The sequence below is a fragment of the Pteronotus mesoamericanus genome, unplaced genomic scaffold (genome assembly GCF_021234165.1).
Source record: "Pteronotus mesoamericanus isolate MK-2021 breed Mesoamerican mustached bat unplaced genomic scaffold, CSHL_Meso_final scaffold_54, whole genome shotgun sequence".
In the NCBI taxonomy this organism is placed as follows: domain Eukaryota; kingdom Metazoa; phylum Chordata; class Mammalia; order Chiroptera; family Mormoopidae; genus Pteronotus; species Pteronotus mesoamericanus.
The window spans coordinates 37,321,056-37,372,733 of record NW_026555321.1 but is presented as its reverse complement, the minus strand read 5'-3'; the positions used below and the strand labels follow the sequence as shown (position 1 = coordinate 37,372,733).

Here is a 51,678-nt window from a genome sequence, read left to right as displayed (position 1 = left end):
CAGCTGGAATCACTTCTCCCCCCAGGGACTGGGAAGTCTGTGTGCATGCCCGATGGACTCTCAGGCTCTTGAGGATTAGGCTTTGGGAAAAGTAGACACAGAACTGGGTCCCTCCAGCCTGGGATAGCAGGAGGCAAAGACACCCGATAGGCGGGGATGATGAGGTCAGCAGATTCCTGAGAGGAGCTTCTGGAGAACTGTGGCTTACGTGGATGAGAAATCAGCCCCCCTCCCAGGGCTCTCTTCCAAGGCCCTTCTGGACCAGCCTGAGCGACTTCTCCATTGAGCAGATGGTCACACTAAAGCCAGAGAGAGGAGGGATCAGAGGTCCACACAAGATCAGAATTTGGAGACTGGGGAAAAGGTGGAGGGAGAAAAGAAGAGAGACACCTTTGGCAATTTTTCCAGCTACAGTTGCATCCTCCTCTGTGGCCTTGGATCCCCCTAGATAGGCTCAGTGAGGTTTTAGCTTCTGGATGGCCCAAGTATCAATCAGTAATACTTCGGTGAGAATCAACTGATAAGTTTCCTTAAGTGCTGCATTTGGAGAGAGCCCTTCACAAAGCAGAGGGAAGCTAGAGTGAGGAAGGCAGATTTCCAAAGGGAGAGGGAGCTGAGGGGGCAAAGGATAGATGTCACTGGCAAACTCTTTGATCCTGGACAAGTGGGCTCACTTCTCTGGACTTTAGAGTTCAACAGGAAAAGAGAACTCACTCCAGGTATTTCAAACAGAGGGAATTGAATCTAGGAAATCCATTACACAGACTACAAGAAAAAAAAAAAAAAAAAAAAAAGGGAGAAGCTATGCTGGGAAGGGAAAGGCCCAGCAGGAAGCCACTCCTCCTACCCCCAGGCTAAAGGAACAAAGGAGGAGGGAGTGGTGAATCTGCCACAGCTGGAGATTCCCCTCCCTAGAACCCAGCGGACTGGTGGATTTTCCCCACCACGTTTCTCAACTGGGTGTTCGTGGCAGCCACTTCCCTGCTGAGCACACACTTCCCTCCCTGGGCTGAAGCTCTGGGGCACACAGCTGTCTGGAAAACCTGCTGCTTTCTCTGCTGGGCTTGTTGGGGAACTGGGGAAACTGGGGACTGCACATCGCCCCCAGCATGCCCAGGGAAGAGCATGGCCTGCTGGGCCCAAACACTAGGGACTTGGAAAGAGAGCTAAGGTCTGAGGTCCTCTGAGCAAATCCTCAGAAACCCAGGAAGTTGAAATCTGCACCCCACCATCTAGACTCCAAAGAGCACCAGTTTGTCAGAGTCTTGAGGCCAACATTCAACCAACCAATGGACCCACAAATTTTTACTAAGGCACCATTATGTCTCCTTGGTTTTACCTGACTCCAAACCTGTGAGGCGAGTATTATTATATAACCTCATTTTACAGAGTGAGAAACTGAGGCTCTTCGAGGTTAAGTCACATGCCCAGAGTCCCTAAACTAAGATGGGCCTATGTTATTTTACATTTATTCCCTCTCAGCCCTGAGGTTTGGATGTGGAGAACCCTTGGCATTCACCATTTCAACATTAGGAGTTTCAAGTATTTGAGAATGACCACAAAGATTGGGGATCTTCTGTCATTCGCAGCATTGCTTAGGCATGAATTTGAACATATCATAGGTCAAGGCTGGTGGTGGGAGGGGGTCATTGATCTTGAGTCTTAAATGAAGTGAAGCAGGCTGAGCTCTTTGCCAGCATCCTGTGGAAAGGCATGGGGGCTATCAGGCTCTAGGGTCAGGTTACCCATACCCTGCCTACAGTTGCCTGACCTTGAGCCAGTCCCTTTATCTCCTCAGCTGTAAGATGAGATCCATAATCCTGACCTTGAAGGGCTCTTGTGAGGACTGCAATCACCAATATAAAGGTCCCAATGTTCCTGGCATACCGGAGGGGCTGTTAAGACAATGATGTTGCTCGTGGCTCTGCAAATGGCATAATTCAGGGCTGCATGGCTGGTCACGAGGCCTGAGTCCAAGCAGCTTCAAGGGCTGGCAGGGTGATCCCAAGGAGCCAGGGCAGTTAGGAGGATCTGCATCAGGGAGATGGGAAGGTCAGGCAGGGAGGATGGTTGGTGTGTGTGCTCAGGGGCTGTGGCCTTTGGAGTCACAAAGACCTGGCGTAAATGACAGCTTTGCCCTTTCCTGGTCATGTGACCTTGTGCAAGTTCCTTCAACAGGGCCTCCCTTTCCTCCCCTATAAACTGGGGGTGACATCAATACTCATTTCCTCGGGTAGGTTGAAGAGGTTAAATGCAACCATACACCTGAAGTGCCTGCACACACATTCACACATACACACAAAAGCTCACAAGCACTTATATGTGCACTCCCACACTCAGTTTGCAAGCACACATTATTATACCTTTATGTATACCCTCATGTACATGTGCTCATACACCACACAACATAGGAGAACACTTGCACACATATACTCATACATTCTCACTCAGACACACTCACATCCACTGTCATTCACACAGATGCTTATTTGCACATTCATACATCGACAGTCAAATGAGCAGTCACACAAATTTGCATTCATATGCTTACACACTCATTTGCTCAGTCATATATGCACTCACTTGCACCAATCATGCTCGCACCTGGACTCACGCAATGCTTAGTCACACACTCATGCTTGCACATGGTCACGTACTTTCACCTATAAAAATGCACTACACGGTCTCTCACACACATGCTCACACACTCAACCTACACACACACAGACACACACATTACACATGCCCACTCACACCTGCACACTCATACACATACGCTTACTGTCACACATGCTCACTTATGCAGTCATGCACAAACTCATTCAATCACACACATATGCACACTCACACTCACCCATACATTCACACACACCCTTTTGTTGCACAAACCCAACCCCCGCCTGTCTGGCAGCTTGTCCCTCCAGAACTGCCCAGGCCTGGCCTCATCTGATGTTGTTCCCTGCTCTCTTTTCCTTCTCAGTTCTATTTATTTTTATTAGCTACAAGGAGCATATTTGGAGAAGGATCTATTTTCACCCTATCTGGAAACATACTTCCCCTCAGCGATGAACTCAGCAGTTCAGTGAGAAGGCTCCTGGCCACCATGGCCTGGGCAGGGAGGACTGAGACAGTGCCAGGATGGAGACCAGAGAGCCACACAGGCCAGAGGGCTTCCTGGAATGGTCTGGCTGCCCCAGCCAGGACTGCTGCCTCTGAGATGCTTTTCGCATAACGCTGAACTCAGGGTGGCTGCTCATAGAGGTAGCTGTGGCTGAGAGAGTCTGGGACCCCTCTTTGCTCCTCCATCTGGCCCAGGGGTGTCCCTGGCTTCTATTACCTCTCTTTTCTATAAGGGAATTGGTCCTTTGCAGATCATTTCGTCCGTTTCAATTTTCAGATGACCAAAAAAAATACTATGACTTCTATTTAGTGAGCGTATCTTCTGCCCCAAACCTGTGTAAAGCCTTCCATTTGAGCTTCATAATCATCTTAAGAGGTGTGCTATTATTCTCCCATTTCACTGATAAGACAACTGAGTGAGGTTCAGAAAGGTCGAGGGACATGCATAAGATGCACAGCATTTGGGGTAGAGCAGGGTCCTCCTGTCTCCCTGTTGCTTGCTCAGGCCCCGGAAGCCTCATGACTCTAGCGCTTACCCTGCAGATCTGCCTGGAGATGACTGGGAACTGTGTAGCTGGCCCTGGCTAGGGGGAGGTAGGCTTAAAATGGGACTCCTGAGTGTGCCTACTCAGGGGGCACCTGCTCAGCTGGTGAGCCACGTCCAGTGAGCTGCCTGCCAGGTATTGATCACACTGGTGTCGGAGGTGGCAGGCCCCCGAGACGGGGCATTGTACAGGCAGAGCCTCTGAAACCCGAGTCTCTTGTCCAGTCTGTGCCTCCTCCTTTTTTGGAGCCGTGGTTCTTCCTTCACACGCATGTTCCAGTGTGGCAGCTCTGGGATCCAAAGCAAGGCAGGCCTTCAGGCCTCATGCAGAGTCCCTGACCCTGTGTGCCCCTTCCCAGCCTCCAGTATGTCAGCACATAGTAGGTGCTCAGTAAATATTGGCTAAAATAAAAAGAATTTTAAAGATTTTATTTATTTTTTTAAAAGATTTTATTTATTTATTTTTAGAGAGAGGGGAAAGGAGGGAGAAAGAGAGGGAAACAAGCACTGATGTGTGAGAGAAACATTGATTGGCTGCCTTTCACAGGCCCCCAACTGGGCACCTGGTCCATATCCCAGGCCTGTGCCCTGACGGAGAATCAAACCAGCAACCATTTGGTCCATAGGCCAGTGCTCAATCCACTGAGCCACACCAGCCAGGACAATGTTTTGTTTTTGTTTTTTATTTTTTAAAGGGAGGGAGAAAGAGAGGGAGAGAAACATCAGTGTGTGAGAAAAACGTTGATCGGTTGTCTCTCACCTGCCCCCAGCCAGGGACCTGGCCCACAACCCAGGCATGTGCCTTGACTAGGTATTTAACTGGTGACTTTTTGGTCCACAGGCTGGCGCTCAGTCCACTGAGCCACATCAGCCAGGGCAAAAATAAAAAGAATTTTAAAATGGGCAAAGGATTTGAGTAGACATATCTACAAAAAAAATATACAAATGGCCAATAAGCACATGAAAATATGCTCATCATCATTAGTCATTAGGGAAATGCAGGTCAAACAATGCGACAACACTTCTTACCCACTAGGATGGTTATGATCAAAAACATGAACAATGATAAGTATTGGTGGGATGTGGAGAAATTGGAACGCTCATACCCTGCTGGTAAGAATACAAAATGGTACAGCCACTGTGAAAACACTGGCCAGTTCCTCAAATTGTTTAACATAGAATTTCCACAAGACCCAGAAATTCCCACTCCTAGGTACATACCCAAGAGAACTGAAAACATGTCCACACAAATGCTCATAGCAGCATTTTCAAATGGGAACAAAAAGTGGAAACAACCCACATGTCCATTAGCTGATGAACAAAATGTGGTATACACACAAAATGGACCATTTTTCAAGAATAAAAAGAAGTATGTGATACATGCCACAACATGGACAACTCTCAAAAACATTATGCTGAGTGAAAGAATCCAAAAGCAAAGGACCTCAATTTGTATGATTCCATTTATACAAAATATCCAGAACAGGTAAATCCAAAGAGACAGAAAGTAGATGAATGGTTGTCAGGAGCTGAGGAGATGGCAGAAAGGGTTATGCCTGCTAATGAATATGGGGTTTCTTTCAATGAAAATGGTCTGGAATTAGATAACGGTGTTGGTTGTACAACCCTGTGAATGCATTAACACCCACTAGGTTGTACACTTAAAAGGAGTGAGTTTTATAATATTGAATTGTAAAAATAAATTATATTTTAAAATATTTAAATAAGCCTAATAAAAAGTCAGAAGAATTTCTATGGTGTAGGGAAAGGAGATTCAGAAATATTGAATGCTTTTTCAAGGTCATAGGAAAAAATGTCAGTCCTGTTGCTGAAAATGACACTGATAGCTCCTATTTGTTGCGCACACTCATTCTATGTACCCGGTGGTGTGGAAGCCTCTACATGCATGATCTCATTAATTTTCACCATAACTCATGTGGAAGGTATTATTAACATCCCCATTTTACAGATGAGGAAACAGAGGTTCAGAGAAATGAAATGACTTGCCCAAGAGGCATTTAAACTTAAATCAGCTCATCTCCAAAGGGTGGGGGAAATGATTCTATGTGACCTGTTTTTTTTTTCTGTTGTTATTGCTGTTTGTTTTGATTTTTTTACATGGCGCTTGGACCCTCAAAGCAAGAAGGAAGACAGGAATGCAAGTTGGTGGTGCTGCAGCAGCTAGCGGACTGTCATGGCCCAGGGAGGACCTGCCCTGTTCCTGGCTTCACTCTGGTCCCCAGTCTGGGATCCCAGCCTTCTTCAAGGGCAGGTGCTGGTGAGTAGCCTTTGAGAAACTGGCCCAGGAGAGCCTGGGGCAACTCTCCATGCAGAACTGCTGTTCCAAAGGGCAGGAAGCACTGTATGTGCTCAGGCTGGGGTTTCTGTTGGCTCTGGCCCAAATTCTTTGGCATTTTGAATACACGACGGCTGCTCCATTTCACCTCTCTATGACCTTTCTCCCGTGTATCCCTGGATCCTGAGAGCCGGGCCCCATGGGAAGTTCCTTCCTCCCTAACATGTGAGAAGCCCTCGCTGTCGGTGCCAGGTCCTTGCCAGTCCTGAGTGGGCCAGAGGCATTTCCTCACCAGGAGCTTTTTGAATCAGTTTGTAGGAAATGGTAAAAAGGGGCCCCTGAGTTTTAACAGTCTGGCTCAATCCCAGCTCTCTTACTTACTGGCTGGGTAACAAAGAACTTGTCGCTTTACATTTCTGAGACTCAGTTTCTTCAGCTGTAAAATGGGAATAATAATTCATAAGGCTATTATATAACTATCATAAGCTCACCTCATAAGATTGATGAGAGAATTAGTTGAGGTGATGCATGGAGAGTGGGGGGTTTGATAAAATATGAACCATTATTACCCTTATGGAGACCACGTACCCCCAGAGCAGCACACACATCTGTATACTTGCACGGATGCACACCTTCATACCCCCACACATTCACACATTGCACACACTGCATGCGATTTGACATTCAAGCTTTTCCATCCAAACTCACTTGTAAACTCATAAGCATGTATCAATTCATGTGCTTGTACACATTCACCCACACAGACTTTATCTGAAGGCAAATATATCCTGCACGCACATGCAAGTGCACGCTCACTTCCCCCATGCATGTGAACACATTTTCCTGAATTTGTACTCATTCACACATGCATGTCCACATCCATGAACTTGCTGTTCTTTTCAGGGCTACCAGCCTGGCACTGGCCACAGACCAGTGGGTGGAGGAACTTCTGCACTCCAGGGCAGTCAAAGCCAATTCGTGGATCCTAACAGGCTCAGCAAGTTCCCTCTTTTGTGTTCTCTCTGTTTGACCAAGCCCTCTGTCCTTCAAAAACAGCCCCTGCAGGAAAGCTCCCCTAATGCTCCAGCCAGAAAGATCTGATCCCCATCCCTGAATTTCTCTTGCCCAGTCATTCCACCTAAGCCTGTCTGGTATCACTCTCATATTCTCTCTGAGAATGACCTTCAGCTCTGCAGGGGCAGTGACAGTGACTCATTCACTCCCATGCCCCCTCCAATGCCCAGCACAGGGTAGCAGTTCAGGAATAGAGACTGCAGTGGAACGAACCAGGCTGATGTGTGGGCCTTGCAGGTTACTCTCATGTCTCTGCACAAATCAAGCCCAGAGGAGCCAGAGTCCTATGGCTGCTCACCCTCAACCCATCAGCAGACCCTGGGATCCAGCGGCTGCAGGGTACACTCTCCCTAGCATAGAATTTCTCCAAGCCCTCACACAGGCACTGTCTCCAGCCCTGCCTCCCCGAGTGCTGACCCACAGCCCGATCCTGAGAACAAGACCTCTGGTGGCTGGACAAGCCTGGAGACAGGTCTCAGGACTTGCTTTGCTTGCTTTAAGCAGATAGACTCCTTCAGCTCAGAGAAGGAGGCAGATTTCCAAGGTGCCTGAAGATCTGCCCTCAGGCAGCGCTTCTCCCAGTCTGGTCCACTGTATCAGAAACACCCAGGGTGTGGGTTAATGCAGATTCCTAAACCCACCCAGCCTCCCTGAATCAGAGCTGGTAAGGTGGAGGCAAGGGATTAGATTATCAATAAACACTCCCGTTCATTCCTGGTTAAGGGTCTGAGAACCACACTGCCCAGTGAAAATTCTGGTACCATCATTTACTAGCTCTTAGGCAGGTCCTATAACCTCATTGAGCTTCCGTTTCCTGGTCTGTAAAATGGGGATAATAATGGTGCCTGCCTTGTGGGCCTGCTCTTGGAATAGAATGAGATCATGAAAGTGAAGTGCCGGGCACAGGGCCTGGGGACACTCAACAAGTGTGGACTATTAGTAGCACATCCATGTTCTCGTGGCCAGGGACTTCGGAATAAAGGACAAAGCTTTGAGGTTCTCTTGCAGGGAGGGACCTTGGTGAAGGTCCTCCACCATGTGGGCAGCAGAGAGTGTTGGAGGGGCAGGACCCTTACCCAAGATGCCCTGCCTCCTATGGCTGGTGTATGGGACAATGCCCCACTCTTCAGCCTCTACCCACTGAGGTCCGAGGCCCCACTTGCCCTAGCTTTTACCCTGCCTCCCCACTTGCTGGAAGCCTCCCTCCCTGCCCTGCTGCCCTGGGAGCCTAACTGGCTTAGCATCGACCCTGGCACTCCCTCCAGCTTTGTAATAAAATAGCCAGCTCAGGTCAGTTTTCCTTGGCCAGGAGGCCCCCTGGCATCATGGGCAGGAGTCATGGGGAAGCAAGGGGAAACAGCTCCTTCAGTGACCACCAGTTATGGTCTGTTGTTCTCCAGGGATCACTTGCTCCCCAAACCAGGTGACCCTGGCAGAAAAGACCCTTCTTATTTGTCTTTCTTCCTTTCCTAGTCCTTCATTATGCATTTATCCATGCATTTATCCATTCAATATTGAAAGGTCTCCTGTGTGTCAGGCACTGGGTCTCACCAGGATTGGCAAACTTTTTCTGTAAAAGGCGAGATGGTACATATTTTCAGCTTTTGGGTCAAACCACTCTGCTGTTGTAAGAGAGTAGCTGTAAACAGTATAGAAACAAATGGGTGGATGTGGCTATGTTCCAATAAAACTTCATTTGTGAGCATTGAAATTTGAATCTCATATAATTTTCATGTGTCATGAAATATTCTTCTATTGACCCCCCCCCAAGCATTAAAAAATTTAAAGACTCTTCTTAGCTTGCAGGTCACACAAAGCAGGCCACAGCCAGTGGGGCCGCAGCCAGTGGGGCCGCAGCCAGTGGGGCCGCAGCTCACCAGCCCTGAGCTTAGCCCTCCACACAAAGACCACGGGAGCTCCAGTGCTACCAATATGATTAACAGAGGCAAGGCTTTTGGAGGCTCAGGGTGGAGGTGGGTGAAGCCTCTAAGCCCACTGCCGCTGAGCCACTACAGCCCTCCCAGAGTCCACGCCCTCAGTGTCACTGTCACACATGTTCTCTGTGGTTTAGATATGGGGACTCTTACGTCTCCTACAGGACCAGAAGCTTTTTGAAGGCAGCAACATTACTCTTTTAGCATTTGGAGTCAGAAAGCGCTTGGGTTCGATACAAGCTTGAACACTCCCTATATGAATGGCCTTGGGTGAGTAACATAACATCTCTGTGCCTTGGTTTCCTTATCTATAATAGCTGCCTCATGGGTTGTTGAGGACAAAGGAGTACAGTGCTCAGACAGGTGCTTGCTGTGAGGTGAGTAGTCAGTGCTCATTGATTCTCATCACAATTCCTTCTCCCCTACCTATTCCAGCACCCAGCATGGCTCTGGGCACAAAGCTCCTGTTCACTTTCTCCTTGCTAAGACTTAACTTTCAGAACGAGAGAAAAAGACCCATGACTCCTTGCCCAAGAGCCCCCCAGGGGTGTGCACCCTGGACTTCTGGGAGGTTTTGCCCTCCCAACTTAACTTGGAGCATTTCCCTTTGACTCCTTTGCCCCCAGGGAAATGATCCTTTGTCACTTCCACACTAGCCCACCTGGATGGCCAGGGTTAAGAGTGTGTGGACATGAGGCACTCTTGGCTAGTTCTGCTTCAGGGATGAACTGTGGAGGGGGAAGCTGCTTGGCTGGCAATGAAGGGAGCAAGAGCTTACCTCACCTTCCTTTCCAAGGTCCATGGGGAGGGCAGGCTGCCAGGTCATGGCCTTGGGCGTCTTGGCCCTTAGACTGAGTACCTCAACCCTCCAACCCTTTGCTCTCTTTTCCAGGCACACTCCTATCCCAGGTGGGTGCCCAGTTTGCTCTGTCTCACAGAATATCACTCCTTCTTAACCCTCCAAAAAGAGTCTGTATTACCTTCTCTGGTTTCATTCTTTCATACACAGTACTTATCACCAAGTGAACTTTTATTGTTTGTTTGTTTGTTAGGGTTTTTTTTTTTTCAGTCACCCTTCTACTAGAATTTAGGTTTCTTAAGAGCCATACTTTTGTCTACTTTAATTCTTATGATTACCCTCATAGGACAGATAATATCCCTTACTTAATAGTTAAGCCTACTGAGGTCATCCAGTTAGTGGGTAGCAGAATGAAGATTCAGGACCAGGCCTTTCTGACAGTCAAAAGCTCACATTCTGAGCCTCCACCATAAGATAGACCTTGATTACTCTGGCAAGACGGGGGTAGGGTGATATATAGGTCTTGAGCCCCATCATCTGTTTCCAGCAGTGGTAAGAGTCAGGAGGTATTTATGGGAGTCCTTGGAACTTTCTCTGCCTCTGTCACAGGAGGCAAGCAAGGTGGGCTGCACTCCTGCCTTCTTGGAGCTCATAGACTGTTTAGACAGAGAAACATACTGCAGTCTCTCCATTGCAAACCAGATTGTGCCAAGAGCTATAACGGGTTACAAAGTGCTTTACAGGTGTGGTCTTAGTCTGCTCAGGCAGCTGTAACAGAACACCAGACAGAATAGCTTAAGCAACAGGAACTTATTTTTTGCAGTCCTGGAGGCTGGAAGTCCAAGATAAAGTACTGGCTAATTCAGTTTTTGGTGAAAGTCCTCTTCCTGTTTGGAAGCCAGCTGCCTTCTTGCTGTCATCCTCACATGGTGGAGAGAGGGTTCATCTCTCTTTTGTCTCTTCTTATAAGGGCACTACCCCATTCATTGAAGGCTCCACCCTCATGACATAATTACCTCCCCAAGGCCCCGCCTCCAAATACCATCACCCTGGAGGTTAGGGCTTCAACATACGAATTTGGGGAGGACACACATTTAGTCCACAGCAGGAACCCATGGTGGTACTCAGAAAAGTTAGGACAGTGGGGCCTGGGTACGTGGGGGGATGTCATCAAGACACTTTGGACAGAGAGGGCAGCAGGAGCAGAGGTCTATGAGACACAGCCTGTTTGAGGAACAGTAAGGGCTCCTAATGGCTAGAGCGTAGAGTGTATTGGGAAAAGGCAGTAATTACATGTAAGGTGGTTGAGAAGGTAGGTTAGGGTCAAATCACAGAAGGCCTGAAAGAGATTGGGGAAGATTGGGCTTCCTAAAGTCTGCATAGGAGATAATAAGAACACCAGCAGAAGAATTGCTAAGTGTGTGTGTTGGGTGTTTTCCATTTTAGAAAGCACTTCTAGTCCATCCGTCTGCTCTGTCCTCACAGCTGTAGAATGCAGGCAAGCGAGGCAAGTTTGGGATCAGGAGCCTGGGGTCTGCTCCACCCAGGGACAAGATGTGTAGATTGGAACAAGCCACCTAACACCTCCAAGTCTTCACTTTACTCATCTGGCAAGGCCCAATTCTCAGCACTTTTGGAAGAATTCCACAAAAATCACACGTGTGAAAATACTGTATTTAACTTCTGGCCCTCAGTTATTTCTCTGTTAGGTTGGGCCAAATCTTGTCCAGCCTAATTCAGACGGCTGTGGCTGCGAATTTGTAGGCAATGGTCAAAAGGCAAGAATCTTATTAGTGAGGTCAGGGAAGTTCGGGTTTTTTGGGGAGTGGTAAGCTGAGAGCCTCAGAGAAGGAGCTTTGGTTACTCTACAACGTTTCTTTGTACTCGTCAGGATTTAACTTAACAGAGCGCGGCACAAACTAGTACAAAACGAAGAGGAGATGAGACGCCAAGGAACACTGACGTACCGCAACCCAGCCCGCTTAAACGGCCCGTACTTCTCTTGTCCCGCCTTTCATCCTAAAGTCACCAATCAGCGAGCGAGCTGCTCCGTGACGCTATCTTCTCGCGACGAAGCCGGTGGCGACGGCGTTTCCTGGTGACAGAGTCGGGCGCCGAGGGTATGGGCAGCCGGGAGGTTCTGGGCCAGGCGGCCCGGTTGGCCTCCTCCGGTCTGCTCCTGCAGGTACTTTCTGCCCGGCCAGCCCCAAGCCGTCCCGCAGCCGGGATTCGCGGGGAGCCCACCTCTGGGCGGACTCAGTCCCCATGTGGATCTGGCTACCCTAGGGGTTCGACAAGAGAAGGTGGCAGCGGAAAGGGGGCTCCCTGGCCAGGAGTAGGAAGACTGTCAGTGTTCAGAATCCTGATTAGGAGATTGCAAATAAGCCACTTTTCTTTTGAGAATTGTAGTTCCCATATGGCAGTAGGGGAGAGATCAGTTGGAAGGGTTTTCGTAGTGCTGTAGAATCTGATGTTTTTTAAGGCAGGAGGTTAATTTTCTCCATGCTCCACCGCTTACCCTCAAACACCTTCCTCAAGCTTTCTGACTCCCGCTGGGTTCGGAGAGACAGTATGGCATAGCTAAGAACGGGGACCTGGGCTCAGGCAGGCCTGACTTGAAATCCTGGTTCTGCCATTTACTCACTTGCTGCATGAACCAGGACAAGTGACTTCACCTAATAAGCCTCAGCTCCTCATTGGAAAAAGGGGATATGAATAGTACCTAGCTCGTAAGGTTGCTGTTAGGCTAGATTGAAGTTATTCAGATAATTGCACTTAACACTGTATCTCTTAGTATGCACTTAGTAAATGTTGGCTGTGTCTTCCTTCTCACTATGTGACCTTGGACAAATCACTTCCTCTTCTTGGTCTTAATTCTCATCTGTCAGATACAGTACTTACCAGTTGGTCCAAATGATATCTAAAGACTCTTTTAACTCTAGGAGCTGGTCATTCTAAGTCAAGTGGCTCGATTTCTCTATCAATGTCTCACTCTTGAGCCATCCAACCCTTCCTCACAAAAGTCCTGAATCCACCTTCTCCCTTACTTTATAGAGTCAATGTTTCACATGGAGGTTAGGAGGGAAAATGCAGGCTCGAGCTCAAGTTTGGGCCTTGTTACTTGTTAGATGCCTATCCTTGGGAAGATCGCTTGACTTCTCTGAACATCAGTTTCCTCATCTTAAATGAGAACAATAATGCAACCTCAGAAGGTCATTAGGGGGATTAGATGAAATTCCTGTTATGTACCTGGTACATTGTAAGTACTTAATAAATGTTAGCTATATCTATAATGGTCATTAGAATTTTTTAAATGGTCGTCATAGGGATGAAATGACATTGGGCAACTCACTCGGCTGTCTTACTTGTGTCATGTGTATTTACCTGGCTACTTTTAAGGGTGAAATAATTAACAGATGTGAAAGAGCTCTTTTTTAAACTCTAAATTCCTTTACAAAGGTAAGCGAAGACTGTTACTAATAAGAACCACTATGTGAGCAAATACATGGTAGCAGGAGCAACCTCAGAGCTTCATTAGCTCAAACTTTTATTCAGACCAATTAAGAGACAGGGAAAAGCCTGAGACATAAGGTTTTTTACACAAGGATAACTTTGACTTTGAAGTTAACTTAAACATATATATATGTGGTTTTTTTAAAAAATAGCCATCCCGGCCAGATGGGTAAGTTGGTTGAAGCATTGTCTCATATACCAAAAAGGTTGTAGGTTTGGCCCTGACCTGTGTGGCTCGGTTTGAGTAGCATCCTGTAACCAAAGGGTTGTGGGTTTGATTCCCTGTCAGGGCTCGTATCTACATTGCGGGTTCAGTCCCTGGTCTGGATGTGTACAATCCCCAGTCTGGGCACCTATGGAGGCAACCAAATCAATGCTTCTCTCTCGCATCGATGTTTTTCTCCCTCCCTTCCTTTCTCTAAAAAGAAATGAAAAAATGTCCTCAGGTGAAGATTAAAAAAAATTTTTTTTTTAAAGTTTCAGATTTGATCCCCAGTCAGGGCACATACCTAGATTGTGGGTTTGATCCCAGTTAGGGCATGTATGGGAGGCAACCAATTGAGGTCTCTCTCTCTCCCTCCCTCCCCCTCCCTCCTCCCTCCCCTCTCTCCCTTTCCCCTCTCTCCCGACCTCCCTCTCTCCCCACCTCTCTCTCTTTCCTTCCCTCTTTTTCTCCCTTCCTTTCCCTCTCTCTTTAAAAAAAATCCTAGGGTGAGGATTAAAGAAAAAAAAAATAGCCATAGTCTTTAGGTTTCTTGACTGCTTTAATTCAATCTTGTATGCTTTCTCAATTTACAATGCAGACTCTTGAGGTAGCTTTGCAATCACATTGTAATCTGCAAGAATTTGAGAATTTCTTCTCTGTCATAACTCTGAGCTGGCCATAGTGAAAGTATTAATGCCTCTCATTTGTATGCAATTTTCCTTTTTTGTTTGTCTTTTTTTTTTTTTTTTTTTTTTTTTTTTTTGCCAAATAAGAACTATAACTGACAGCCCACAACATCTGTGGTCTACCTATTTGCTATAGTGTATGCATTTTTCAAAAATGCTTTTACGTACATAAGCTTGTTTGATCTTTGTTATCAGCCCTATAAGATAGGCAGCCTCATTTGACAGGAGGATGAAGGGGCTGACAGTTAAATGGTGAGTTGAGATTTTCAGCTGAATGGGTTTTTCCATTAACAGCTCTATGAATTGGCTTCAAACCTCTCAAACTGAGTACAGAATTTGGTGTGAATGTATGTTCAGGGGTGGGCGAAAGTAGTTTTATAGTTGTAATATAAATAATACAATAATTAATAAAAGAGTAAACTGTTTTGTGTACTCACAACTGTAAATCTACTTTTGTTGACCACTGTATATGCCTGAATGTTTCTAATGAGAGCTACAGAACTTTCAGCAGACTCACAAAAGGTCACATTCGACTCCATAAATATTAAGATTGTGATATCTTGGCTTTGGAGACCTTGTTGCTCTCTAACACTTGACAGACATTGTTAACTGCACTCTCCCATTTTGGTCATACCTTTCCCCAGAGATTTTCAGACTTTACTGGTTCATTGGCATCCTTTGATTGACTAAGTTTGCAGTCATTCATGGGTCGAACTCCACTCAACAGAGAAGTGATGTCTTTTGCTCTCAAGGGCCCTTGAGTTGCACCAGTGGTGCTGCTGGGATGCAGAGGGAGAGTTGCTCAGTGTGTGAGGCTTGCACCCCAGCCAGAATCCCCATGTAGTAACCCCATTTAATTGCAACCTGTTCTCTGTCTCATAGGAAGAACTCTGCTTAGATGGTTTTCTTCAACTGACAGGTTTGAAAGTCTCAGGATATATTCCTTTCAAATGGCAATAGCTGGACTCTGTCCCTCTCCCCTCTGCCTCCTATTTTATGTTATCTTATTATTGCGGTTGTCATTTAAAAAGTATTTCTACTCCTCTCTGGAAAGTGGCAAATATTCGGTAGATAAATACAGCCTTTTCTGTTTTCTAATTGAAAACTGAAGTTCAAAGAGATTAAATGTCATTTTGAGAATCCCCAAATACTAGCAGGTAAAGAAGAAAGAATTAGATCCCTTGATTACTAGTGAGTTTGATACACCCTGCAGGCTAACACTTGCTAAGTGTGTTCTATTTCTAAACAGGCTGGAGGGAGGGGCATTTTGAAGCACTAACTAAAATTCTCTTTCTGCCTCCCGGAGTGCCTGACGTTGAACCCAAAGAAATTCCCTGAGTCTGTTCATGCTTCCCTCTTCTCATGAGTAAATCAGGGTTTACTGATGAGTTCTTTGACCACTCATGCCAAGAGACCCTAAGGAATGAAATTTTTGGAAAAAATGCAGACAGGTTGAGTGTTTTAGAAAGGGTCCCCATGACAAAGCTGCCGCATGTCATTCCATTAGGAAGAGCAGCCGTGCTCTTTTCATTTCAGCAAAGTAAACACTTTCAACATAATTTCTTCTTTTTTAATAAAAATTTTATTTAGAGAGAGGGAAAGGGAGGGAAAAAGAGAGGGAGAGAAACATTAGTGTGAGAGAGAAACAGTGACTGGTCGCCTCTCCTTCATGCCCTGACCGGGACCGAACCACAACCCAGGCATGTGCCCTGACCTGGAATAGAACCGCTGAACTTTCACTTTGCAGGACAACACCTGACCAACTGAGCCACACCAGTGAGGGCCCAACATAATTTATTCTTATGTATTTTTCTCCTTTTTCTGTAGGTGTTGTTTCGATTGGTCACCTTTGTCTTGAATGCATTTATTCTTCGCTTCCTGTCGAAGGAAATCGTTGGCGTAGTGAATGTAAGGTAAGAAGGGACATGCCCTAGTATTGTCCACGACTCACATCCTTACTCAGGTTTTCCTGTGTGCCTGTGTGTCACCCTTGGATTTTAGAAGCATGGACATTGACTAGAGGCAGAGTGTTTTAGTGGTGGGCTGAGGAGGAGCATGCTGGGGTAGGGGAATGAGCGGGGGATGTTGCTTTTAATGGACCCATGGAGTGTTTTCCATTAGCAGCCTCCAAATGAACATTTCCCTGCCAGCTTTTTCCTGTTTGCCTGCTCTTAGAACCCAGGAGAGGAGTGGGAGTAATTCATTGCAAACCCTGTCTCAGGTATAATTCTGTGTTCTTGTCCTGCTGACAGCAAAGGAAACAGGAATTCTACAGTTTGTGAGGATGTGCTTTGTAATCTCAGGTCTGGAACAGCCACTTTCCTTCTCTCAGTAAAAATTTTTTTTTTTTTAATGGAAAATGTTAGCTGTGATAAGACATTGGGTCCTTGTCATTAGTTCCTTGGGGGCTCTTAGCTGACTTGCTTTGTCTTTTAGACCCAGTTTGTTTCTCCTACTCTCCTTTCTGCTCAAAGACACCCACACATATTTTGTATTCACAAATGACACAAAAGCATATGAAGTGATATGAATGCACAGAATAGTTCATCTTCTCAGCTGTGTCTCATGTCCTGATAAATAAGACAATATGTTCCAGACAGCATTACCTACCAAACATATGCTTTTTGCTCTGTTCTTAGAGCTTAGTGAAGGCTCTCAAACATTGATGGGCAAAGGAATCATCTGGGAAGCTTTGCACTAGGTAGGGCTGAGGGGGGCCCAGGAATCAGAATTTTGACAAGCTCCTCAGATAATTTTGAAGTAGGGTCCATACTTTGAAATCTACTCTTTTAAAAGCAGGAAGGAAAAGATCAAATCCTCTTAGGTACTCAGATTTAAAGCAGTTTGGGCCTCTCTCCATCTAGTCTCCTCCAGATTGGCAGTTCCCTTCTTTAATGGCCCTTGTCTGGCCGGCCACCTGCTTAATGTATGGTTCAGTCTCCTCATTTGAAATGTTGGACAGAAACACAGGGTAGCAGGATGGTCCTTGGACAACCTCAGAAACCTTAGCCCTGGGCCATCCACCCTCTGGCTTCATCTGGGCCACGCGTGGCCTGTTGAGGAAGGGAAACCTCAGCTACTCCTCACTAAGGTGCAGGAGGGTCCAGCTAGGTGCCAGGAGGTCCACAGGCAAGCCTTGCTCACCTGGGCCGCGGTGGCCTCCATCGTGGCTGCCAGCCTTTTTGCCTGTCCTGAGGTTCTTTTGGCCAGAGCCTCCACTCAGTAGAGCCTCAGTTTCCTTCACAAGGGCCATTGGGTCACAAGTCTCAGAGTCCCCTTGCTGCGTGGGGTCATATCTTGTCCTTTCCCTTACCATCAGAGCCACATCTCTGCCTGTAGCCATAAAGCCTGAGAGCTCTGAGGGCCACTGTGGCATAAGTCTATCCCAGGCGTAACTCTGTAGGCACACACTCAAGGGCCCCTTATTTGGCTCCTAACTCTGTTGTTTGATTGGATTAGGCTAGTGAGGGGTCCTATAAGAACTCACTGTCTTCCTTATCACCACCACTGATTTATGATGACCAAGACTTTTTTTCTCCCTGTTGCTGGTAAAATCTCAGAAATTCTCTCTCTAAAGAAAAAAACCAAACAAAATAGAGACCTTATTGATTTTTGGTTTTCCTTTACAGGCTAACACTGCTTTACTCAACCACCACCTTCCTGGCCAGAGAGGCTTTCCGTAGAGCATGTCTGAGTGGGAGCACCCAGCGAGACTGGAGCCAGACTATCAACCTCTTGTGGCTAACGTGAGTTGTGCTTTATCAGGAGACAGTTTTGAAAGCAAGTGTAACAAACATTACAAGTTGAACAGCAACAGTTGCCTAAAGCTGAGTTGTCTCCAGCTTTGGTTTTGCAGTGGGTTCCTAGGGACTTGGCATCTGCTATTTTCTTTTTGGGTGGCCAGGAGCAGGAGGAGGCTCCAGATGGGGACTTCTGGGACAGGTTTCTAGCCCTAGGTCTACCCTTTTTGGAGGTTGTTTCTGCTGTTCCTAATCCCCAATCTGGGCCCCATTGAGCCTGTGCCATCTTTTTTATTCCTCATCTTTTCCCTCTGTGGTATTTTCTGAGCTTTTAACAACCACTTAGTATTTTTTTTGAAAGCCTTTTAGGAATTTCATTATATCTTTCTTCAATTTTGTTATGTTGGTTCCAGTTCTGAGCCTTTTAGAATATTATTGAAGACCAAATACATCAGCTAAAAATTATAATAGCTTTTCTGCAGTTAACTCCCTGCAGGGAGGGCTGGTGGTTGAGGTTTCCCAGTGCTGCTCTTGTATAACTCCTTATTGCCTCATGGAAATGAAGCTTGTAAGCGCTGGTAGGCTTTCATTTTATTAGAGGAATGACTGTTAACTACCCAGTCATCTGTAAGTGCTCTGTGGTACACATGTGAAGGGATACTGTGTAGTGGACTATTGGTAATTTGGGGGTATACTGTCTTTTAATGATTCTAAGTGGAAACAACAGGCACACACTTTTGGGGGATTTTGCTTTTCAAGTCAGTGTAACACAATGGGTAGGAGTGTAGTGTGGCATTAGATAGATCAGGATTGGGTTGTGCTTCTGCCATTCACTAGCTGTTCATGACCTTGGCCAAATTACTCAGTACCCAACCTTAGTTTCCTCATCATTTAAATGAAGATAATGACAGGATCATTGTGAAGTATCCATGAGATAAAGGGGTACTGAGCACATAGTTAAGTGACTTAATAAGAATTAGCCATTTTATTATTATAACTATATTTCTTTTTTGACCAGTGTTAGTATTTTAATACTAATTTATGTTTTTATATTTAGCATATTAAAAGCATTTTCCCTTCATTTCTAGAGTCCCTCTGGGTGTGTTTTGGTCCTTGTTCCTGGGCTGGGTCTGGTTACGGTTGCTTGAAGTGCCTGATCCTAATATCGTCCCCCACTATGGAACAGGAGTGGTGTTGTTTGGTCTCTCAGCTGTGGTGGAACTTCTGGGAGAGCCCTTCTGGGTCTTGGCACAAGCGCACATGTTTGTCAAGCTCAAGGTCAGTATGCCTTCTGCTGTGAATGGCAAAGGCAAAGAATAAGGGAAAGAGTGATTAAAAAAAAAAAAAAAAAAGCTTTTATAGGAGAGAATGATTTTTTTCAGGCTTGCATCCAAAAAGGTATTTGGAGAAAGGTAATGTGATCAGGTTAGTTCATTCACTTGAAATTTGTCAGATGAGCTGAGCTAAAGTTTACCTCTGCTATGCTATTAATGAAAAAACAGGTTTAGTATTAGTTTAGATAAGAATTTAAAGCCCTGGTCAGGTTGCCTAGATGGTTAGAGCATTGTCCTGGTACGCCAAGGTTGTGGGTTCCATCTCTGTTCAGGGCACATATAAGAAGCAATCAATGAATGCGTGAATGAGTAGAACAAGTCAATGTTTTTCCCCCTCTCCTTCACCTCCTCCCTCTCCCTCTCTCTCTTGTTCTCCCTCTCCCTGCTCCTTCCACCTCCCTGTTTCCCCCTCTCTCTCCTTTTCTCCCTCCCTCTCTCTCTCAAATCAATAAAAAGAAAAAAAATTGGGAGGAGGTTTGGGGGTGGAGGGATTGAGGAAAAAGAACTCTTGGATATGGACAATGGTGCGGTGATTGCTGGAGGAAGAGAGTATAAGAGGACTAAATGGTAATGGAAAAATATAATAAAGATTAAGTTTTTAGAAAAAGAAAAAAATTAAAGAATTTAAGAGGACTGTAAAGGTTTTTCAGATTTTTCTGTTCTATTTTTCGTTCTATACTAATATTAACAACTCTCTTCATCTTTTAAAATATATAATAGGATATGTACAAAAGAATGTGTATAACATACATGTAAATCTTTTTTTTTAAGATTTTGTTTATTTAATTTTAGAGAGAGGGAAAGGGAAGGAGAAAGAGAAGGAGAGAAACATCAATGTGAGAGAGAAACACTGATTGGTTGCCTATTGTACATGTCCTGACCAGGAACCAAACCTGCCACCCAGGCATGTGCCCTGACCAGGAATCAAACCCACAACCTTTCGGTCTGCAGGACGATGCCCAACGCACGGAGCCACACCAGCCAGGGTTATCCCAGATTGTCTATTTGTCAATCCTTTGCATCTTTTAAAATTGTTTTTAATAATGTTTTTGCACAGTTTTTAGTAATGTTTGTAAAGTGCACTCTTTGCTGCCTGTTTGCAGGTGATTGCTGAGAGCCTGTCGGTAATCCTCAAGAGTTTGTTGACAGTTTTTCTGGTGCTGTGGTTGCCTCACTGGGGACTGTACATTTTCTCTTTGGCCCAGGTAATATTTATGGCTTTTAACTTTTGTATTATCTCTTTTTCCATCTGGTTTTTTTCTTCTTGTTTCCATTACTACATGGTTTATTTTGAAGTATTCATGCATGTGGAGAAGGCTAGAAGCTCCAGAAAGGTGGCCTTGACATAGCTTCTCCTTCTGGCTGCCATGTTTATCCTTCTCCATGCACTGCCACCACTGGTGTCCCCAGGAGCCTGGTGAAGGCCACACACTAGGCCTCATTGTCAAACACAAAAACTCCTTTAGCTATTCTGTGGGCAAGTTCATACCAAACTGACCTTTGACTGTGTGTCTTATGAAGAAGAAAGAAAGCAGTGAGTGGATGAGATGGGAATCAAATTGTGTGTGCGTTATTTTCCCTGGATTTCAACCAACTGTTTTCAGAATAGGAGGAAACTCTGCCAAGCCTGTTGTGAACTTAGATTAAGATCTTATATAACTCATACCTGACTGGGTTGCTCAGTTGATTGGAGCATCTTCTCATACTACAAAAGGTTGCAGGATCCATCCCTGGTGAGGGCGCCTGTGGGAGGCAATCAATCAATGTTTCCCTCTCTCATCGATGTTCCTCTCTCTCCCTCTGTCTTTCTCCGCCCCCCACTTCTTCTCCCTTTCTAAAATCAATGAAAAACATATCCTCGGGTGAGGATTAAAAAAAAATCTTAGAGAAAAAATTCAGAGGGCATGAATCAAGTTTTAGTAGGTACATTTTCAGTTTTAGCAGTTTAGGCTTCATTTCCATCTTATTATTCTCTAGTTCCAGTTCATATTTCTAGTTCTAATAAAATGTAAGTAGAGTACAAGTGCTAATTAAAAATGAAACCTAAGATCAAATAGTTACAAAGCAGTTTGTAGTTTTTTCTTAATGTATAGAAAAATAAGTTAAATTTTTTAGTAATGATTCATGTGAAAACCTTTTCCATGTCCTAGGCAAAACTACAAATATTTTGGTGAAACACAGAAGAGCTAGATTTAAAATTAATAGAATAAGAATGAAAATTGCCTCCTAAAAGCAATTTGCAAGCAATTGCATATTTTAGACAAATTATTTGTGATTATTTTTGCCACATTTTATTTGCTTCAGAACGACAGTTCCCAGCATTCACCATAATTTTTGATGCACTCTCCCCAATAGGACTGGAGGGCCACACGGACACCTGGTTATTTGTTGACTCTTCTTGGGAAAGGCACTTTCATTATGACTGTCTTATCGTTATAGCTCCCACCCAGGATATGTCAAACATAGGTCATATGTCAGCAAGGCCAGTTCTGAGTTTACTTGCTTCCTTGTTGTAAGACTTCTGAGAACTCTTCTCTGGTACCTTCTCTGTCAGTGCATGTGTTACAGGCCAAAGAGACAACAGCCCCTCATATCAGCGGGCAAGCCATAGACCATACCCTGGGATTGCCTTTGTCCAGCCTGCCACCAGGTTCCTCCTCAAGGAGCTGCTCACCCCACAGCACCAAATGTCAAATAAAAGGGTCACTTTGGAATTTATAAAGAATTCTTACAGCTCAACAGCCAAAAGGCAAACCACCAAGTGTGAGAGGATAGACAAATAAATGGCCAGTAAGCTCATGACAAGATGCTCAACATCATTAGCCATTAGGCAAATGTAAATCAAAACCACAGTGGGATACCACTTTACACCCATTAGGATGGCTCTTATCAGGGAAAAAACACCCAGAAAATAAGTGTCAGTAAGAATATGAAGAAATTGGAACCCTCATATGTTGCCGGTGGTAAAATAAAATGGTGCAGCCACTGTGGAAGACAGTTTGGCAGTTAAATGTAGAACTGACAAATGGCCCAACAATTTGACTCCTAGATATACACCCAAAAGAATTAAAAACAGTTATTCAAACAGCTTGTACATGGATATTCATATCAATACTATTCACAACTAATGAACAAAATGCCCAACTGAAATGCCTCACTGATGAACAAAATGTGGTGTATCCATATAGTAGAATATTATTTAGCTATAAAAATGAAATACTTCACTTTTCATTATACTTCATTATAACAGAAATGTTATAACATGAGGAACCTTGAAAACATTATACTAAGTGAAAGAAACCAGACACAAAGGCCACCTCTTGTATGACTCCATTAATATGTAAAATCCAGAATAGGCAAGTACAGAGAAACAGAAAGCAGATTAATGGTTGCCAGGGGGTGGGGGTGGGGGAAATGGAGAGCGGCTGCTTAACGGGCACAGAATTTCCTTTTGGAGCGATGGTCATGCTCTGGACTTAGTGATGGTGGTTGTACAAGTATAACACTGTGAATGTACTAAAAGCCACTGAATTGTATGCTTTAAAATGATTATAACAGTCAATGTCATGTAATGTGAATTTTCCTCAATAGAAATAAAGGGGAGGGGTCATGTAGTTAGGATATGCTGCATGACGACTACCCATAGGTCGTTACTGTTTCCCCAGTTTCTGCTCAGTGGGAACAGGAAGAGAGGTGAAGGGACCTGGGGAAAGGGTACTATCACAGGATGCTGGCAGCAGATAGCACGGCTCACAGCAATGCTGCTGCGTCTTAAAGGGCTTGTGGCATAAAAGAAGGATTTGCGGGGTCTGGGGGGGAATTGGAGGAAAGTGGTCAAAAGGTACAAACTTCCAGTTATTAGATAAATAGGTATTGGGTGTGTAATGTACAACATGATGATTATACCTAACACTGCTGTATGATACAGAGGAAAGGTGTTAAGAGAGTAAATTCTGTGAGTTCCTATCACAATAAATTTTTTTCCCTTTTCTCTTTTTATTGTGTCTATATGAAAAGATGGATACTAGCTGAACCTATTGTGGCAGTTATTTCATAATATGTGTAAATCAAACCATCATGCTGTAAGACTTAAACTTATATAGTGATGTATGTCAATTATTTCTCAATAAAACTGAAAAAAAGAAAAAAGAAGGATAGTGGCTGGCAGGCTGTGTTCTCAAGCGTGGATGGGAGAGGTATGGATAGCAGAGGGACCCAAATCTGCTCAACGGAGGCTCCTCGGTGTCCTTGCTCTGTGCCTTTCCAGCAGGTGTTTCCAGATTGAAAGGGGGGCCTGGAAGCCCCATTTCTTCTTGAGCTAGTGTGCACTGCTGTTTTCAGAGGGGAAGAGGGTAGAAAGGAGTTTGTGAAAAGGGGCTCTTTGATTACTTCTCCCCAACCTGCAAATAAAACCCCAGGCTGCTGCTCCTGGCCAAAAGCCATCCTCTGTCCTGGATGGATGGAGGCAGTGTGGGCTCTCTTACCATTCCACTTTTCCCCTGCCATCCTGTAAAGCTCTCACCCGCCACATGCACTGGGCAGAGAGGAGAGAGCCAGCAGCTCAGCTCTGGTTTGTAATCATAATGTCACAGGTTTCTGGAAAATCTCCAGTACAAGATGATGGATATTAGCCTGCCAGGACACATGGATCCTCACAGTGTGTGGTCTAGGAGGGAGAGCTGGTTTTCTTGGCCAAGTGCAAATCCTTCGAGAACATACCTGGCATCCATGTGGCAGTTGGCACTAATGGAGATCTGCCATGGAAATTATGTTCTGCTTGCCCAGAAGAACTTCTGTTCTCCCAGTCAGGTGGCGCCCTTTGCACTCATTCCCCACAGATGCCGCAGTGGAGCTCAGTCTTAGTGAACAGGCCAGAGAGTGAGGCATCCCTCAGTAGAAGGTACAGTTAATTAAGACTGTTCTATTTCTTGATTGGCCTTTGAGGTCAAATTATTAGGCATATCTTAATTATGCTGATATTAAAATCATGTGATTTAAACCCATTATTTTCTTTTTTTCAGCTTTTCTATACTGCAGTTCTGGTGCTCTGCTATGTTATTTATTTCAAAAAGTTACTGGGTTTCCCAAAATCGACCAAGCAACAAACCCTTCCTATCTCCAGAATGACAGATCTTTTACCCAATATTCTGAGAAGTGGAGTAAGTAATGTTTTTTTTGTCTCTTTCGTTTTAATCACAGATGCTGGTCATCCTTGAGGAAAAGGAACTACAACTTGATTATTTATTATTATAATACTAAAGATAATTTAATAGCTCCTTTTTATTGAGTTTTGCTATGTGCTTAGCCAGGGTTTCTAAATTTTGGCACAGTTCACATTTTGGGCTGGATAATTCTTTGTTGTGGGGGCTCTCCGTTGCATTGTGGGATGTTCAGCAGTATTTTCAGTTTTTACCCATCAGATTCCAGTAGCTACCACCTGCCAATTATGACTACCAGTGTGTCTCCAAGCACTGCCAAATGCCCCCTGGGAGACAAAATTGCCCCCAGTTAAGAACCAATGTGTTAGGCCCTATGCCGAGTATTCTACATGCCATTATTTATAATAGTGCTGTGAAGCTGAAACTATTGTTTATATTTTACGTTTGGAACTGAGGTTTGGTGGCTAAATACCTGCCCAAGGTGAGGGTCAGAGCAAGGACAGGAGCCTGGAGTGGCCTGAAGCCCTGCAGAGCGCAGGTTGTAACCTCTGTGTTCCACCGTCTCTGTTCTGCAGCCTCTTGGTTTTCCCCCGAGTTGAACTCTGGTGCAGACATTCCAGAGTGCTGATAAGGCAGGGATGACCCCAGCACAGCCCCTTCACCGCGTGTCAGGCCACTCTCGCAGGCGATCCGCTTTCCCATGTAGACCTCTGAGGATTCTTCATGCTAACTTGTGGGAGTGAGGCATAATCCTTTTCCACTCAGTTCCTCAACTCTCAGTCCATTTGACTTTTATTTCATGACTCTCGTGGGGTCAGTGCTGCTGTCTTGGCCTTGGGGTAGCACATGTGATGTTACACTGCATTACCTCTGCTCAGTTGCTTTGTGCACTGCTCCAGTCTGGGTTGATCCACTTTCCCTTTTCTCCTACCTGTTTACCGGGTGGATCTGATGCACTTATTCAAGGTAAGGCTTTGACTGGACTTCTTATTCCTCTTTCATGATTATTTTAAAAAATAGTAAGATATTTGGACTTTTGTCTCAGAACTTATGGAATCTTGCCCTACAACTTTTCAAGAAAAACCAGATTGATGTAACAAAGCCATATTCAGAACAAAGCCGGGTTCTGATTTGTTAGATAAGAGTTCTCCATTCTGATCAACTAGATCTTACCTTTAAGCCAAATCAACATGACAGTTTTGGGGTACCACAGTGCCTTGTAGGCTTAGGACTCAAGATCTCTTCTCTTGCCTGGAGCTTCTGCCACCTGCCGCAGTGGGACCAAGCATGCAGGGAAGTGCCCTTCCCTGAGTGCTCCCCAGGGCTCACCTGTACCAAGCCTGGCCAGCCTCACGTACTGGACCAGCCCCTGTGCCCTAGCTGTATTTTGGAAAGGAGCATCTGGACATTATTAACACAGGCAAGAAGACAGAGGGTAATAAGACGTCTGTCACATGTGTATTTAACACTGTGATGGGCTCAGAACTTCTAGTTTCATTTCCTTATCTGTCAAATGGAGACGGTAAGAGTTCCTCTCTCCTAATGTGGTTGTGAGAGCTGGATGAGATGGGACAGGTAAGGTGCTTAGCTCTGTGGCCACTACAGCCCACCTGGGAGTCCGTAGTGACTGCTGATACCATCACCGCCATCATACTGCTGCTCTGAGAGCAGGAATGGCTCCACTGAAGTGCCCTCACAGGGCAAACACTGACGGCACTGGCGTGAGAGCCCAGCGGTTTCATCTGGCACTCTGTCCTGAGTGTACCCGTGTCCATTCTCCCGGGACAGGCCATGAGAAGGTTGTGTGTATCTGTCATACACAGTGGCACCGCTCCTGCTGACAGACAGAGCTCAGCCCCATGCTGGCTGCTGGCTGGGATTTAGACGTGCAGGAAGGTGATGGCTGGGCCTCAGAGGCTTCCCATGCATTTGGGAGGCAGTGCATGCAGATGTGAAGCCTGCAGGACTTTCACCAGACCTTAGGGTCCTCATGTTTAAGGAGAGATTATTGGTCTACATGAACTGTCTGAAGACTAAAGGATTTTTGTGAAAGTATTTGAACTTCAGCCAAGAGCAGCGTATAATAACTGCCATTGACTGCATGCTTCCTCTGGGCCTAGCATTGTGCTGAGCACTTTACATGGACTTTTGTCTATAATCCCTGTAGTGCCCAATGAGATACATTCTACTGTTTCCATTTTATAGATGAGAAGAAGGTTCAGAGGAGTTAAGTGACTAACCCAAAATCTCACAGCTGATTTTGGAGCCACTTCTAACTACTGTCTGTGGACTAACCTTTGTCTATATGTTTAACCTCTATGCTACGTAGTCTTCCCAAAGAAATTGGCTTTATTGCCCCAAGCAGTTAGTTACTTACTTAGAGATTGGGAAGTTCCAGGTAGAACAATTCATTATTCAAGTTTATTTTTTTAAAAAAGAGAGAAGAAATGAGGTGATTTTTGGATGAAGTGGATGACTTTACTATCAGCAACATGCCTAACTTGACTCTGGAGCAGCTTTGTGCACTGAGGGCTCCCTCATACAAAGCTGGTCAAACAATTACATTCAAACTCAATTTGACCAAATTGGATGATTTCACTTCTATTCTTATAGAGTTCCATCTCCTTTAAAGGTAGTTAGTCTAAAATTAACGATCCCTCTAATAATGATTGCTCTTTATATATCTTTTATATTCTTTACATTTCTGAGGGATTTAAAATGAGAGATCTGCTAATATTTAAGTAAAGCTGAGAAACTTAACACCTCAATCACATACTAAGCAGTATTCTGTGTTAAGCACTGTACCAGGTGCCGTGAGTGGGGTTCCTGTCCTCAGAACTTGCATTGTGTGGGGAGTTACAATAAGAGGTGTCCTCAGCTGATAATGGTGATGGAAGGAAATTTGACTTGGGGTGGTGAACACACAACACAATATACAGATAATGCATTATAGAATTGTATCCCTGAAACCTATATAATTTTATTAAACAATGTCACCTCAATAAATTCAATTAAAAATAAATATAAAAAGTACCATCACTAAAAAAAAAATTTGTACTCAGTGAACTATACTGCAAGACTCTGTGTGTGTGTGTGGGGGGGGGGGTGTGTGTTTGCCTGGTGTTAGAAACACAGAGGAAGAACTGATGAATTCCATCTGGGAGCATCAAGGAAGGCTTTATGGAGGAAGCCACTTTAGAGCTGGGCCTTGACACATGGGTGGGCAGAGGCGAATGTGTGTGTATGTAGTAGAAATGTGCATTTGTGGCTGTAGGAAGGAAGACATTTTCCAGAGCCTATTATATGTCCATCACTGTGTTGGAATTCGGATTGACTGGGGTACTTAGGTTGGCTAAACAGTTGGGGAGGGGAGAGAAAGCAAAAGGTAGAAGAAGGTTGTGGCCTGCTGGACTCAGACCAGCTAGTGGTAGCCTCAGTGCCATGGAGCCTAGTGAAAGGTTTTAACAATGTCATGATCTAACTGCTTGTGTTGAGAAGCTCACTCTCTCTTAGAGGCTTAGTGAGTGTCTTGTTTTCTCTCATTCGGTCAGCTCCAGCACATAGGACTTCTTATTCCATTTTGCAGATGAGAAAACTGAGGTTTAGCAAAGTATCTTGCCCATGGCCTTTGCACTAATAACTTGAGAGCTGCAGTTTGAGCCCCAGTCTCTGAGTGCGACTCCAAAGCCCAGACCCCACCATGAGAAGGATGGGCTTGAGAGGAGGTGGGAAGTGAAAAAGCTCCAACAAGGAGTTAGTGGCAATTGTCCAGATGAGAAGAGAGGAGACCAGTAGGAGGGGGAAATGGGAACATGGACAAAGCCAGGGCAGGGTCCAACGCCCTGTAGCAAAAAGGAGAGGAAGGAGTGCTGTCTAGGGTTTGGAGACGATGGAGGACATGGGACAGGACAGTGGCCACAGACTCCCTGATGACACTTGTCAGTGTGATAAGCAAATGGCTGGTCGGACCATCCTGAGTCAAAAGAGTTTGGGAAGTAGAAGAGCGAATCAGATTAAAGCACAGTGAGCCCCAGAGTTCTGATGCCAGACCTTCCCTGGAGGTGCCCATCACCTTTCACCATCCACGCTTCAGTTTCTCCATTGGTGCAGTGAGGCAATGGAACGGCTTGCTGGTCAGGGGATTCCAGAGAAATTCACAGGCTGTAGACCAGCTCTGCGATGCCAACCTAGCTCTTGTGAAATAGTCCTCTTTTCACCATCCCAAGTGACAAATCCATTCTGAACAGAATGGTAAAAACCCAAAGAGTGCACTTCTGTTCTACCACTTAACAGAGACGCCCCTGAGAAGCCCAATCTTTGATCTGATTTCCTGCCTCTAAGTCCTTAATGAGCACTTTGGGCATAGTAAGCAGGGTGGCCATTCCTTCAGAACCATAGGTCCATTTAAACTGAAGGCATTCAGATAAAGGAACACTCACATATGAGTCATCATATCAGAGACACTGTCATGATTTCATTCTCCTAAAGAACTTTTTTTAAAGGAGCTTGATCGTCTTCCCAAACACATTCATAGCCTACCAGCAAGTGGGCTTCAGGAAGAGCATCGTGGGCCAGCTGTAACTGTTCATTTCCTTTAAAGAGCACAGGGAGTGCTGAACAGATCCCCCCGGAGGATCACCTGGCATGGGGAATGTAAGAGAGAGAAGGTGTTGTGCCTATGGCTCCTGACTGAGCAGGAGCAGTGCCCCAAACATGGTGTGGTTTGCAATGCCCCCTGCTGGTGGTAGGTAGTCTGGTGCTCTTTGTTCTGGGGAAAGGAAATGATGCCCAGTTTCCCTCTTACTGGGGAAGATTTACCCATGGGCTAGAGCTACCCCAGGCATGTGTTCCAGGTCCAGTGATGCCCTGAAGGAAGCGTAGTTTGAGAGGATTCAGGCCTGTCCTTTCAGTGTATGGAAGAAAGGCCCTGAAACCAAGGGCCAAGGAGATTGAGGACTGGAAATGACCCTTGCTTTTCAGGGGTACTCTAGATTTCCCTATTCTAAATAGTAGCCACCAGCCACATGAGGCTATGGAATATTTGGAATTGAATGAATTGTAAGGGCAAAATATGCACTGGATTTCAAAGACTTAGTATAAAAAAATAATGTGAAATGTCTCTAATACTTTTTTACATGTTGAAATGATATTTTGGGTTGAATATATTAAAATTAATTTATTATATATAAAATTAACCTGTTTCTTTTTACTGGTCACTATGGCTGCTAGGAAATTTTAAGTTATATCTGTGGCCTGCATTGTATTTTGCTCTATACAGATGGGCTTTTGGCCAAGGGGAGGAGCCCGTGTCACTGGGACGGTTTGCCCTTGGGTCAGCTTGTAGCTGAAGCTGACCTTTTGGAGAATTGGAGTGGACTTGGCCTTTGTGATTCACCCCTTTCTTCCCGAAGAGCCCCATGAAATCCCGCTTTGTAAAAGTCATCACTTTGAGTTAATAAGAACTTTTCAAAATGCAGGCACCCTAAGATTAAGAACCTAACTTCTAGACTGAACATTTTGGGATGCAGGATGCCTTCATGATAGAGGAGGGGACCTCAGAGGGAAGCGGGGGAGATAGAAAAAAAAAAAGAAGTCATGTCCGGCTCGCTGCCCCAGTCCTCCTTTTTGTGGTCAGCTCTCTGGCTTTGAGGCTGCCTGTCTCTTATAGGTTGACCTCTGCCCTTCCTAAGGACCCCTGGGAGTTTTGGAAGAGCCATGTCAGAAGTTTTGTTTTGTTTTTTTCTTTTCCTCTGTCATACCAATTCTAAGTAGTTTAACTGACATGAGAAACCTGACTTTCTTTTGAAATATACAAGCAAAGCTCATATACTAAAGTATATGTAAAGGAGTCCTGGATGGTTAAAGATAGTATTAAGATGTGGAGAACGTGGAGCAGAATTTGTTCTGAAGCTTCGCATGCTTCAGCCGATTTTCAAGGAAAGAACTGACTGTGACCTGTATGTGTGAGATGTGTGGTCAGCTTACTGTCCAGATAGCAGCAAGAGGAAAAGACAGTTTGTCAGGGGTCAGTGAATGAATCCTGGGCAGACCCCTTATAGAGCACTCTTCTACCTAGATAGACTTTGTCTTCATGTTTAGGAGTTTAAATTCTTTGCCAGTATTTGTTGGATGCCTCTAAATGAAAAAGTAGTAGGGACTATCCAAGTCGGGACTAAGGGACCAAATAAGTTTGCCTATCATGTAGCATTATTGTACTTTTAGACTTGCAGTGCCTGGGATTTTGTTTTGTTTTCTCTTTTAGGCTTTTGTAAATTGGAAAGAGGCTAAATTGACTTGGAGTTTTTTCAAACAGTCTTTCTTGAAACAGACTTTGACAGAAGGTAAGTAGAAGGTCAACCCTGAGCAGTTCGGAAACCATAGTTTAAGCAAGGAGATTCCATAGAACTCCTGTTCACTTTAAATACAGATCACTTGCTGTCTGCAGCCCATGGGCGGAGGAACCTCAGAAACAGGAGCTTTTTATACAAGGAGAGAGGGAGACTAACATTTATTTAGTTTGATACTTAAGTTGTCTAATTAAATTTTTCCACAGCCTTGTAAGAAAGATACTGTCTTTATTTATTATGAATTAGGAAACTGAAGGTCAATGAGGTTATGTAACTTCTTCAGGGTTATAGTAATGAGGAACAACTTAATTTGAATCCTAGCCTATCCCCAAAACCCCATGTTATATTATTTAAATAAATGTATTATGAAAGTATTATATTAATTATAAAAAAGTTGGAAAATAGAGGAAACTTTCTATAGTCTCATTATCCTATTCTAACTTTTTATACACTTTCTTCTTTTTTTGAACTTTTTAAAAACCAGGTTTTTATCATTTTATTTTCTTAAATGGTAAGTTCACCTATGTAGTAGTTTGGTCAGCCTTCCAACTTTCTGAGGCTTTCCAAGGTAACCATGACAGAGCTCTTGATGCAGAGGGCCAGCAAGTAGCTAAAAGTACATTCGTTTTTCTATGTATGTACATATATTAGTTTGTTTATACCCAACTTTAGCTCAAAGAATGAGATTTGAGGCAGTTATAAGCTGCTGAAGGTAGTACAATAGTTTCTCTCTATATAAAAATTTCATATGTCTGTACACCTATATATCTATTACTGAACATATTTTTAAATCTTTTTAAAAGTTATCTTTTAATTACAAAAATAATATAATTTCACTACCAAAATTTGGGAAAATAAAAAGTTTCCAATAATTCTAGCACTCTACATTCATCACTCTTATTCTTTTCCTTCACTTCCCCCAATCTTACCTCCCAATTATACCTCCAAAGGGAAGTAATTCCATGTACACCTCATTTTTCCCGTCTAAGGGATAGGACCAGGAGGTGTCTGAGGGCTCTCTGAGCTTTCAGAGTGCATATTTTAGCCTGAGCCTGTAACCTCACCATTACAAAAGTGAAACCATTTGCTGGACTTTTAGGGGAAGCAAGGGTCAGAGCCTTTGGAGAGCTGAGCGGCAGTCCCTTAATAAGTTTCTTAAGAGCAGCGAGGGTGTTGGTCACCACTGTCTCCCCAGAACCCTTCTGGGCCTGGCATATGATAGGTATTCAGCAAGTATTTGCTGATAAAGAAAGGTATCTGTAGTGCAACTGTTGTATTGTGATAGTTCACCTTATTACTAGAGTTTTGGAAAGGGCATTTACTTACGTGAACGTTTTTTCCTCCCAAAGTTTTAAGAGCAGTGTAAATGAGTTGAGGATGGATCCAGTCCAAGCAATGGCCCTAAATTGGTTGTCCGGATGTCAGTGGCTAGACATGTGTGCCAGGACACATTGCTTGCTCACCGCACAGTTGGGCCACCCTGGCCTGGCTGGTCAGAGAGCCATTAGGAACTTCTCAGGGCCTCCATCTCCATGGCTGTGATACAAAAAAGTGGCGTGACAAGGATCCTCAGATTCTTTTTATCTAAAAACTACAGCTCTAAAAAAAGTTGAAATCATTCATTGCAGCAGCAAAAATGTGTATGCTTTTACCTTCTGCCCCCACATTTCCTGAACCCTCTGTGCCAGGTGCTGAGAATACACAGATGAATGAGTAATAGGCCGTGGTCTCAAGAAGCTCATTCTTTAGTCAACGACGTGCATTCTTTTGTGTGTGGTTAACTCTGATACAGAGCTGTGAGGACTGTACTTGAAAATGTGAGTTCATTCACCAGACATCTCTTGAGTGCCCTCTCATTTCCTGGCAGTCTCCTAGGAAACCAAGGTCAACGAGATGACTGAGACCTGATTCCTGCCCTCAGGGAGCTTACAGATTATAGGGAGGACAGGACTGTTGTGCCAGAATGCAAGGAGTTCCTTGTAGAAATGCAATTCTAGGTTGCGAGATGCCAAGAGCCAGCCTGACTCAGAGCAGCTGGAGGGGCCGAAACCTAGGAGGGTATAGCAGAGGATGACCATGTGATGGTGGGGTAAGGATGAGGTCGGTGAAGGGAAGCCAAACAGATAGCTCGGAGGTTAGTTTATAAATGGCTTCAAAAACATAATTAGAGCCTGGACTTTTTGCAAACATTGAGGAGCCTTTTAAAGGTGTGAAGGCAGAGGTTGACTGAACAGCTAGATTTGCAGAAGATAGAACTGTTAGCGGTGAGGATGGATTGGAGCAATGCAGAGATGCAGATGGGAGTGAATACAGCCGTGGGTCCAGTACCTGGTAGAGCCCATGGAGGTCCCTATTGCGGATGCAGTGGCTAGAGAGTTGTAGAGAAGCAAGGGCCAGAGAGACCTGAGAGAAGATCACTGCTTCTAATCTCTTCATATTGTTTGTCTTTTTTTCCCATCAAGTTGCTAGGAAGTGAGAATTTGCCCTATAGGGCTGTGGGCATTCTTTGTTGCTCTGTCTCCATAATGATCAGTGCTTTCCATTCACAGATAATAGGAAAATTCATAAAAATTGAGGATGGGGGAGTGGGGCTCTGGGCTGGTGTCTTCACCTTGAAGGCATTTGACTTAGATTTGAATCATGAACTTGAGCTCCAGAGCCTTGCCAACCTCCATGGAGCTTTCTCCACCCAGAGAAGAAACTTTTAATGAGTCTGTGCATGTACCGTGGACTTTTCATTTTTCAGAACCTACACTCAAATTATCTGACCTCCCTTAAAACCTGGGACAATTATTTTCATTATTAATATTTTAGTAATCTCCCCATACTTTAAAAAAATTAGACTGGTTTTATGGATTTTGTTTTGTTTAACTGGTTTGGAGATTTGCTGTTAATAGGTTTCCTAGCACTTTCTAAATTGTGACTATTTCAAGGTTATTTGAAATCAACCTTAGGACAAAGAATGTTTCTTTAATTGATTATCTAATTTTTCTCTTTTGAAAGTATTTGTCAATGGGAAAAGTTGATAGATGGTAAGAGAAAAGGAAACAAGAAAATAATGTACATGTAAAATGCTAATTATTTTGCTTTTCTATTTGCAGGGGAACGATATGTGATGACATTTTTGAATGTTTTAAATTTTGGTGATCAGGGTAAGGTGAAATTCTGTAGTGTTTTTTAATTAAAGAAGAGTTCTGTTAGTAGATACTTTCTAATATTTTTCTTTGCATTTTGATATGTTCAATGAAAATGAACCTAAGGATTATAAAAAAATGAAGATTATAAAACAATGAACCCTGAAGATTGAAAATTGTAGGCCCTTATAAATATGCACAGTGTACTGGCTCTCCTTTTTTTTAAAAAAGCATCTTTTTAGGTGATTTTTAAAAATTTATTTTTTAAAGAGAGAGGAATGGAGTGAGGAAGAGAGGGAGGGAAACATTGATGTGTGAGCGATACATCAGTTGGCTGCCTCTCACATGCCCCTAACCTGGGACCTGGCCTGCAACCCAGACAGGTGTCCTGATCGAGAATTGACCTGGTGACCTTTCAGCACAATGGCTAGCACTCAGTCCACTGAGCCACACCAGCCAGGGCTGATTCTCCCCTTTCATGTGACTTGGGTGGCAGGTTCTCTGTTGAGATCCCCTGCCATTACCCTGCTTTCTGCAGAGCTCTGATGCTCATTTTGGGGGTGGGAAGGTGTTGAGAGAAAAGGGAGCCCATCATCACATTCACAAAGATTCGCCCCATGTTTGTGTGGCTAGATAGGTAGGTAGATCTCTCTTTTCTCTCTCTCTCTCTCTCTCTCTCATTATTTAATAATATTCAAATACTTATAAATATATTAAACATTATATATTATTTATATATAACAGATAAATATTATTTATAAAATATGTTAAAATATATATTTCAATATAACCTCAGAGTAGTGGAAATAAAAATAGAAAAAAAACCTTGGCATTTGTGACTTTTATTAAAAAATGCTAATGATAGATGTGTTCTGTATCTTGACTATCAAACTCAGTATCCTAATTGTGACATTGTACCATAGTTTTCCAAGATGTCACTATTCAGAGAAACTGGGTAAAGAGTGCCTGGATCTCTGTTATTTCTCTTTTTTTAAGAATTTATATATTTTTAGAGAGGGAAAGGGAGAGAGGTAAAGAAACATCAATGTGTGGTTGCATCTTGCACGCCCCCTGCTGGGGACCTGGCCTGCAACCCAGGCATATGCCCTACACTGGGAATTGAACCAGCGACCCTTTCGCAGGCCAGCGCTCAATCCACTGAGCCATACCAGCTAGGGCAGTTATTTCTTATAACTACATGTGACTCTATTGTTATCTCAAAAAGTTTCACTTAAAAAATAAAATTAGAAAAGAAAGTTAATAGTACTATGAAAATCCAAAGAGGGAAACTGTAGGATTGTTGTTTCTTCCTTTTGTTTTGTAGGTGTATATGACATAGTGAATAATCTTGGCTCCCTTGTGGCCAGATTAATTTTCCAGCCAATAGAGGAGAGTTTTTATATATTCTTCGCTAAGGTGCTGGAGAGAGAAAAGGATGCCACACTTCAGAAGCAGGTAGTCTTGGTTCTTATGTCACCGTCTCAAATGAATTCTTCTCTAATTGCTAGCGCAATAGACAGGAATGTGGAGCAATCTGCTTCCCTTCTGCCTGGTCTGAAATTTTCTTCTAGATTTCATTTTCTATACACTCTGAATGGTGGCTAATTTCTTTCACAGCCTTCTCCCTTTCTCACTGGCTAGCCCTTTCTTTTCACCCTTTGTCCTTCTTTCTGGCCTTATTCTTGACCCTGCCCTCTCAGAACCCTTGATGGCTGTCCCCAGTACAGCGTTGACCCCCTCCCATGGTCTAGCCTTAGGCGTAAGACCAAAAGGTGAGCCAAGGTATGCAAAGACTGGGGCGAGGCTGACGTAGAACCTGAGGAGGAAAAGACCCGGTCGTTCAGTTTCTCCCACTATACCAGCTGTTTAAGTGTAAGACGGACTGTGAAGTACCCAGAGCATCATTCTGACTGTGAGAATCTACACACTCTGGATGGTAAATCAGAAGAGATTTTAATCCAGGAGTATTTGGTTGTATAAATTTCCCGTTTTCTAAAACTACTGAAAATGTCTGGTTTATTTTAAAATAAAAAGCAAACTAAGCCAGCCTCTTACATGTCTTAAAAGACATTTTGCAAAATAGAGGTTATGTGCAGTATCTCACAATGAGCTAATCTTGTTCTCAATTTGATCTAGGAATATTTTCCTAAGCACACTGACAGGAAACTTAGAATTTGGAGATATTTGTCAGGAGAAGCACACTGGCAAAGCTAGCTAGCAATATAGAAATTTATTATCCCATTTAAGAATAAATATCAGAGGGGAAAGTGAGTGTTTCCTAAGCAATGTTTGAAATAATTTGTCCTAAGTGAGTTAAAAACTAAGCCTCCCCTGAACTCCTGAAGGAGGCACACATCATTTTTCCTTTACTGGCTAATTGGCAGAAACAAACACAGGCTGCAGAAAAGCAGTGATGTCCTTCAACTGAAAGGATGCTGAGCCTCTGCCCTCAGTCTCTCTTGGGTCAAAGATTTTCTGAGACTGAACAGGAAGAAGCCTGATCTCAAGCATTAGCTTCAGAGGAGGATCATGTGGGGGAAATGCTGTCATCTTCTTGCTCCCAAGCATGGAGGAGGGTGTCTGGGTTTAGAGTGGGTGAGTGGGGGTTCTGGCCATGCTTCTAGCAAGTGACAGCTCCCCTGGGGATTCCTAAGCAGTCTTTGGACCAACCCTAAGATAGACACATCACCTTCAGTGCCCTCATTTGTAAGAGATGAGTGTGGCTGCCTCACAACCAGTGGGTCTCTCTGAGTGGCCGAGCCAGGCCTCTGGCTCTGGGCTGGGGTTTCCTGATGGCCACGTAAGTTGGAGGAGGCAACTGAAAGAGTGATCCGTAAAACAGCAAAGGGGGAAGGCCAGATGGGAAGGTTTTCTGTAGCTTGTGATTCATCCAACTCCCTTCCCTCCCTCTGGCACCAGGAGGACGTTGCCATGGCTGCCGCGGTTTTGGAGTCCCTGCTCAGGCTGGCCCTGCTGGCCGGCCTGACCATCACCGTTTTTGGCTTTGCCTACTCTCAGCTGGCTTTGGATATCTATGGAGGTGCCATGCTTAGCTCTGGATCAGGTATGCGCAAGAGTTGCCATATTTGTTCTAATTTCTGAACAGAAATAGGAGTCTTATGAAATTGAAGAACTCATGCACACATGGTTGAGATCTGTGTCATATAGCAAGAATGGTCCATGGCTGGGGTTGGGTGGGGGACTGTTCCACGGGGTCAGACCAGCTCAGGGTGTGGTTCGGGGCTTTGGCACCAGGTCAATCAGTTCCCCAACCTCACCTGAAGTTGTTAAGAATCCTTGGCTTCCCTCACAGGCCTAACCTGTGATTTGCCAAGCTTCCCTGTGCTCCCTCTGGGGTGAGGGAGGAAGGCAGAGAGCAGGCTCTAATGAACCTCTACTTAGTATTGAACACATCTGAAGACAGTAAATACCACATAAATCTCACAGCCTGATACATAAAAGCCTTTGAAGGATAACCCAGAGCCGTTTGCAGAGAATAAAATTGATCTCAGCAAATAAAATTGTATATATAATCCAGTGACTTGGTTTTTGAATGAGAAAAGTATTGACTGTGTCGAACTTTGAAACAGCTGGTGCCCAGGCCACTAAGCGTCTTACAGCTCTTGCTAGGCCCTGGGGATGTCACGAGTTTCAGAATGCGCTGGCCATAGGCTGGCAGTCCATTTGCAGTGTTTCATCTTGGGTTTAGCAGAGGCATTTTTAATTCCTCAGGTCACTAGACAAGAACCCTGAAGACATCTTTCTGCTGTCTCATCTCAATGTAAAGAGCTTTGTCAATTGCCATTTTACAAGTTCACTGGCATGCTTTAGTCCCCACTGTAATGAGCCCAAACTTTTAGAATTAGGAAAAGGAGGTCCAAATTTCTGCACTTGAAAACAGAGGTCATTAAGTTTGGAGAAATGCCTGCTGTGAAACCAGTGATGGGGTTTGCAGCTCCCTGGGACTCGTGCTCTGAAAAGTATATTTCTATCAGGCAGCTGCAGGGAGGCCTCGGTAGGAAGCCATTAGTGAGTTAGTGGCAGAGACTGGGTACTCAGCTATTTCACAGCAGCTCTGCCCCTTTAGAAAGGTAATCACTAAGGAACAGCGTTTAATGTAACATAATCACAGGACATTGTCATGAGGAAAGGTCTGTCCCATCAGTATAATGTTCACCTGACAGAGTCATTAGTCATAGAAAACACATAAACAAACGACTGAATTCGTCAGCCCTTTTACTCAAGTGAGATGCTCGTGCCAGTTTTGAACTTTGATAATATATTTATCAATTAATTAGGGTTGGTTGATTTTTAAGGTGATAAATTCTGTCTCTAATGGTTTATGTCAGGGTCATTAATAACTTTAGACTCAAGAAGATATTCTCTCAGTGTCATCTTTAGAGAGTAGAGTCTCGAGAATGGTCTTGTTTCTTAGTCTGCGAAATGAACGTGTGGTTTGGGGTGCCACTGGGGATCTTCAGGACTGTCGTCATCTCTCACCTGGCTCAGGGCTGTATCAGTGTCACTGTCCCAGCAGGGTCTTCTAGTATCATCTCCTAATTGTAGCTGCCTCTCATTTTGACCAAACTTCAGCTCTCTGTAAAGCCCACAGTGGCTTCTGCTAGGGTCAGTGTGTCTCCCCAGGGTGCCTCCTGGCTTTCCTTCCCTCATCTCTACCCGCCTCACCTCCTTGCCCTGCTCCTGACTCTTTGGACCAGTGCTGCATCCCCGAATGCCTTTTCGCTGCCAGACTGCTCCCCCACACCCAGTCATTTTTGCTCACTTAAATATTTCACAAAACAACTTTTTCCAGAAAATCTTTCTGAATTCGTCAGAAAAGAACAGCAACGTTCTGTGGGTCAGCCAACAACCTTAGTTTTGAAAGTGGGACTTGCAACACTGCTGTCCTCAGTTGCCCCAGTTGCATGTTGACCTCTGTCTTTGCCCATGAAGTGGACTTTCCTGTGACCTGAATTGGCCTCTTAGGCTCTCCATCCCCTGTGCTTCTATCTCCAAATGTGGGACCAGGACACTGCATAGACAGACTTTTGTGTGGGGCACTGTGGCTTGGCTTTGCAGTATTTGGGGTTAGCACTATATACAATTAGGGGATTTGTAAGTGCTCTAGTGACTATTCTCAGAAATCTTTTTCATACCTAGCTGTTCCATCCTCAAGAAAAACACACATTCACTGAACTTCCCTGACATTTCTCACATTTATATCTTAGATGCTCCTCTCTTCCTCTTTCTTTTTAAAATCTGTTTTTTTCTTTTCTGGCTTCTTGTGTTAATTGCCTAGGGTTGAAATAGCAATATACCACAAATTGGACCATTATAACAACAGAAATGTATCGTCTTACAGTTTGGTAGGCCAGAGTCCAAAATCAGGGTGTAAGCAAGGCCAGGTGCTCTCTGATGGCTACAGCTCTAGAGGAGGAATCCTCCCTTGCCTATTCTAGCTTCCAGTGTTTGTCAACCGTCCTTGACTTAGAGACGGTCATTACTCCAGTCACATTGCTCTCTTCTCCTTGTGTGTCTTCACAGCATCTTCCCTCCATGAAAGTCTGTCTCTGTCCAAATTTCCCTTTTTTGTAAGCACATCAGCTATAGTGTATTAGGGCCCACCCTCATGACCCTATTTTAACTTTAACTTATCTCTCTAAAGACCCTATTTCCAAATGATGGTGGAGGGGCCATATAATTCAACCTACGAACACTTCTCAATTCAATCCATAGTTTAAAGTTCCATTCAGGGATTTCCCATTTTCAACCTCTTTCCCCCTAAATTGAATCAAAGCCCTTTTACATGAATCACTGTTTCATGCAAGAGTTTGTGTTCTCCACAATGCAAAGCAGTTCTTCTCCACCTTCAGATAGACCCACTTATACCATTCGCTTTCAGTTACCAAGTGAGAGGTGTGTTATGACAAGAGCGCCATTTCCCTCTGCCAGAGAAGAGAGAATGAAAAAAAGCCAGAAGCCCCCTGAGCATAGTCTCGAGCCATCCCAGGGCAGGCCCTGGGCCCCACCTCCTCTACTGGGGTGTCCCTCAGCTGCAGTGGGGGCCCGGCTGACCTCTGTAGCAGCTTGGGGAATGAAATGCAACATGACAATAAAATGAGGAACCCAAGAAAGGGCCATGTAAGGTAGTTTTTGTTGGGCATCAGGGCTGCCTCTTAGCACTTCTTTTGTAATTTTTCTGGATCCCCATGGCACAGAGGTCTTTCATATCAAGCAGCTTTTGTAAACCATGAATCTGAGACTCCAGATCTTCAATCCCCCCCCGCCCCCCCTTTTCTTTTAATGGTTAAGTTTTTTCTTTATTGAGGTTTAACTTACATAAAATAAGATGCTGTGCTCTTGAGAATACAGTTTGATGAGTTTTGACAAATGTATAAACCCAGGTAACCACCATTCAGATTAACGTATAGAACATTTCTGTTACCCCAGAAAGTTCTCTTAGGACCCTTCCCAGCCAGCTCTCCACCTTCACCACCGAAGTAACCCCTGTTCTGACTTCTGTCACCATAGGTCAGTGTTGTTTTATGAAAGAATTTTAGTAAATGAAATATTACAACAGGGACATTTGTGTGTTTGGCTTCCTTTTAATTTTTTTCATTTTTATTTTTTTAGTTCTGTGGTTGGCTTCTTTCCCTTAATATAAAGTGTTTGAGATTCATCCATATTTTTACATGTTTCAGTAGTTGTTCTTTTTTTTTCCTTTCATTGCTGAGTATTTCCTTGTGTGGATGGCCCCCACATGTTTATCCTTTCTCCTGTTGATGTCAATTTGGGCTATTCTGTGTAAGACTGTTACGGACATTTATGTGCAAGTGTTTTTGTAAACTTGTGCTTTTATTTCTGTGGGAGGTATACCTGGGAGTGGAATTACTGGGTTACAAGTTGGATATATGTTTATCTTTTTACTGATTCCTTGGCTGCCTCTTGATAATGGCTCTCTTAAAAGAGGGGATCAATCCATTTTTAAGGCTTCTGGTCTTTTGTTAGCAGGTTTTTTCAAAGCTTGTCATTTAGCTATAGAACTACATTACTTTGTTACAGAAAAAAAAATAATAACACATGAGCCCTGGCTCTCCCTGTAAATTTGTGGATGTTCTATCTCCATGGCTTCCTGCTGCTCCTGGACTTGCCTTCTCCTCAAGGTCTTTTCTTTAGGACCTTTTCAAATGAGGTTCTCCTAACATGTAGGGCCACTTGTGTCCTTGAGTGCTCCAACTAGCAGCCTCTTCATGCTGATTTAAGAAGTGAGAAGATTTGCTTGCTGGACAGAGCAGCTTTAGTTGTTAAGCTAGAGATCTGTATATTTATTCATCCTTGTCCTTTTGTTTTTTAGCTGTTTTTTAAGTCAGTGCCATGCAATGCTAGGAGTCCTTCCAGATAATTATGACCATAGGCTTGGGTATGCCTTTGCCCATTGACGATACTAGCAGGGCTCACGACCCCGTTCTGGTATTCTCTCACCGCCCAGCCACAGCGAGGGTGGATGTGGGCCTCCTGTTTGTGCTGTGGTGTTTCACTGGGTTGTTTCCTCATAGGTCCTGTTTTGCTGCGTTCCTATTGTCTCTATGTCCTCCTGCTTGCCATCAATGGAGTAACCGAGTGCTTCACATTTGCTGCCATGAGCAAAGAGCAGGTCGACAGGTAGGTAACTTTAAAGACACATCTGTAATCATGGCCTTTAGCCAAAGTGAAGTAACTTGCCAATCTTCTTTCTTTTCATTCTGGACATGTACTTATAGAAGGCTCTTTTAGAGGTAGCGCCCAGCCCATGAGAACAGTGCGTTCCCCAGGCTCTCCACTGCACATACACCATTTGTGGAGGAAGAAATCTGGGCCCTGAAGGGTTGTGTTACTCCAGATTTGCAGGGACAGGAGTGAGACAAACTCCACTCCTCTACCTCCTTGCCCAGTGCTCCAGTGGGTTACTAAGGAGCTTCTCCAAGAAGAGTCCTACCCCTGAGAATTTGATTCGTAGGCCTTTGGGAATCTCAGGGATCTGTGACATGTCTCCTCAGAGGAAGGCTCAAGTACACATACGTGTTTTGCCATAATTTTTTCCCATCTATTGACACCAGATCAAGACCTCTGCCCTGGAACTTTAAGAAATGGTTCTTAGTACTGGTTATGAGTCAAAATCCTCCATAGAGCTTGTTAAAAATGCAGATTCCTGTCCACCTACTTCACCACTCTATCCTACCACACCTACAGAATCACAGGCCCCTAACCACATGTGTGTGTGTTTTTAAAAACTCCTCAGTGATTCTGACATGAACAGCTGATTAAGAACTTCACACACAGGATCATTCATCTCTTGTGTCCAAATACCAAAAGTAGCAAGGCAGTATCTTAAGACAACACCACAGAATGAGTTTGAGGAGATGAAAAAAACTGATAGGGGGAAGAAGAGAGGGTAGAAGGGGTACTTATAGGTAATAGGATGAATGACCCTCATTACCCCATTGCCCCCTGAGGCCTGGATCCCTCAGGGTGTTCATGCTGCCTCTGCACTGCCCCAAGTACTGTGGAAAGTCCTCAGAGGCCCAGGGGTAGGGATGAGGTAGGAAAGGTAATTCAAAGAGTTGGGGAACCATTCCTCTCATTCAGAGCAGCTTCTCTTCTTCCCATGTTGGACTGTCTCACAAAGAAGCGTGCTGACTTTTTTTGCTACACCATAGTTAGAACTAGAGTCTAGAGCATCAGTCCTTGACCAGACTGCTCAGATTCCCCTAGGAAGTTCCAGGCCCCTCCTAGGCCAATGGAACTAGAATTGTAGGGGCTTGAGCCAAGGAATTGTTCATTACACATCTTCAGGAGATTTCTGATGATAGCGAGGGCCTGAGGAACTGCAGGCCCAAACCAGCTTTCACAGAAAAAACTAACATTGAGCACTGTGATCCAGGATATATTTAGGTGGATATGATTGAAACTTTCTGCTTTCACAAAGCAATGGGTATACCAAGTATGTGCAGAACACACTGATGGTTTTTAGTCCTGTTGTTTCATTTTTAAACTGCCATATCATGACCCACTAAGCTGCTTTTCCAGCCTGCTTCTAGGTCACAACACGTTGTTTTCAAATAGTGCTCTAGACATGGTGTTTACTTCAGGTAGTCAAATTTATAGCTATTAAACTGTTTTGAATCCATCCTTCCCCTCTTTTTTTTAGATAGAAAAGTCAATTTAAGTTTAATTTTGAAAATACTATATATTTATTTGAAAGGTGCTTCAGATATGAAATAATTTTTATGGATTTTATTTATTTACTTTTCAAGAGAGGGAAAGAAACATTAGTGTGTGAGAGATGCATCTATTGGTTGCCTCTCGCATGCCCCCAACTGGGGACCTGGCCCACAACCCAGGCATGTGCCCTGACTGGGAATCGAATCAGTGACCTTTAGTTTGCATGCCAGTGCTCAGTCCCCTGAGCCACACAGGCCAGGGCTGAAATAATTTTTAAATATAACTTAAAACATACTAAAGGAGGCACTGAGGCATAGTAGAAAGAGCTCTGGACTGGGAATTGATCTCTTTGAAGGGAGTTTTGCTACAATAATTTTAGCATTAGTGTTGAGGGGAAAAATCAATATTATTCCTGCTTAAAATGTTAAACAGAAGTCTCATACAACCAAATCATGAAGGAATATAGTCCGTGGCTGGTTGCTGTCTTTCCTATTATGATTCATTGAACCAAATAAAACAACTTTTTAAGTTAGGTGTAATGGGATTTTAACAGTATATAAATATCTGGAAAATTATTTTTATGGTATTAGTAGTCAACATAGAGAAAAGAGAGCAAAGTGCCTTCTAATGCAGTTCTCATCTGAAGTAGCTCACTTTCCTTAAGAGTAAAATGTGGCGTTAAACATAGTCTTCAGATACTTATTAAACATAGTAGGCCCTGCCCCCGGTCTGAACACATGGAGCACCTGGGCTCATCACAGACAGCTGACACTGTTTCCATCTCTGTGAATTTAACCAGACATAAAACTAGTAAGGATTTTTGTAGTATAATAGAACTGGGCAGCTTAGTTAAATGTTATGAGTGGTTTACACTGGATGTTTCAGATTCTGAATTGAAGAAAATATTGATAAAATTATGGGGTTTTAAATATTTTATTTATTTTAGAGGGAAGGGAAGGAAGGAGGGAGAAGAAGAGAGAGAGAAACATCGACTGGTTGCCTCTTGCATTCCCCCAACTGGGGATCTGGCCCACAACCCAGGCATGTGCCATGGCCAGGAATCAAACCAGCAGCCCCTCAGTTCATAGGGTGGCACTCAATTCACTGAGCCACGCCAGCCAGGGCCAAACCATGGGCTTTTACTTAACCAACTTCAGATTGGTCAGTGTTTTTATAAATAAAAACAGGGCATTTGGTTGGATGTTGAATATTAGAACACCGTTTGAATTGTAAGTTTCTTTTTTGTTAATAACCTCATAATTCATAAAATATGATTTATGAATTTTTCATTATGCCCTATTGAAGAATTTTTGTTCTGTTTTGTTAAGGATATCTCATTTTCTTTTGTTCATTTGACAAATGCTTTTTGAGCATCTACTCCCTAACAAATACTGTTTTAAGCTCCAGGAATGCAGCAAAGAACAAGACACATGAGATCCCTGTTCTTCTGCAGCTGACAGTGGGAAAGGCAGATAGCGAATAAGTAAATAAATAAGGAAATATTGAGCTGTACAGAGAACTAAAACAGGGTTATGTAGTGAGAATGGGGACCTTTCTAGATTGGGAAGCTCATGGGAGGAGGTGGCATTTAAGCTGAGGCCTGGATAAACAAGAAGAGTCTGCCATGAAAAGAGGCACAGAGCCTTCCAGGCAGAGGGGACAGTAATGCAAAGGCCCAAGATTGACAGCTCCTTTGTCTGATTTGTTGACCCTGAGTGCCCAACATAGAGTGGGACTTCATAATTCTTGAACGGAGGACACATGCAGTCTTTTCACTATGGCACATAGACTGGCATCATCTTTTTCAAGGCTGCAGAGGCTACATCGTACGCTGGCTACATTGTATGGCTGTGCCTTCATATAGTCAACCAGCACCCACTGGGGGATGCTTTGGTTGCTGTTGTAGTCAACATCCTTGACTATTTATCCTTTGATAAGCATGATTTTAAGCTCAGTGCCTTAAGACCATGGAAAAATAACATTCATAAATAATTTACTGTTTATAAATTAGAGTAGTCATTATTGTCATTAATTTTGCATTGATTTAAAAAGTGGTATTTTTAAGTATATCATTAAAATTTTCATGTTTTCCTGGATTATACCATTAAGATTATAGATTTGTGAGTTTTAGAAAAAAGTTCAACAGGTGCAGAGTCCTATTCTAGTGGAAAACAGCAGATCCCAGTATTATCACCTCCTCCCAAATGGCCACACCAAAGACACTGCACTGTTGAACCTGTGCCTGCTTAAATTAGTGACTGGGTTCACTCATTGTGGCCATTTTGCTTGGAGTTGGGTGAGGATGACTTTGAAAATTTGTGAACCTATGGCTTAAACTCTTAAGGACTGATAGTGTAGTAGACCTTTTTGATAGTTTCTAGAAAAAAAAACAGATTACACATTTTTGCTTCTTTTTGGAAAAGAGTTCAGAGTGCGGGCCTATTCTATGAGGGGTCCCACCTTAATGACTTTTTATGAAGTTGGCCACTCTGATCATCGATTAGTAATGGAGAAACTGCCCCTGTGAAGACATGGGCTCATGTACTTTCATTACTCATTAAAAGAGACTCCTTCCCAACTAAGAAACAGAAAAATTCCCTCTCTGGACTTCTAGATGAAAGTGCACACCTCCCCTGTTGGAGTTTAGTGATGTGTGTGTGTGTGTGTGTGTGTGTGTGTGTGTGTGTGTAGGTATTCTTACCACCCGTTCTGATAAAGTATATCTGCAAAGCACCTTGAGCTTAGTCAGTGTAAGGACAAGTACCTGGGTATTCGGGAGACACAGTGGCTTTCTTACCACCCCTCATGTGCAGAACCTGACTGGTGGCCTCTGAGGTTTCCTAACCCAGCAGACACAGCTCGAGGCACCTAAGGGGTTTGCTTCTCTCAACTGCGTACTTAGAATGCTTGCTGTGCACTAGGTGGAAACCAGATGCTGTACCACAAGCTTTTTGGAGGATTATGTCAGCTCTTCTACCTTTGCTGAGACTCTTTCCCTTACTGAAGATAACTCAGTGACATGCTGCTTTGAAATAGATGAAAGGAGCATTGCAATCCACCCAGACACAGACTCCGAAGAGCTCTGGACATGTAGAGAGAGGCGGAAGGATGTGTAAGAGTCTGGGGAACACTGAAGATAATCCAGGCCTCACACCTTGTTTATATTTCATTTTGGAGGCTGGTCATTTGCTTCGAGTGACGTTCGAGTGGCCAAGGTCACAGAGCTTCTGCATTTCCCAAAGGAAGCAGTGTACAGTGCTAACGTTTAGGCGCCAGGGGTCAGGTTGGAGGGTTTGCTCACTCCCTAGGCAGATACTCAGACTGTGTGCCTGGTTTCCTTGTCTGCAGAATGAACCTAAACTCCACGGGGCAAGGGCCATGTGTGTTCATGCACAGCACTCCTCACAGTGCCCGCCAGAGTTAGCATTTGTATATGATTGTTACCTGTGTCATATTCTGATGCCTCACATAAAGACTTGGGCTGAATAGGATTTTTATGTTTTTTGATCACAAAGTACCACTTAAACTAACCACATCTTGTATTGTTCATTTTCCTACTCTCCCATTCAGGAGTGAGGAGGACAGTATTGCCATGTTATCTATATAGCATTTAATGTTATGAAAACCAGCTGAATTATGGAAACTCAGATGCTTTCTGTGATTTCATGTTGATGGCCACTTTTTTTTGGTAGGAGTTCTGTCTTAGGACAAGTTGCCCACTGCTCAGCTTTGCTTGTGTTCCTCTCCCCAGGTACAATTTCACAATGTTGGCCCTGTCCTCTTCATTCCTGGTGTTATCCTATCTCCTGACCCGTTGGTGTGGCAGCGTGGGCTTCATCTTGGCCAACTGCTTTAACATGGGCATTCGGATCACACAGAGCCTTTGCTTCATCCACCGCTACTACCGTGAGAGCCCCTACAGGCCCCTGGCCGGCCTGCAGCTGTCGCCGGTCCTCCTTGGAGCATTTGCCCTCAGTGGTGGGGTTACTGGTGTTTCAGAGGTGAGAGTCCCTGCAGCCTTCATACCGCATATTTTGGTAATCTGTCCACTGTTCCTCACTCAAGGCTTCCCCTTCCCGCTCTGCCTGAAGCAGCTGGACAAGTATTTGGTGCCTCTTATCCCTTCCCCTAAGCCTCTAGGACATCATCCCGTGATAGCTGTTACCAAACCATGTTAACCATTGGGGACAGATTAGACCCTCAGTACAGAGTTGTCATACCTTTCATCTGACTCGGAGGTGGAACAACAGAGCCTCCACTTTCCTGGGCTTGCCCAGAGGAAGGAAGTGCAGATGGAAGGGCCAGGGCAGTGACAACAGTTTCTTTCCACAGGTGTTCCTCTGCTGTGAGCAGGGCTGGCTGGCCAGGCTGGCGCACGTTGCTGTCGGGGCCTTCTGTTTGGGAGCGACCCTCGGGACAGTGCTCCTCACGGAGACCAAGCTAATCCACTTTCTTAGGACTCAGTTAGGTGTGTCTAGACTTGCTGACAAAATGACGTGACCTTAGGGATTCACTGACACCTGTGCACCTGAACTAGCTGTGGACAGAACACATTTCCTGGGCAGAAGAGCCCTGCAGAGGGGTCTGCAGTGGGGCGCGACCAACCCCAGCAGGTGGGACGCTGGACAAAACCACCAGGCCAAGCAGTTGCTATCCATTTATGACTCTGTCAGGAAGGGGTATTTCCATTTCTAAGGGAAGACCAAAAGCTCTTTTAAAATAGATGCAGTTATTTTTTTTTTCACTATGTTGTTCTAATCAGCATTTTTCCTTTTGATTAGTTACTAATTCCTTTGGGTATGATTGACCTTAGGAGCTACATGCTCCAACAAACTATACCTTGGATGTTGATAGTTAATCATCTGGCGCAAAAAAAGGAGATGCAGCCATTTTCCCCTTCACAAGAATATTTGACTTGCACTATGAAAGAAGGAGGGAGAGCTGATGTTAGACACCAAACAAGAATGAAGGTGACCGTGGAATTGTGGCTTTTCCCTTGTCAACCCTGTGGTCTGGGTTTTTTAGAGGAAGAAAAATGTTACTCAGTAGAAACCCAAGAAATGGAAACACGAAGTCTCTCAGATCACATTTCCCAAAGTTAACGCGGGGGGGATCGCATGTCATCTTCACTGCTGTGTCCCCTGGGCCAGCCCCTGCCTTCCCAGAGCAGGTGCAGACTGGCTCAAAACTCCTGGTCTGACTACATGAAAGAGGGGATTTTGAGGGAAATTGTGACCCATGGGAACTACCTTGTCCACTGAAGGAAATGTTACTTTGCAGCGTATTCTGACTTCCATGTGGAGATGGCTCAGATGACAACTAAAGTTGAAGAGATGTACCTTTTTTTCTACAGAATAAAATAGATTCTAATATATGGCAAGTATCACAAGGCCCTCCCACTGACCCATTACTTCCAGCACTGGTCGGTACAGCTGGATTTCAGCCCCAGGACGAGAGTGGCGGGCCTCTGGGTCTGGTCCCCCAGGATACAGTGGGAGTCCAGGCTTAACGTTCATCTCTCTGCACCCTCTACCCAACAGGTGAGGTCACCAAGCTTTGTTCCAAGGCAGCAAAGCATTTTTCTTCTTTCATTAATGTAGTAATTTTTTTTTTTTGCATGTGATTGACATTTGGAGCTACATGCACAAACTATCCTGAATGGTAATAGTAATCATCCATCCCTGACACCCCCAAACTTCCTATGTTTACACTCAGAGAACAGGCTGACCACCTGAGCCAGTCAGGGTAACTCGTATCAGGCAGTGCTTTGGCCAAAATGCGTGCACTTAGATCCACTGGCCTGAGCCAGAGTCGAGGGGCCAAGGATGAAGACCCAGCAGCACACCAAGATTAGGGCCCAGTAACCTGCACGCCATTTTACCTGTCCAAAGGGAGAATGCTTTGACTACCTGAGGGGAAAGTAGCTAAATGCAAGGTGTCATTGAGCAATCAGAAGCATGCTTTCTAAGAGCATGCTTTTGTAAGGCAGGGTCAGGCTAGCTCAGAAGAGCTGGTTGTCCCGAAGTGTAGAGTAGGTGGCACACACAGACGGCAACCCTCCCTCCTGTGTACTTTGTGTCTCTTGAGTGTGTTGCGATGGGTCTTTAGCCTTCAGAAGTTCCTCCTCTGCTGCCAATGACCTCCCAGTCCCATCCTCTAGGACTGTGTCACCCACCCCATGCTCACTTGACTCCATACTTAAAAGTATGGTCTCTGAATTACCTGCCTCAGAATCCCCTGGATTGCAACAAAAAGGAAGGATCCCAGGACCTACTCCAGACCTTTGGAATCTGTGTCTCTGGGGGCAGGGTTCTGGGGTCCACTTTTTTGGCAAACCGAGGTTGGCATACCCATCGTCCTCATCAGCTGGGCAACTCTTCAAGATGTCCGTTCTCTGCCCTGGGGAAGAGAGCTGCTGTGGCCTGAGCAGCATGGCTGACGTCCCTGCTCCCCACGAGCAGGACCGGCAAGGTTTCTGCTCTGCCTCAGTGGACAGTGAGTGCTTGTTCTCTCATCGCTCGTCTCATGCAGCCTGCCTTCACCCAAAAAGGATTTTTGGAGGGGAACACACTTTGGCCTTTAAGTGCCACTTAAAATATAGAAGTGCAGTTACTTCTCCATGGAAACAAGTGGCCAAAGCACATCCTTTTATGAAATGAAGAAGCCTTTGGTGGTGAAAATAACTATTTTTTTCTGTGCTGCTCTAGCCACACAGATTTGGTCTGTCACATCCCTCCGCAGGGGGACACTGTGCTGCTGCGCACTCAGCTGCAGCTCCGGGCTCCAGAGGTGCTGCCTGTCTGTCCCACTCCCTGCCGCTTCTCAGCCTCGTTCTAGCAGAGCACTTTCTCCTGTCTTTTTTCTTTACTTACGCATTCATGTTGCTACGTGCATGCCAATTCCCTGATTTTAGAATCAGTAAATTCATTTCTTTATATCTTCAGCACTTTCATACCCCTCCTCTTTCCAAAAAGGAAAAAAAAAAAATGTTCTTAAATTTCAAAAGGAAGGTGGGCAAGTAGATCTGGGTATGTGAATCATTTCTGTTTCTCACCAGAACATTTGTCTGTGCACTGACTGTTGCGATGAGACGGTGATCCCCGACCGAAGGGGGATGGTTTCCTGGCCTCTGTGGCGGAGCCTTCCTCATCTGCGGCTGAAAGGCCTGGCAGTGTGCTCCCGGCTCTTGCCTTCCCTCCCAGAGCAGTGTTTCCCACTGTTTATTCCACTTTTCTCTCTCCTGTCTTCTCTGTTTGGCCTGGCCCTTGTCTCGGTCATGTTTTTCAGTTAAGCAGCCATTCTTTGGTGGGTCAGGACTGACCCTGCCTCACAGAAGCACACCAAGTATGTGATTTTAGGCAGTGTGATTTTTAGGGAATCCAGGGTATCCCCGCCCTTATATCTTTCTTAATCAGTGTTTGAATTTTCTTTCACTGAGAGAAAAAAAAGCTGTTATTCCATCATTACAGAGGAGACTGGAAATTCCACTCCCTCAGAGAAGGACTCAGTGACTCATTCACACTGAGATGTAAAATAACACCATCGGGGATTCTTCCCTAAGCAGCATTGGATGTTGAAGAGACAGAAGCTGAGGACCTAAAGGAGAAGGGGCTCAGGTGAGATGCCCTGCAGGCCCCAGAAGGGAGGAGCTCCGAATGCTGCTGTGAGGCCTCTCAGATGCACAGAATTCAGTTACAGCAGGGAAGCCAGGAAGAATGTGATCCCTGGCATAGTCTTTGATGAGCCACAACTGAAAACGGGGCAGGCCTGGGGCTGGTCGGGGGACAAGAGAAGGGAAACAAGCTGGGGAACGCTTTCACATTCCTACAAACCCCTGCTCCTAGGGGAGGCCAGACCACAGGCCGAGGAGAGAGTCTTTGGCATTGATGGCAAAGTGAGAAGAACTCTCACCAGGAGCTCAGTGTAGAGAACTTTTGGGGCTCAGGATGCTACCTGCTCAATGCTCTCAGTAGCTCAGGAAGGGTTGTAGAAGGCAGGAAGCCTGTGGAGCCTGTCAGAAAAGACCAGATTTATAAAGAAGATAAGCTGACTCATAATTGCCAGAGGTCCTCTAGAAATGTCTGGAAGACGGTAAACACAGAGAACTAGAAAGAGCAACCAAACAAGAATTCTACTCTGAAATATCACTTTATTTGCTGACTATTCCATGAGTCTCCAGGAAGGAACTGAGACTCAGGGATTTAATTTGGAAATGAGAGTTCCGAGCCAATCAGAAGCAGAGTGGAAAATGTTTTACTGTTACTGTACCTGGGAGAATTAGTCCTTAATGCTGTAAATATTTCATTTGCTAATTAACTTTTAAGAGTAGTAGAAAAGATGTTTTATTTGAAGAACTTGGGAAGGAAGACTCATTGATTTGAATCATCAATCTGACCCCAATTACTATAGTATAATGTCTCATTATTTAGTGTCATTCATTTTTAACCAGAACTGCTAAGTATATCAAACGAAAAATGGAAAAATGGGCTTCTAATGTAGTTCAGCCTTGTTTAGGGATCTAATGAAGGAAGTCTTATAAAACTCCTTCGTTATCCTCCAGAAGAATTAGCAGAAGTTGCTGGGTGCCCTGTC

The 51,678-nt window shown here is 44.4% G+C and overlaps 1 protein-coding gene across 1 annotated transcript; it reads left to right on the top strand.

The window, feature by feature from the left end:
• The first annotated feature begins 11,845 nt into the window (after window positions 1–11,845).
• Window positions 11,846–48,529, top strand: RFT1 (RFT1 homolog). The gene is made up of 13 exons (XM_054595726.1): window positions 11,846–11,952; window positions 15,999–16,084; window positions 17,801–17,917; window positions 19,000–19,189; window positions 20,349–20,450; window positions 24,267–24,404; window positions 30,667–30,745; window positions 33,853–33,903; window positions 35,210–35,340; window positions 36,805–36,949; window positions 41,442–41,547; window positions 46,838–47,087; window positions 47,419–48,529. Exons 1-13 carry the CDS (start codon window positions 11,890–11,892, stop codon window positions 47,584–47,586), a joined length of 1,626 nt encoding a protein of 541 aa, XP_054451701.1. The 5' UTR covers window positions 11,846–11,889; the 3' UTR covers window positions 47,587–48,529.
• The last annotated feature ends 3,149 nt before the right edge of the window (window positions 48,530–51,678 follow it).

Excerpts from the sequence above, each read along its gene's own strand:
- RFT1 (XM_054595726.1), top strand. The coding sequence starts at position 11,890 with ATGGGCAGCCGGGAGGTTCTGGGCCAGGCGGCCCGGTTGGCCTCCTCC. Across the intron at positions 24,405-30,666 it reads CCAATATTCTGAGAAGTGGA|GCTTTTGTAAATTGGAAAGA; the intron begins GTAAGTAATGTT and ends TTTCTCTTTTAG. Across the intron at positions 33,904-35,209 it reads TTTAAATTTTGGTGATCAGG|GTGTATATGACATAGTGAAT; the intron begins GTAAGGTGAAAT and ends TTTGTTTTGTAG.